We start from the raw sequence: 72,089 nt of genomic DNA, 5'->3' as shown, positions 1-72,089 counted from the left end.
ATTAGCCCGAGGCCTCCAAACTTCGGGTAATGGAATTTTCTATTACCTAGAGAAACAAAAATAGAGGAAAGACTAGAATATAATTTACTTACTTCCATCTGTTTATCCTAATCTCTTTTGGTTTAAGAATGCAGGTTTCTCAGTTACACACACTCAATCAGAATCTCCAAGGGACATTTCTTAGGAATTTATATTTTTTAAAGTTCCTTGAATGATTTCAATCAACAACCAACTTTAATTATCACTGATATTTCAAAATTTGAGTTATGGCCAACTCTAACTAAAGGAACCAAAAAATATGGCTTTAAAAAAAATACAGAAATATTTAAACCAAAAAATCACTGCCAAGATTACTATAATGTATCTTGATCTATTTTCTCTTTGGAAACTTTAGAAGGACTTTTATTGACATCTTGGTACTTTCATTGTTATGCAAAGGAAGAACTGGGTATGGGTTGGAATATAATAGGTTTGTGGAATATCCACAATATTTTTGGATACTCACCCAAACCTATTATGTGCGTGTGCGTGTGTGTGTGTGTACACACACACACACCCAAACCTATTATGTGTATGTATATATGCATATATATATATACACACACACACACACACACACAATCGCACATACATTCATACACACTACAGAAGGGTAGCTTAGATCACACTGGAATTTTCAATATTGAAATAATTATCATAAAAAATGTTGTGGTTTATGAATAAGTCAACTTCAGCTTGTAGTTTAAAACCCCAGAGCTATTTTCTGAAGTTTCCCTCTGAAGCTTAGGGGAAACCATATAACCCTGGAAAATGTGTATCACTGAAAGTATGTTAACTACTTAATCTTATAGGTCAATCATTTCCTTGCAAATATAATGGAGGAAGGATATTTGTAATGAAAGGTATATATTAAATTTCAAAACTAAGGTTTTCAACATGAAACCAATGAGTACTCATACCACTTGCTATTCAAAGTCAATTTGTTTTTAGTGGAACCTATTTTATAATGAGTCAATGTTATGTCATTTTCAAAACATGCCACATGACTTTGGTACTAAAAAACACACTAGGATTAGTTGAGTCTTCAAAGCTTTGTAGTTTAATGAGGATATTCCTACTGGACTCCTAGGAAGTGTTTATTTATAAATTAGGGTAAGCCTAAAATATTTTTAATCTTATATGTTATTTACACATTGTTAAACTTTCAATTAATTTAGCTTCTTGGAAAATGATGTGTTCTGAACCACCATAGATTTAATTAGAAGAAAAAAGCGTTTATTTTTTATTTTTTGCATATTTGCTGATATTCTAGTCATGAATTCCATCATCCGACGTCAGTTGATTTCCAAAAGTTTAGTTTCTTCTGTGCCTTTGTACCTTTTAAAAGCTTTCCCTATGCCTGGAATTATAGTCTCCCCTTGGGTCAACCCAGCTCATTCTTCACTTTTTCTAAAGCTTCATCTTGATTTTCACTTCCTAATGTAAAACCTTCTTCAATAAATCATGGCCAGTTTTGATGCTGATGATGTTGGTTGGTATTGATTTTAATTTGAATTGCATGTTGGGAAATAGCTCTGTAAGATTTTTTTTCAGCACTTACAATCTTTAAAGTTCTTAATTAGGTCCCAGCTACAGAAGTTAGAAGGGAATGTTGTCATGTAGTTAACTCGTTCCCTGATTGCATTGCAATTGCATGTACCAATTTCTGTCTCCATTGACACCTCTAGTTTAAGCCACCATATTTGCTTCTTTCCTAGGCTAAAGCTGTTGTGTCCCATTTGGCCTTATTGCTTCCTCTTATGATTCTATTACTCACAAACAATCACTGGCATCCCAAACCACTAGAATGAAAACCCACAGGGCATAGTATGGACTATGATACCCTACGTGAACTGACCATCATTACATCTTCAATCACAATTTGTATGCCACTTAACCATCAACCTTTTACCATCAGCCCTTGTTCAAAAATTGTAAAACTCTATGCTGAGCACTCCTTCCTTTACTTCTTTACCTTTCCCTACCCAGGTTAAGTAGGATTTAATCCAAGAGGAGGCTTTCTCTGCTCTCCCATGCTGTGTTCTCTCTCACTGCGTCCTATCATTTTATTTTATAACACTCATGATAAGTTGTAATTATTATTTGCTTTTGCATGCTGTTTAATGTAAATATTAGTATACATATTAAGCATTTATGAATATTAAGCCTAGTTGTATACTTTTACTTTACAAAGATAAATCACTTCATGCTTAGAATGTTCTAAGTACTTTAATGTATTGACTTATGTAATCCTCTTACAATCCCAATGATGAAGACAATTAATCCTATTCTACAAATGTGGAAAATGAGGTTTAAAGAGTCAATAGACACAGAGTTAGTTCTAGAGCAGACAATAGAAGAGACAGAAGCAAAGATTCCCATCACGGAGAATTTGCTGCTTTTATTCAACACATCACCTTCCATGCCACTTGTTTTCATACATACTGAAAGCAGTGGACCCCTGTAATGGTAGTAATTACTAACAACTATTGAGTGCTTACTGTATGTAAGGAACTGTCCTGAGAGTTTTATACACATTAATTCATTTAAGCTCGTGAACAAGCTTTAGGAGATAGATGCAGTGACTGTTCACATTTTAATGATGAGCAAACTGACGCAAAGTGAATTGCCCAAGATCTCGCAGCAAATATGTTACATAGCATTATTAACCACTAGATTATATTTCAGTAAAACCAAATGCACACACACGGATTCCTGGGGATAAAAGAAGACAGCGTGCTTGATGTCATCATTTTCTCTTTTTATTCGTTATAAAACAATGTTGATGAACTTTTTATTTTCATATTTGAAATGATTCTTACACGTCCTGTTTCACTCCATTTAAATCCAATTAAATATGTTTAATTATAATATACATGATACCGAACATATATAAAATCATAACACGTCAGATATGTGTCACATGCAGCGGCTTGCATATATCATTTTGGAGGACATGTCAGAGAAAATTCCAGGTTTGGACTTAGTTTTTTTTTTTTTTTAATTAATTTTTTTTTTGAGAGAGAGACAGAGGGAGTGATTAGGAGAGAGGCAGAGAGAGGGAGCGAGAGAATCCCAAGTAGGCTCCACGCTGTCAGCACGGAGCCTGATAGGGACTGGAACTCATGAAACCGTGAGATCATGACTTGAGCCGAAACCGAGTTCGGAGTCTTAACTGACTGAGCCACCCAGGTGCTCCTAGGCTTGGACTTTGAACTTTGGGAAAAAAAAACACTATAATGTTATGGGGGCATATTTCTTGTGCTTCACCTGCTTTCATACAAAATACAGGGAAGTTTGGGGTGCCTGGGTGGCTCAGTCGGTTGAGCGTCCGACCTTCACTCGGGTCATGATCTCACAGTCTGTGAGTCCGAGCCCGCGTCGGGCTCTGGGCTGATGGCACAGAGCCTGGAGCCTGCTTCCGATTCTGTGTCTCCCTCTCTCTCTGCCCCTCCCCTGCTCATGCTTTGTCTCAAAAATTAATAAGAACATTAATTTTTTTTAAAAAATACAGGGAAGTTTAATTCTTTCTTGCTTATCCTGTACAACACAATTGAAATCCGCATCAGCATTGCACATTATAAAATTTTATGTTAGGTTTGATTTCATTGATTAAGGCAAGATAATCTGGAGGAAACTGTACCTGAAGAAAATATTTAAAGGAAACTATTCTAGGGTTCCTGGGTGTCTCCGTTGGTTAAGCGTCCAACTCTTGATTTCGGCTCAGGTCATGATCTCAGGGTTCCTGGGTTTGAGCCCCGTGTCGGGATTCACACTGACAATGCGGAGCCTACTTGGGATTCTCTTGTCCTCTTTCTCTCTCTCTGTCCCCCTCTCTTGCATGCGCGCTCTCTCTCTCTCTCTCAAATGAATAAACTTTTTAAAAAGTAAAAATAAAGGAAATTATTCTAAATTCTCTAATAGACAAGGATCATAGTCTACCATGATTCTCTCATGGCATACGGTTTTCAAAAATTAATTAATTTACCATACAGATTCAGTTACAAGTTAGATATCTGCACACAAAATAAACCTCTTAGATAAATGCTAAAAGTCTATCCTTCCATGTCAAAACACAATACTTCAAAGACATGAATTTCACCTTAACTGATCTCATTCAAATACAATAGCATTGGCTTTAAGATAACAAAATATATATATGAAAATCCATCCAAAAAGTAAACAGATTGAGAACAAGAAATATCCTGGAAAAATATTTTGTTCATTCAGTATATATGTGTGAAGAACTTACTATGCCAAGCCTAAGGGACAGATAAAGTCTTACTCTTATGGAAGTGACAGTCTAGAAGGCCAAAGTTATAAAATACATTTCTAAAAAATGAACAGATAATTTAAAAATAATTCCACAAATTGGTAAACCACAAGAAATTATAATATTCTAAAATGATAGAGAATAACAGAATGAGGCTCAAAGATTGCTTCCATTTTGGTGGTTCAAAGCCTGTCTGAAGAGTTTGAGGCTTAAGTGACTAGAAGCCAACAATTAAGGGGTCGAGGGCAGCACTGCTCAAAGTGTTGCTCGTTCAGATAGTCCACAATATAAAAATTATTCTTTTTTAGACTAATTAATTAATTATTATTTTAGAGAAAGAGTGTGCACCTGCAGGAGAGAAAACAGGGAGGGGCAGAGGAAGAGAGGGGATCCCAAGCAGGCTCCAGGGTCAGCACAGAGTCTAGCGCAGGGCTCTATCTCACAACTCAGGGATTGTGATCTGAGCCGAAATCAAGAGTCAGACGCTCACCCGACTGAGCCACCCAGGTGCCCCAAATAATTCCTTTTAAAAAAAAAAATATGTTTATAATAATATTAAGATGTTATTTGTATTTTTCACTTTGATTCTCTCAGAAGTGAAAAGCAGAGCTTTCAGGAGGCTACAGGACATGTGATGATACCATTCTGATGGCTAATGGACTTCTGCTTGTGTATTTTTGTACTTTATAGAATTTCCTATGGTAGTAGTTTAGACTATAAATGTATTTTGAGAGATTAGTTCAGTTTGTTCTCAAAAACAATACTTATGTGCCTGTTATTTTTGTTTACAGGTGTTATTATAATAAACTGTACCTTAGATATAGTCCAATAAATTATTTTAAATCCTCAAATCCCCCTTGTGCTTACACAAATCAACACAAAGAAGTTATTATACTTTGTAGTCTTATTTTGCAAAAATGTTCTGTGCACTGTTTTGACTAGTGCACAAAATTTGCTAAATATATTACCAATGATTGTCATAGCAATTAAATAATCAAAATAACAAACAAAGATACATAGAAAGCACTAAATCACTCACCATTGGGCAGAAACACAAGTTTTGGTACACCCTTACAATGCCATGCCCTGTGACTGTAACAAACATTATTAAGACAAAATAAGGTAAGTATTTTAGGTGAAAAATGCAGGACATCAAGGATAAGAGAGAGAGGTGGAGAGAAAGAGAGGGAGGGAAATGAAATTCTCTTGTGTATATAGGACACGTCTGAAATATTTGAAGTAATAAACAAAGATCACTTTTAGTGACTGTGATTGGAGAGTTGGTTGGCTGAGGGATTTGTTTGCACCGAACCCCACATCCTGGGATGCTGTGAAATGTTTCAGCATGTTATACCTCTCGTGTCTATTAATTTTATAATGCAAGTGAATTAATGCAAAAATATAATAAACCTTTTTATGGATCATTAAAAAATATTTTCACCTAAGATGCCAAGAGAAGTGGAAACGAGCGTAGAATGTAATATGTATTATGAGATCAGGTCATGATCTCATGGTTTGTGTGTTCAAGTCCTGCCCTCCCCTGTTCATTCTTTCTCTCTCCCTCTCTCAAAATAAATAAACTTAAAAAGGTAGGTATTTCCAAAAACTATATACACATCCATATAAGCATAAATATGATGAAGATGAAGGATAGTTCCATGGCTTGTAAGAAATGCTAAAATTGATAATGGTAGTAAGATTGATGTGAAGGGAGAAAAACATGCAACTGCATTCATCTATTGTTCTGACTTAAAACCATAAACCACTTACCAAAAAAGGAATCTTCACTTAAAGTGACCTATTGAGGGGTGCCTGGGTGGCTCAGTCGGTTAGGCGGCCGACTTCGGCTCAGGTCATGATCTCGCGGTCCGTGAGTTCGAGCCCCGCGTCGGGCTCTGTGCTGACAGCTCAGAGCCTGGAGCCTGTTTCAGATTCTGTGTCTCCCTCTCTCTGACCCTCCCCCGTTCATGCTCTGTCTCTCTCTGTCTCAAAAATAAATACACGTGAAAAAAAAATGAAAAAAAAATAAAGTGACCTATTGACATAAGCAAAGTAGACAGATTAGGTTATGACCAATGTGAAGAATAAAATTCCATTACATGTGATGGTAGTTTGCAAATTATAAGAGAAAGCAAGTGGTCATTTTAATATTAAAAAGTAATTAGACTATAATACATCTATAGGGTAGAATTTCATGGAGTGAATAAAAATGGCATTAGAGAATAATACTTAATGATATGGAAAGGTTTCCATCACTTACTGCTTTGTGGAAAAGGATGCACAACTGCAAGGATAATGGTGTGATGTTTTTGTGAAAATCAAAATGTCTATGAGTGTGTGTGTGTGCAAAATCACACCCTACGGCAAAACAGTAAAATTTTGTCATCTCTGGGCTAGAATATTTATTTTCATCTTTTTCCATGTAGACGTTCTCCAAGTGTGCTGAAACAAACTACTTTTATGACATTTATAATCAGAAAAAAGTGAAGTTTTAAACCCTAATGTATAAAATGATAAAAATAGAACTTTCTCCTCTACCAACAGGGAATTGTTACTGCGTTTCATCATATTCTATGCTTTTGGATGACTTCACTTATGTAGATGCACAGTCATGTATCACTAGATACAGAGTGCAGGGAACATGGACTACCATCCATCTGATCCAAAGGGAAAGCGATGTCATAGTTTGGGTAGAGTACCGGTAGCACATTTAACTCTTCGCATGAAAAAAAAAAGTCCTGCTATAGAATTTGGGAAATTTGTTTAACACTACCCATCTATTTGATGATCTCCGAAATTCTTTCCAAATCTGTGTTTCTATGCCTCTATGAATAATAACTAATAACAGCTATACAATGTTAAGCATTTCAATGCATCAATCACTTATACAGTAGCCCCCCACCCCTTATCCATGGTTTTGCTTTCCACGGTTTCAGTTACTCACAGTCGACTGGAGTCCGGAAGCAGATGACCCTCCTTCTGACAATATATCAGAAGGTCAGCAGTAGCCTAACACTACCTCACAAGCCCACATCATTCACTTTACTTCATTTCATCACGTAGGCATTTTATCATCTCATATCATTACAAAAAGAAGGCGAGTGAGGACAGTGCAATAAGGTATTTTGAGAGAGAGAGAGAGAGAGACCACATCATATAACTTATATTGCAGTACAGTGTTATAATTATTCTATTACTAGTCATTGTTGTTATTCTATTTCTGTACCTAATTTATAAATTAAACTTTATCATAAGGATGTATGTATGTATAGGAAAAACATAGTATCTATAGAGTTATGTCTTATCCAAGGCTTCAGGCATCGAGTAAGGGGCTTGGAACGTATATCCACTCCCCCTTTCCCCTTACTGTACTATGCCAAGTCTTGTTCCAATGGCATTATACACACACGGTGTTCTTTGATACTCACAAGTTCACCTACAGACATCATCATACCCATTTTAAACATGAAGACACTAAAGCTACCAAGATGACTTAAAAAAAAATATATATATATATATATTTTATTCCTGATAGTTTGCTTAAGTTTCTAAATCTGTTTCTATCTTTCCACCAAATCTGGGCTCTTTACTACTATCTTACTCCAGGACCGACTTTTCAGAGATCACCAGCTAGCTTGGACAAAAAGAATCTGCCATCAGAACGGTTTTGGGAAGGAAACAAGAAAGTTGTGGTGAGCCCGGGGTGGGGCAGGGTGGGTGCGGGGGGGGGGGGGGGCGCGGGTGGTGAGAAATGCAGGGCTGGATTCAGGATGAGGTAGATGAAAGGTTCAGAATGTTCCCCATCTTTCTTGCTGGCCTCAGTCACCGAGGGAATCCGTGGATGGGCTGAGGGGGCAGCCCAATCATTTGAACATGGATATTGATAAAACCTCCAACATCTATTACCACAAATGACCTCACTCCATTTGCCAGGGTGGAAAGCTCCTACCTCACCCAGCGTGAATGTGAGGGCGTGTGCATGTAAGCGTGTTACGTACAAGGAAAGAAAATACTGTTTAGTGGGGTTTTTTTGCCTTTTTAAAAACCATTGTATAGTTAATATTTCAGCTCTCAACTAATATTGTCTGTAAAATACTTTAAGCTGATTAAATTAACTGCTCTGTTTTAGCTCTATCCTGTCCACAGTCTTCTCAGTGGATGAATATTTCAAGATTTTGCTCTTTCATTTATTTGTGAGGTGACTTTTAGCAAATTATTTAGACTTTCTGAGTCTCTGTTTCTACTTCTGAAAGTGTGGTAACAGTACTTACATGGATTTTAAAGCATAAAAGTTAAAGTAAAAAATATTTGAAAATTCTGATAATAAAGCATTGGATAAAGTACACCATGAGTAGTAATTGTATTTCTTCCTAATAGACTCAAGAAACATGCTTTAAGGTTTGCAGCATCCAATTGGTGTCAAAGAACTGACTGTGTCAAAGAACAGTCCCATGACAAAAAATAAGGCACTACTCCAATATTAGTTTCTCAGGCAAATGTATTCATAATGACCAGGGAGACTGAAAAACTCCACAGGTCTCATAGCTAAAAGTAACATATTTCAGTTATTTTAAAGTGGAAAAATCTTACATGTGGCAACTTACGGTAAAATATCTTATTCTAAAAGTTCCTGTAGCCACAAGGAACTGAAAAATTTGGAGACAAAATAAATCCTCTAAATACAGCTGATACAATCACAAGATGAAATTGACAAGAACTGAGTATATCACTCATTTGCTAAAAGCATGCATCAGGAACTAACAATTAAAGATGTATCAAACCAGGCCCTCGGGAGATTACAACTTTGCATAACTTCTAGTTTTGGGGAAAAAAAAATATACTGCTAGCATGCAACGAGAGAATGAAAGATTACTGCCTTGTGATATTTTTAGTGTACATTTTTTCATGTTCTTTTATGTTTTTTGGCATTAAGCTATAGAATACCATCCCCGAGTAAGGTTTTGGATGAAGTCCTGAATTAAATCCACAAAATAAGAAACAGGCAGGACATTGCTGATCGGTTCCAGATCTGAATAACATAAAATGAATCCTCTTAACATAAAAAATAAACTGGAAATGTTGATTTTACCTTTTATGTCAGTGCGTAAATGAAGCATTTTTCGTATTTTAGAAATGAATGTGAGTTACCTCCTTAGCCCCCAATTAAGGTAGTCCAAATGAGTAAATATCAATTTCAAGTATATGGGAAAAAAAAAAAAAGATTTGATTCTTCTGAAGACTCATTTGCATTTTCCTGGAATTATTTGTTGTGTTTATGATTTATGAGACCTTTAGATGAACCTGAGAGTTGGTTGAGAGAACAGCACCTAATCGTTCCCACAGCTCCAGAGAAAAAGAGCTTTGCAAGAGAAGTGCTCCTACAGGAGATGTCTCGTTTGCAGCAGGACTCAATTCTTGGTTCAAAGCTATGGTATTTGGGCTAGTTAAGCACGAATCTCTCTCCCATTCCATAGGGAATGAGCTGGGCAGTCCCTGCTCCCCACGTCCACCTGCACTTCGTTAGAGAGCGGAATGCTCACATGCCACCACCCCACAAGATCCCCACAATGACATAACTCCATGCAGAGACTGGCGTGACTGGGCTGGGTTTCCCCCCCTTCAGCTCTTGTATCACTAAGAATCTGGCAGCCAGTTCCGTCCTGACAGAGTTCACAGCATATATTGGTGGATTCTTGTCCATAGTGCATCTGCTTTAAGAATTAACGAAAGCAGTATCAAGACAGTAAGGTAAGTGCTGTTTTAACTATAGCACTGGGGATGCTGACTGTTTGGGACAGTGTTTATTGTAACAGGAACAGAAGAAATTCCAGAGCAACATTGCCAATTGCTACTCAACAGCAAATCCACAGTTTTGAGCATTTACTTTCACATTTTGCTTAATATGCTTTCCATGATTTAGGGATTTGAGATAAATTTTATATAGTATATGTTGTACTGCTTGGCAATGGAAGTTATACAAAGTTTCAAAATTGGAATGAGACACTACTTAAAACTGAACATAGTAAAAAAGTTTGGCATTTAAAATGTTTGTTATTTTATGCTAATTAGTTATATACGTTAGTGTTGTTAAAACCCAATTTTGAAGTGAAGAAAGGCCATTTCAATTAGCATTCAAAATACTTTATATTGTTATAATTTGTTACAATTTACAATGAACATGTTATAAAAATGTGAGCTAAAAGACTTAGACATGAATCACATTTCTATTTTGTTAATTTCAAAGATTTGATTTTTGGATGTACGTCTTAAAAAACATGTTTTAAAGAAATTCTGGGAAAGATGATTTACTTTTTGAGAAAAGCATTTCCTCCATAGCCACAGGTATTTGGAAAAAACTGGGGAAAAGGCACAGAGCGCTTTTGCCTCATAGTGGAGTCATTATATGGTTACAAACTCTCTTTGAATTCAGAGCCCTTGTTTTTACTCTGCCAAAAAGTATGGAAGCATTTTTTCATTACTATTCAATACTCATATTATAGTAAGTATTAGTTTTAGTGTATACTCAGTTTAAACAAGGTGGAGGTTTTTTAATGGAGCAAGACAAATCTTTACAACATTAGTGTATTACAACTTAAAAGAATCCTGTAATTACATTAACACTATGTAATTGTTCTCATGGCCAAGTCCTGTCAGCTAAATTAAATGATGCCATCGTAATCTTAGGGAATAATTTCCCGAGAATCTGGCTACGTGTTACATTATGTCAGCTATCAGAGTGATTCCAACAACTTTTCTAAGGTTTCATCTGCTAAAATAAAGTGCCTTATAATTTCAAATTGAAGCAAAGAAAAAAGATGTCTCAATTTCTCATGCTAAACATTCCTACTCATCCCAACCAATCTAGGCACGTAAGTTTGTACCATATTTCTCGCAAGAAGATATATTATTTTATGGTATATAGTGGAATGTGGATCCTGCTTCACATTATGATTTCACTTCCAGAGTTATCCTTCAGACATAACTCTCTACTCTACAAAAGCCCAACTCTTTACCTAAACTGCTAACCCTTTATTTCCCCAAGCAATTGAAATATACTTTATTGAGCCTCACCTTAGAAACATGTTCATATGAGAGGATCACTGTTACAGCTTATTTTTAATTTATATTCTCAAGGTTGTCCTTTCCTACATGGTTCATAATGCCACTGTTCACAGCAGCCTCTCCTCAGTTCTACCTCTTTTCCACTTCCGTGCTGTGAGAGCACTAAAATCCAGAGAAGTGAGCCATGCCTTCCTAACTTTTGGCATGAAGCAGGTAGAGAACTGGTGAGTTACTGAGAAAGGACAATTTTAATTCAAAACTTGAAAATAATAGATGTTTTCTACCAGTTGGATCTCTTTACGGGTTTAATTATTTTTTAGAATTTGTGACATTTCCCTGACTAATTAAAAGCACGTTCTAAAACTAATATGCCAAATATTAATTTCGGAAGACAGTTGTGTAATGCACCTAAAGGTATGGAATAGTAAAGACAAGTCAAGATAATACACACACACACTCACGCCCACCACGAATTCTGTTCTTCCTCCTCAGCACCGACAATACCCAGACATTTTTAAAGGAATGTACCCCCCACCCCCCCACCCCTCAGCGCGCCCGCGCACACACACACACATAGATAAGAATAGCTTTCCTTCAGGCAAAACCACAGATTGCCGCTATTCCCAGGGAGGGTCTTCTTAATGAGATATTTTAATGATGGTGAATGGTAGGGTACAGGGTACAGTTTACAATTGTCTTTTCATTTTCATTTTTTCTGGTTTTGAAGGATGTTCTGAAGCAGTGTACTAACATGGTGGCTACTGGGCACCACCCAGAAACCTATTGCAGGAAGGCATTTAATTAAGGAAGGACCTAGAGAGATTGACTGTCGGGCCTGGCTCGTCCAGAAGGGGGCGCATGTGTATGCAATCTGACCTGAAACCTGTTCACCACCCCAGAAGTTGCACAAGTACATCCTTTTCCCAACGCTTAAATACAGATTAAAAAGACATCATTAGATGCTCTAAAAAAAAAAAAAAAAAAAACTATAAAATAATAAAATGTACATTTGCTAATGCATTTAACATTGCAAATCCAATATCCTTTTCCTGAAAGTGTACTGTTTTATAATAATATGTTTTCACTTTATTTAGGAGTCAAAGCATTTGCCAAACATGAATCTAGGTGTGTTTATTCTCCTCTTGGCATTAACTGGTGGTGCCAGCGGTTATTACTATGACGATTATGATTTCCCTCTATCGATTTATGGGCGATCATCACCAAACTGTGCACCAGAATGTAACTGCCCTGAAAGCTATCCAACAGCCATGTACTGCGATGAGCTGAAATTGAAAAGTGTGCCGATGGTGCCTCCTGGAATCAAGTATCTCTACCTTAGGAATAACCAGATCGACCATATTGATGAAAAGGCCTTTGAAAACGTCACTGATCTGCAGTGGCTCATTCTAGATCATAACCTTCTAGAAAATTCCAAGATAAAAGGAAAAATTTTCTCTAAACTGAAACAACTTAAGAAGCTGCATATAAATTACAACAACCTTACGGAGTCTGTGGGCCCACTCCCCAAGTCCCTGGTGGATCTCCAGCTTACGCACAACAAGATAACGAAGCTTGGCTCCTTCGATGGACTGGTAAACCTGACCTTCGTCCACCTCCAACACAATCAACTGAAAGAGGATGCTGTTTCAGCTGCTTTTAAAGGTCTTAAGTCCCTTGAGTACCTTGACTTGAGCTTCAACCAGATGGCCAAACTGCCCTCTGGTCTCCCAGCATCTCTTCTAACTCTCTACTTGGACAACAATAAGATCAGCAACATCCCTGATGAGTATTTCAAGCGTTTTAGTGGGCTGCAGTATCTACGTTTATCTCACAATGAACTGGCTGATAGTGGAGTACCTGGAAATTCTTTTAATGTATCATCCCTGCTTGAGCTGGATCTCTCCTATAATAAGCTTAAAAACATACCGACGGTCAACGAGAACCTTGAAAACTATTACCTGGAGGTCAATGAACTCGAAAGTAAGTAGAAAGCTGTGCCTGTACGTGACTGAGGTTTCCTCAAGTTTTTACATGCCTGAACTGTGCAAGTAAATATGGTCTCTGGCTCCATTAACAGAAATGAATAAACATGCCAATAAAATATCTATCCCTCTAATTCAAATATAGAAGAATTCTAGCTCAGTTATTTGTTCAATGTTTGGCCTTTCTTTGGAGTGCCCAGATCAGAAACCATTAAACTCATAGGACTTGAATACAAATTTCTTCAAATTTAATATTTTGAGCTAATTCATCCTGCTGTGTTAGCTCTTGATATCTGTTATCACTTGCCTCTGTCGTGATTCAGATTTCTGTCCGACATTTATTTCTTGGCAAGGTCTAGCTGGAGGAGGAACAAACAAGTCCAGAAGAGGGATGGCTAGCAGAAGCTTTCAAATGTCCCTCCTGCTTATCTCCAGAGCAGTTCACATATATTTGTGGTCTCCTCTGACATCTTTACTTGGGATTCCACATATTACGCTGCTCTTATGGACCATCATCTATCTCTGTCATCTGTGTCATGGTGTGTGTGGTCTTCACAGTGTTATTTTGAAGATGGTGAGGAAGATTAAGGAGGGAAGGAATAGGAGCATCTGGGTGGCTCATTTGGTTAAGTGTCTGACTTTGGCTCAGGTATGATTCGTGGTTCATGAGTTCAAGTCCCGCATCACTCTCTGTACTCACAGCTCTGAGCCTGGAGCTTGCTTCGGATTCTGTGTCTCTGTCTCTCTGCCTCTCCTCTGCTTGCGTTCTCTCTCTCTCTCTCTCTCAAAGATAAATAAACATTAAAAATTTTCTTTGAAGAGTTAAGGAAATCGATGAGGGTTCAGAATCTTTTTTAATAGTATGAAAGAGCTCCTTCTTTTATACACAACACTTAACCTCGTTTGATTTTTCCAATTTCTCCTTCCTTTCTCCTGCTGCCATTGTATACTTTTTATTTATCTTCTGGGTAGGAGTTTGACCTGATCCACTTGGGCTGTTCATGTATTCTTTAGGTCTTTTGGGACATTTATCAATTAAAGCCATACAGATTCGGGTGGGAAATTGAAATTCACCACACTCCATCTTATTCTTTAACAAAGGTGGCAGGAGAGATAACCTATGGTTCACGGACAAAGTTGTTTAAATCAAAAGGCAGGTGGGAACCGTTGATTTACTTATAAAGCAATTATATCTGCAAAGTAATCTATTGAAACTGAACATCTTTATGCCATGAAAGTTGGTTCTTTTGTCATTTTGGATAAGGATATTGACATTTCCATCCAAAAAATTACAGTCTGACTTATTAATATGATACTCTGTGATTCTGCAACAATTTTGTGTAACCCCTAGTAGGGTTGGGGTGTTTTCAAGAGGGAGACCATGACTGCCAGATCTGAAATGCCACATATCCTTTCTTGTGTCTGGAAATCTTGCTTGTCATACAATATAGAGAAAACGATCATAGCTGAACCCTTACAGTCATTTCTAGTGGAAAATTCACTCTGTAGCAATATATGGTCACATATTATAAACATTTGTGGTCAGGAGGAAGGATATTCAGACATCCCAAAACGCTAATGGGATTTAAGATCCTTAAGGGTTGAAGAAACCCATTAGATTTGGTTGGTGGAGGTCTATCCATGTGAGTGGGGCTACCTCATACTCTGAGACAAGAAAGGGAAGACACACAGATGCAGGAAAATCTGGAAGTACAAAGACCAGGATGATCACAAGAAGGAACAGATGATATAGGAGATGAGAAAGGTGGTCCGTGGAAGAAATGCCAGTGGTCCCTCAGTGTCAAGCTGAGCTTGAAACCACACACAACTGCCATTTGAATGTGAGTGTTTAGTTACTCTTATTCCTTTCTCATCCTTGACATTTAGGTATATCCATTTCAAGTATTCTTGTTGTTTGACTTTGCATGTTTGCAATTCAACTTACTTTGCTACGTGATAATTATGGATAGCAATTGTCCACATTCTCTTAAGATACAAAGAGCCCCTTCATGTTTTTCTAATATTAGGAAATATATGGTCAAAGAGTATTGTCCTATTTCAAGCTTGCAACTTTAAGCTCAACCCAGTCACAGATTTTCCTAACTTGGAAAAGAGGGCAAACTTAAAAGGACATCAATAGTTATTCGGCACATATAGTGTGCAGTGCTGTGGGCGAAGTGGCTTCCATACCAAAATCACTCCAGTCTTCATGTAACACAGTGTGAAAGATACGTTATAGCTAATAAGAAGATCAGATAAATGTTCCAAAGTCACCCAGAGGATCAATGGCAGGGATAGAAAAGTAGTATCGGCCTAAACCCATGTTTTTTTCCATTCCTCCATGCTTTCTCAGAGATAGGTACCATAAGATGCCTGAAATTTGACTGATGAGTTAAAGACAACATCTTAATGGAGAGAACAGTGTGTTGAGCCCCACTGAAGTCACTGTTAACTAGAATTTAAAATTTTTTTTTCAACGTTTATTTATTTTTGGGACAGAGAGAGACAGAGCATGAACGGGGGAGGGTCAGAGAGAGAGGGAGACACAGAATCGGAAACTGGCTCCAGGCTCTGAGCCATCAGCCCAGAGCCTGACGCGGGGCTCGAACTCCCGAACCGGGAGATCGTGACCTGGCTGAAGTCGGACGCTTAACCGACTGCGCCACCCAGGCGCCCCTAACTAGAATTTAAGAATGAAAGAAAATAACAACACAGGGGACCAGATAAGTCAATCTGAAGTGGACTTGAGCAAACATAAGCAGTTTCTATGTACACACCTAGATCATGCAATCTAAAAGCAGCCTCAGTTTCTACTCAAAACTAAATCAGTTTTTCATTTGTGGCAGCTTTTCTTCCACAGAAGAAAAGGACACAAGCTCTGATCATGGACATTCTATGATTTGCTTTTGGCTTTGGAGTTTTGAATTATCGTCATGAAGGGTGGTTGTTGGAAAACTCTTCAGAGGTCATCTAGTCTCTTATTTTAAGATGCAAAACCCCAAGATGTTTATATTGGCGAGATTGCTCACACAACAGCACCAATCTTAGATTTCTTCAGCTAGACTAAACATTTCAAAAGAGTGCTCAGATAATATGACAGATTAATTGAATGGCTTTTAAAATCCAGTGTTTCTAAATGCAGATAGAATAATAAGTTCTATTCTCTCAAACATTCAACTGAATGTCCTGATCTGCCATAAGTATTCTTAATATTTTTTTATTTTTTATTTTATTGTTTATTTAGTTTTAATTCTTTAAAATATTTATTCATTTTTGAGAGACAGAGAGAGAGTGTACGAACAGGGGAGAGGAAGACAGAGAAGGAGACACAGAATGGGAAGCAGGTTCCAGGCTCTGAGCTGTCAGCACAGAGCCCGATGTGGGGCTCAAACCCACGAACAATGAGACCCTGACCTGAGCCAAAGTCAGACCCTTAACTGACTGGGCCACCCAGGTGCCCCAATTTTGTTATTTATTGTAGGAGAGACAGAGACAGCATGAGCAGGGGTGGTGCAGAGAGAGAGGTAGAGAGAGAATCCAAAGCAGGCTCCACGCTGTCAGCACAGAGCCAGATGCAGGGTTGAAACTCAAAATGAGATCACAACCTGAGCCGAGACCTTAAGAGTCAAAAGCTTAGCCAGCTGAGCCACTCAGGTAACCCTCTACTATAAGTATTCATTGCTAAGTATTGTTGTGTCACTTGGTAGCCTGAAACACTCCTGTAGCAGTTCCAAATTCAAAGATCTATCAAGTAGGTGGGAAGGACTTTTAATAGACATTATTATGGATTGGAGCATTTTTTAAGTAATCAGTTCAAGTCCATGTACTAAAAAAGTAATGGACATTTTCTATTCTTTAATTTCCAGAGTTCGAAGTAAAGAGCTTCTGTAAGATCCTGGGACCATTATCCTACTCCAAGATCAAGCATTTGCGTTTGGATGGCAACCATCTCACGCACACCAGTCTGCCCCCCGATATGTATGAATGTCTACGTGTAGCAAATGAAATCACCGTTAATTAATATCTACGAATTCCAATTCTATTGAGGTGGATCCTGGAGCAACATTTTATGGTTACATTTGTGTGTGTCAGTTTTGATAGTATTCATTTTTGTCGCTGTTTTTACTTCCATGAATTTTAAATTCTGAAGGAAATGTTTTGTAAACATTTTACTTCTTTTTTTTTTTTACAAGAAAAGATGAAAGGCAGGCCTATTTCATCACGAGCACAGACACAGACACACACATAGACAACAAACTTATGCTTTATTTGTAAATTTAGTATTTTCTACATCTCTACTGTCAAATGATGTGCAGAATCTTCTACTGGTTACATGGAAGTCAGCCCAGCATTATAATTTCTAAACCAACTCAATGTGCCAAAAAGCATGGGCTACCCACATATGGATGTTTGGTGTCTTGAACCAAATTTCAATGTTCAGATTGGTTTAGCTGAAAAATAGGTGGTAAATTTTGAGGCCGATGATTTTGCAAAATACTAGACCAAATCCTTGAAGCCCCATACACATAAAGTGATATTTTTGGTATTAAGGATTTATATGGCTACCTAATGAAACTTTTCTTTTCTAGAATTATTTTTTACTCTAAGTCATGTGTATGTTTCTTTTTAATCATTTGCATGTTATGTTTAACAAGCTAATAGCAAAATAAAACACGGCAAATGGCATCACTGTGCTTTCTTTTGGAATTCATACCTCTCATATATAAAACAATGGATAAAAATTTTAAAACCATCTTTAACCTGCAATATTTTACTTATGTTGAATAGAGTTTTTCACTAAATAAATTGTCTGCTTCTAGCATCCATTTGCAAACATCTTTGAAACACATCTTACAGTATGTACTTAAAAGTGTGCAGATCTGAATTTCAGTTCACGTTGCGGGAGGGGATTCCCTTTACTAAGTGATTCTCTGGACACCAACTGAGTGTCCTACAATCCAACTCCATTTTGATGCTGTCTGCCTAAAGACAGTATCAGATTTCACAGATTAAGGGTTCAGTCTTACAAGACCCCCGCACCCCGGTGCTTCGTATGCCAGGCATAAGCCCAGGTCATCACCTGTACTTCTGATCAACTGGCTACAAATCAGAGGTTCCTAAGACCCCCTCCTTGGGTACAATTAATTTGCTAGAGAGACTTATAGAAATCAGGAACCCTGTTTACTCGCTAGATTACCAGTTTATTAGACGAGGATTAACTCAGGAATAGCCTGATAGAAGAGATGCACAGGGCAAGGTGTATGGGAAGGGCAGAGGGCCACCATATCCTCTCCAGGAGCACCACTCTCCCCAAATCTCCACCAATTCACCAGTCCAGAAGCTCTCTGAACCCCACTGTTTTGCGATTTTATGGAGGCTTTCTACACACACAGGATTGATTAAATCACTGACCGTTGGCAATTGAACTCCATTTCCAGCCCCTCTTAACTCCCTGGAGGTAGGAAGGGGGCATTGAATACTCCAACCCTTTAATCATATGGTTGGTTCTCCTGGCAATCAGTCCCCATCCTTGGGTTATCAAAGTGCTTTCCAAAAGTCACTCTGTTATAATAAGGGACAACTTTATTGTTCTTATGAAAGGAATACTAAATATTTTAGGAGCTGTGAGCCAACAAACATGGGCAAAGATAAAATATATATGAGGAATATATTTTGGTCATTTGAATGACCAGATATACATTTTATGTAAGTCACAATATCAGAATTCTTAAATCTCACAACTTCCTTGGATATTTAACATTATTCCGTTGCTGTTGGTTTTACTGATTTATATGTAATGATATTCTGTTAAATAAGAAACTTCTATAAGATCTCAGCAATCACTGCTTGGTTGTTCAGCAAAAATGGTGGACAACTCCCAGGATTGAAAATGTGAATGTATATAAATTTTTTTTTTAATTTTTTTTTTAACGTTTTTTATTTTTGAGACAGAGAGAGACAGAGCATGAACGGGGGAGGGGCAGAGAGAGAAGGAGACACAGAATCGGAAGCAGGCTCCAGGCTCCGAGCCATCAGCCCAGAGCCTGACGCGGGGCTCGAACTCACGGACCGCGAGATCGTGACCTGGCTGAAGTCGGACGCTTAACCGACTGCGCCACCCAGGCGCCCCTATATAAATTTTTTGAAAATGAGACTTTAGAAAATCAATGTATCTTGAAGCCAATATGTTTGCAATAACAGAATCCAGGTTTTCTGTTTTATGGATATCTATGATTCTTTACAATGGGAAATAATAGAGAAAATAATTTATAAGAAGTAACTTCTTTATCCAGTTAACAATAAAGCATAAGTCTGGGAGCAAACATGAAAAACATACTTAAAACCCATAGGAGCGCGTATATAGCCTCAGTTGTGTCTAAAACAAAGGAAACATCTCTCTAAATCATACTATGTTTTAACATAACATTTTTAGTGAACTCTACCTTATGGTAAAATAGCTTATCATCAAAAGAGCATCATCAGTAAAGATTGAGTTGACTGGCAGAGGTGTGAGATATATTTTAGATTAGATACACTGTATAGTTTTGATTATCATGTCTTTTCTACATAAAAGTAAGTTCCTTAAGCTGTGACTGTACTCTCAGGCCATTTCTTGGTTTGAACTTAAAAAATCTATTTTTCTTCAATAAAACTAGAATATAGAAGAAATAAAACTAAATTTTTCCTAGCCCTATCTATAAAAAGTCACCATTGATCTTTTGAAACCCACTCTCAAGTAGGTAGTAGAGAATGTGCCATAAATTGTCTTTTAGAGAGAACGTTATAGACTTACATGAATTTTGTCTCCATATCACTTAGGGAAAACATCTTGTCAGCTGGCAGTCTATATCTTTAAAAACCTTTCATTTATCTCTGTCCAAAGTCATATGCTCTTAAGCCATAAAAAGCAAAGCTATAACTTTTAAACAGTAATTTCCTTTGTAGTTGTGGTTGGTTGACAAAGACCGAATTAAGCACCATGACACTTTCATGTAGAAGCATTTGGGGAAGGCACTAGTTAGATACGATTTTAAAACAGCTCCCTTTTCTAGAAGGCAGACCCCATCCATTCAGGGCAAAGTCGGAGAAGAGAAGCTTCCTGCTTGCTTCTTCACCCATTGTGATGGCCCTACAGAGAAGGGATATTGGAGACTCTCTTTATCTGCTTTTTCCTCACTCCCTCGCTGCCACCCCAGCTGGGGTAGTGTTTTTCAACATTGCCTGTGTATAATCAGCATGATGAAATGCTTTCTAAATACAGATTACCAGACACAATGTCTCAGATACAGACCCAGTAAATCAAACAATGTAGGATTTCACATTTGTAAAGAACACACATGATGATTCTTACACTGATGGTCAGCGATACAGGTCTTTAAAAACAACGGCAAAAGTGTGATCAAGCCATTGAAATCCCAAACAGCTAAGAGGCAGAAGAGTCTTTTTCTCTACGGAGGTGTGACAGAAAGAAGCCTGTCGTTAGCAATACACATACACAGAATAAATATTATTTTTCTTGTATTGTGATTTATTAAAGTTCTCTAACCAGCAGTTTCTTCAAGTGTAAGCAAGGGATTAAGAACACTAACTCATAAAGATGCAGTGAGACGCTTCTGCTACCCAATTTGAGAGTTAATTTGTATATCCTTCTTGCCTGCCTATGGTCCTTTCTCTCCAGAGTGGCTGGGACTCGCTTAAGAGAGATGGCTCAGAATTCAATTGATTACATTTTCAAGAAGCATACCAGGGGAAATGCTCAAAAACAGGGTGAATTTAAAATAAGAAGGTCTCTCAACTGTCTCACTAAAAACAAAGATTCTGATTTTGTATCTTCCTTGATAAACAACACTATGAATGGCTTAAAGCAATAATGCAAATGGGTTCTTTCTTTCCTAAGAGTCATTCACTGGAGACTTAACTGTAGACCCTGATTTGGGACGAAAATGGAAAAGTGAGGACTATTCCCCTTTATTCTCAACATCTCCCTTTGAAGATCAGGACTAGGTCATGCCTGTATGATGAAGGAGAACTATGTTGTACTCAGGCTTTGAGGTTTGTAAGGAATTATCATGCCCTAATAAGTACAAAAAATACAGATGGATGATAGACCACTAAATGAGCCAGAGGAATGGTGATTTCTTAGTTAAAAGTTCTCCAACTGGTAATAACTGTTTTCAGGAACACTGAGCAGTTTAAAAGGTTGGTTTTACAAAGGGCTATGGATGTATTTCCTTGGGATCTTTTATGTTTTGGGTTCCGGTTTTTTCTATAGCTGTAATTTTATCATAATGATGGCCTTAGATTTTTCTTTGGTTGGATTTTGCAACCATCATAAATACTTGCTTCCCATGTTGCTCACAAGTAACAGAAAATACTCATTTGATTTAAAGTGAAATTTAAAGTCACTTTACAAATGGAACTAAAAATGTATATAAAATAACAATGTTATAAAAGTTAAAGAAGTCACGCCAAAAGTATATGAAATGAGTAGAAATACATTTTTTTAAACTATGGAGCTAGTTATATTTGCTTATTCACTCACTCACTCAGCAGATTTTGCCTCCTAATAAAATAGAAGAATATCATCAACATGTGTGTCTTGTCCCTTTAAAACATGACTTTTGTTCTACAAAAGAGAATACATTCTATGTTTTAAGAATATACATTGTATCTCAGATAAAATACTTTCTAGTCCCACTGCTACCACTTTATTTTAATATTTGCTCAATTTTCAAGTTTCTTATGTTTTGCCTAACTTCATCAACCACGATGTGACCAGTGTGAATTTTCTAACATCTAAACCTGGGTTTTTTTTTTTATTATTTACCTGCTTAAAATTACATAATGGTGCACCCTCATTTTCTTGTCTTTTCTTGTTTATTTTTAAGTTTATTTATCTGAGAAAGAGAGCACAAGCAGGGGAAGAACGGAGAGAGAGGAGAGAGAGAGAATCCCAATCAGGGCACACTGCCAGAAAGGAGCCCGATGTGGGGCTCCAACTCATGAACCGTGAGATCTTCACCTGAGCTGAAGTCAGTCAACCAAATGTGCCACCCAGGTGCCCCTCTGTGCCATCATTTTCAAGATGTGATCTAGGCTACTCGGTACAGCATACCAGGATATCAAAGATTCTTTGTGGTCTGGTCCTTGGTTACCTCTAGAACCTTATCTCTTACCAGGCTTCACCAGGTACCATATGAAATCACTTGATAATGCAACCATACTTAAGAGTTTGTAGTTGGTTTTGCTCTGATGTGTATGGAAACGTATCCTTTCCTCCTAGAATCTCTTTATGCCCCTCGCACTTAAAAACACCTACACAACTTTCAAGACTCCTCTTAAGCTATTCCTTTCCCCGTAAAGCTCTCTGAACTCTCTCAGAGAGAATTAATATCTGAGAGAGATATCTCAGAGAGAATTAATATCTTTTATCATAAAAAGAAAATCCTTTAGTGTACAAATGAAAATTCTTTTTTATTTTTTTTATTTTTTATTTTCATTTACTTTTTACTTATTTTGAGAGAGGTGGGGATGGACACAGAGAGAGAATTCCAAGCAGGCACCGCACTGTAGGTGCAGTGCCCAACGTCAGGCTCGAACTCATTTACCGTGAGATCATGACCTGAGCTGAGACCAAGAGTCAGAAACTTAACCGACTGAGCCACCCAGGAGCCCCAACAAATGAAAATTCTTTATCAAAATTCTGAGCTAGGATTAATGACTTTCCCTGCTGTGTCTCCATCTGTACCTTTTTCATTAGCTCATTCAACAAATATTTATTGAGATTCTACTCTACTCCAGAAACAGCTTAGGTGTTAGGGATTCAGCAAAACAAGACCAACAAGTTCCTCCCCTAACAAAATTGGCATTCGTAAAGAATTCAAACAATAGTGGAATAACATGTACTTCATGACCTAACGTCAGGTAGTGGTAGGTGCTATGAAAAAAAAATAAACTACCTTAAGGGATAAGAGGATGGAGAAGGAGTGGTGATTTTTTTTTTTTTTTATTGGTTAAGGAAAGACTTTCTAGGGAAAAGACTTAATTGTAATAATAATATTTACTTAAATTTTATTACGTATTAGATACTCCAGGGAATGCTCTTTATATATTTAGCTCAAAAAATGTATGCATACAATACATTCGTCCTTAACAGGGGAGAAAAAACAGAATGCAAGGTTAGACATATTTTAAGTGTTACATTCCTCTTGTGAGACCAGATGCCTACATTTGTCCTTAACAGGGGAGAAAAAACAGAATGTGAGGTCAGATATATTTTAAGTGTTGTATTCCTCATGTGAGACCAGATCCCTAGTGCCAGAGGGCATGTTCTAACTCAGTAAGCTCCCACGGCATTGAGAGGGGCTTAGATGTGTTTACATGTGTGTCTGTAAATTCCCTCTTCCCAGCCCTGACAAAACCCGGGGCCTGATGGCAAGTTCTGAAGATGTGGTCTCTGAATAGTTACTGAAATCAAACTGCAGTGAGGAAGAACAAGTCATGAAAGTCAATCTTGAGTCAGGCCTTTCCTGGCAAGCTCCAGTACAATTGCTTCCGTTTTGGTCTCTTGACTTTGCATAAAATATTTCAGTTTACTTTCTTTCATGGGGATCATCCACGTCTCTCTATTAAATCTATTTTGAATAGAATATTTTCTACTTTAACACCTGAATATTAGATATCTAATCTGTCAATAAAATTTCTATTTTTTTTTTTAATTTAAAAATTTTTTCATCTCCTTTGTCTACAGATGTTCTGGCTAGATTTTCAAAGTACATCACGAATCTGGCTGTTTACCTCCACCAGTCCAATCCATTGCCATTTCTATTCTGAATTTCTGCTACAGCTGCCTAGTGGATTTCAAAGTGGATTCAAGAGCTGAATCACACAGTTTATTTTCAAGCAACAGCCAGGATGACCCTTGAAAAATATGTCGTGTTATCCCAACTTAAATAACTAAAGTATCTTCTCATCGCACTTAAAATTTGAAGCTGTTACCGGAATCTCCAAGGCCTTTTTCCCTCATTACTCTTGCCGACCACTTCTCTCCAGCCACCCTGGTATCCTTATTCCTTGAACACACAAAATATATTCTTAGTTCAGGTTTCGTGGATTTGTCTCAACTGTGTCTCAACTCTTGATGCAGTGTATTTTCTTAATTCTGATCTGTTTAAAATCATCTGCTTAGAATGGACTTCACTAATCACTTCATATAAAAAAAAAAGGACACCCTGTTGCTCTCTATCCTTTCCCCTACTTTATTTATTTATTTATGTATTTATTTACTTAGTTAGCTAGTTAGTTAGTTCTTTATAGCACACACAATTAAGGTAGGAACAGAGAGGGAGAGAGAGTATCTTAAGCAGGCTCCACACCCAGAACAAAGCCATACACAGGGCTTGAGCTCATGACCCTGGGATCATGACCTGAGCCAAAAGCAAGAGTCAAATGTTTAACTGACTAAGCCACCTAGGCACCCCTGTTTTTTTTAGGACACATTACAGTTTGGCATTGTATCATGCACAATATATGTATGGATGTGTTTATATCCCTACAATTAAAAGTAGATACCACAAAGGCAAAAAACTTGCTCTCTTCTCCCCAAACTCTAGCCTAGTGCTCAGAAGAATGGCTATATGTGGATTTCAATAAATTCATGTTGAAAAAACAAAACACCTCCTACGTACGTGACACTGTCACCCAGATGTATTCATTCTCACAACCGAGCATGGGTTATCATAACTGTAAAACTGAAAGTGAAGAAATAAAACTCCCTGTTAAAATTGCATTGCTATTAAGATGAAGAGATAAGGCTCACACATAAGAGTTTTGTTATTGTTGTTTTTATTGTTAAAGTTTTTCCAAAGATCAGTATTCTTGCTCATGGTACTTTGTGATATAAAATCACAATAGTGGTTAAATGATGTTAGAGTCAACTGTTGAAATGCCTTTATACAAAAGGTTGAACAGTAAATTAAACCATAAAAAGTCCCTTAAAGCATTCCAAAGGCCCATGTTCTTGATCTTGTCAATTTATTTCTATTTGGTTGTTCTTTTTTTTTACATATATGACAATGAGTCATTTTTGTTTTAGTATTCAATACCCTAGGTAGTGCAGATATTTTAAGAATCATTGATTTCTTAAAGGTGACAACAAAGCAGGCACCAAAATAAAAAAAAAAAATAGACCAATGTAACTACATCAAATAAAAAATGTCTGCATGTCAAAAGAAACAATCAATGGAGTGAAAAGGCAACCTATGGATTAAGAGAAAATAACTGCAAGTTATATATCTGATAAGGGGTTAATATCCAGCATACATAAAGAACTTCTGCAACTCAACAAAAACAAAAATAATAAAACCCCCAATAACCCAATTAAAAAATGGGCAAAGGAATACACATTTCTCCAAAGAAGATGTACAAATAACCAATAAGCACATGAAAAGATGCTCTACATCACTAATCATCAGGGAAATACAAATCAAAACCACAATGAGATACCACCTCACTTCCATCAGGATGGTCAGTATTAAAATAACAGAAAATAGTAAGTGTTGTCAAAGACGCAGAGAAGTTGGAATCCTTGTGCACTACTGATAGAAACGTAAAACGGTGCAGCCATTATTGAAAATAGTATGGAGGTTCCTTGTGCAATTAAAAATAAAATGACTATATATCTCTACTTCTGGGTGTATATCCAGAAGAATTCAAAGCAGGATCTTGAGGTGATACTTATACACTTAACTTCACTCTAGCATTATTCACAATAACAAAGAAGTGGAAACAACCCAATGAATACACACAAAAGATATTACACAGCCTTACAAAGGAAGGACATCCTATCACATGCCACAACCTGGAGGAACCTAGAGGAAATTATGTGAAATGACTAAGCCAGTCACAAAAGGGCATATGAAATATGAATACATTGATAAGAAATATCAGGGGCACCTGGCTGCCTCAGCCAGTTAAGCGCTTGACTTTTGATCACAGCTCAGGTCACAGTCTCGCTATTGGTAGGATGGATCCCCACAACGGGCTTTGGGCTGACTGACAGTGCGGAGCCTGCTCGGGATCCTTTCTCTCCTTCTTTCTCTGTCCCCCGCCCTGCCCTGTCCCCCTCAAAATAAATAAATAAACATCAAAAAAGAAATATCCCAAATAGTCAAAATGATAGAAACGGGAAGCAGAAACCTGATTAGCAAGTATGGAGAGAAGTGAAGGGTGATCAGTGTCTAATGGGTATAGAGTTTCAATGTTGCAAGATAAAAATATTCTAGGGATCTGTCTCACAACAATGTGATTATATTTAACACTCCTGAATTGTACACTTAAAAATGGTTAAGATGGTAAACGTAATGTTATGCGTTTTTGTCATTAAAAAAAATTCTAAAATTAGATATGGGTGGTTGCTGCACAACTCTGAACGTAATTTTAAAAACCTACTGACTTATACACCTTGAAGGGGCAATTTTTGTGGTTCTAAAAGGTAAAACTGCGGTTGTAAAAATGAATAAACATGAAAGATTTGGAAAAAAAAAAGAAACAACTGGTAATTTTAGAACTGTAATATGTAACTGTTGAAATAAAAAATGGAGTTTTAACAATAAAAAAATACCCTTGATAAAAAACAACTTAATGAGTAAATGAAGAACAGACTAAGTGCAGTTCAAAATTTTTTTTTTTTTTCAACGTTTATTTTTGGGACAGAGAGAGACAGAGCATGAACGGGGGAGGGGCAGAGAGAGAGGGAGACACAGAATCGGAAGCAGGCTCCAGGCTCTGAGCCATCAGCCCAGAGCCTGACGCGGGGCTTGAACTCCCGGACCGCGAGATCGTGACCTGGCTAAAGTCGGACGCTCAACCGACTGCGCCACCCAGGCGTCCCCAGACTAAGTGCAGTTCAAAAGAGAGTCAATGATCTGTAAGATAAGTGGAAGAAGTGCTTGGGTGGCTCAGTCGGTTAAGACTCTGACTTTTGATTTCAGCTCAGGTCACGATCTCAAGGTTTGTGAGTTTGAGCCCAGAGACAGGCTCTGTGCTGATGGTCGGGGGCCGGCTTGGGATTCTCTTTTCCTCTTTCTCTGCCCCTCCCCTGCTTGCACACTCACTCTTTCTCAAAATAAATAAACTTAAAAAAAAAGATATACAAGTGGAGACATTTTGGAGAATGCTGTAACAAAAGAGGAGATAGAAAACAAAAAATGAGACTCAGAGTTAAGGAAGCTAGAATAAGCGTTTTTAATTGGGTCTAATTGGGGACCGGTAAGAAAGAATTGAGAATGCAGGAGAGGAAATATTGAAAAAAATAATAGCTGGAAATTTTCCTTAACTGATAAAAAAATCTGAATTCATTAATCCAGGGGAAAAAAATGACTTACAAAGGAACATCAGTAAGAATGATTTCCAAACACACACACACACACACACACGCACACACACGCTAAAAGAAGTCAGGAGATAATGGTATAACGTCTTTAAGAACTTTGAGTAAACAACTGATAATATACAGTTGACTCTTGAACAACATGGATTTGAACTGGGTGGGTCCACTTACACATGGGTTTGTTTGTTTGTTTGTTTTGATAAGACAGTAGGGTACCGTAAATGTATTTTCTCTTCCTTATGATTTTCTTTATAATATTTTGTTTCTCTGGGTTCCTTTATTGTAAGAACACAGTGATAGTACATATAACCTACAAAGTATATGTTAAGTGTGGCTACTGATGCTTCAGCTATTAGTATTTAAGTTTTGGGGCTGTCAAAATTATACGTGGATTTTCCACTGTGCAGAGTGTTGGGGCCCCAACCCCAATATTGTTCAGGGATCAACTGTATATTTGCAAAAATTATTTTCAAACAATTTCAGAATAAAGACACATTATGGTTTACCCACTAAGAAATTATAAAGAGTGATCTTCATGGAGAAAATTAAACAAAGGAAATGACAAATATTTGATAAATGAAACATTGTAAGGATACAGTTATAATTATTATATCTAACTTGTGTATTTTTTAAAAGGATAATAGAAATCTTACATATAATTGAAAAATAAAAATCTATAAATTAGGGCAAGTGAAATAAGTGAAGGTGTTTGAAGCTCTTTTATCATTGGTGGGGGGGAGGGTTAACATATTATTTCATTTCATTTTACCTGAGGTAATTCTGTATAGTAAAATTTTAAGAGTAAGATAAATGATTATAGTGTATTAATTAAAAGCCAGTAGAGATTTTCAAGGTTGGCTAAGAAAAATGAAAGATTCAATTTATCAAAATTAAAGGTGACAAGGAAAAAAAGAAACTTTTTTTTAAATGGACAGGCAGAAATCAAAAGGTAGGATGGATGAATTGAATGGCAGTATATCAGCACTCACAATTACAGCAAATTTATCAGCTAAAAAAATACAGTTTTTCATAATAATAGGAAAAAGTACAACGTAAAAGGTAAAAAAGAGATAAAATTCATCATTAGCAATGAAAAATTTCACACTACCATAATACAAAATTTAACATAACAGAAAAAATATAATAGTTTAAATATATTTTCCAACTATTGATGATATTAAAGTATCCATATAAAATTAATATAACGATAAGAGGATACTGAAAAAATCTAAAAACATTGTGGTAGATTTCAAAACACTTTAAAAAATGTTTAATATTCAAGCAGATTAAAAAATCAGCAAAGACATAGAAGATTGAAAATACAAAATCTCCAATGTTGATTCATGGGTAGTTATATTCTACATTCAAAAATTAGAAAATTAACATTCTTCTCAAGTTCAAATAGAGCATTTATGAAAATTGATTTCATAGTTGGCCACAAAGCCAAATTTGTCTCAACAAATTTCAAAGAATAGGTAACATGTAGGTCCCATTCTCAATTCACAAAATATATCCGATGTTGACGAAAAAGAAATATATGCATTTAAAAAATTTTTTTAATGTTTATTTATTTTTTGAGAGAGAGAGAGAGAGAGAGAGAGAGAGAATAAGCTGGGCAGGGGCAGGGAGAGAGGAAGACACAGAATTTGAAGCAGGCTCCAGGCTCCAGCTGTCAGCACAGAGCCCGATGCGGGGCTTGAACTCGCAAACCGTGAGATCATGACCTGAGCTGAAGTCAGATGTTTAACCGACTGAGCCACTCAAGCACCCCAAAAGAAATACATGTTTAATTTACATATAGTTGGAAATTAAGAAAAAAAATTCTAAAACCTACTTATGGGCCAAAAAAGAAATCAGAATAAAGACCTAAAAATATAATATAAATATTAATGAAAATAATATATGTCAAAGTGAATTTGAGTCTGTGATATTAGTGATTCAAGCATAACCCTTTTACTGAATTAGAAATTAATGCTAAGTTCAAATAAAGATGATTTCCTTTAAAATATGGAAATAGGAATAAAGAAAAGATATTACTTCTATTCAACAGTTTATGAAAGCGTGGCAGCACAATAGAAAAACAAAGATAGATGGAATGCATTAAAAATTAACACAAGAGGGAAAAAACTCTAGATTTTTGCAGGTCATACAATTGTCTATATGGAAAACATAAAAAAGTCTTACAGATACATTATTAGAAAAAAGAGAAAGTGCTACTTATTTTCTTATTGAATCTCAGAGCCAATATCATTTCCTTATATTCTGTGATGCTAGGCACGGCTCTCACCAAACTACAGTTTCCAGTTGCCCTTGCCCTTGCCCAGTTGCGTTGGTTAGGCAGGAAGATGTTAGAGGAAAAGTGGAAGGTGGAAGAAGAAAAGAAGCTGCTAATGTGGGTGGTTTTTTTTTTTTTTTAACTTGATAACAGATTCTAAAATATTTGCGGAAAAGCAACGTACCACAAATTACCAACACACAACTGATGGAAAATGATGGAGGACTTGCCTCACTGAAAGGCAATATAAATTTCTAATAAGTAAGATAATGTGGTACTGAAAAAGAATAGAAATACTGACCAATAGGATAGAATAGAAAATATATAATCATATTCACATTTATATGAAAATTTGATATATGAGAGACACATTGCATATCACTAGGGAGAGTAGAAAACCATCAATCAAAACAACTGGAAAAATTAATAAGACACAAGGAAAACAATAAACCTGGATTCTTTATTTCACATACAAAAATCAATTCCAAATAGATTGGAAACTTAAATGTCAAGCACAAAAAATTGTAAGTGTTTAGGACAATAGACAGATGAATATATTTCTGAGGTGGAGTCAGGAACAATTATTCAAGACAAGTCATAAGGAAAAGATTGACTGTGTCATTATTCAGACCCTCTGTCCATCAAAATATATTGTAAGAGGAAATGAATTAATAGGCAGGAACTAAGAGAAGATAATTGCAACATGTATAACCTACAAGGGATTAATAACAAGAATAAAATAAAACATTTCACCACATCAGTCAGAAAAAGGCAGATGTTCCAATTTTAAAATTGACAAAATCCTGAAGAGGAGTTTGACCTAAACTCCCGTGACTCCCACTGCCCATCCCCCCCAAAATTTAAAAAGAGATGTTCAACTCATTATAAATTAGGGAAACAGGGGCGCCTGGGTGGCGCAGTCGGTTAAGCGTCCGACTTCAGCCAGGTCAGGATCTCGCGGTCCGGGAGTTCGAGCCCCGCGTCAGGCTCTGGGCTGATGGCTCAGAGCCTGGAGCCTGTTTCCGTATCTGTGTCTCCCTCTCTCTCTGCCCCTCCCCTGTTCATGCTGTGTCTCTCTCTGTCCCAAAAATAAATAAATGTTGAAAAAAAAAATAAATTAGGGAAACAAAAATTAAAATGATTGAATAGACTGAATAGTCATTTTTGACTATTCCATTGTTAAAAATTAAATCTGACAATTTAAAGGGTTGGAGGAGATGTAACTCTTCTTATTTATTAATTGTGTGAATGTAAATTGGTATAACTACTTAGGTAAACAATTTGGCATTATCTTGCAAAGTCGAATGTTCTTGTATCTTATAACCCAGCAATTCTCTTTCTACAGTGTTTCTTGAGCCTTAATATGCATATCAATACAGCAGAGACCTTGGTAAATTGCAGATTGTCAGGCATGAGCCAAGATCCCATGTTTCTAGCAAGCTTCCAGGTAAATTTCATGCTGCCAGTCAGCTTACGCTTCAAGTAGCTAGGTAACTCAACACGAACCTTCCATATGCACAGAGAGATGTGCATAACATATCCAGAAAAGACCTTTAAAAACTAGGAAAAGACTGGCAATAACCCAAATATGCATCAGTAGAAGAATTTATAAAAGATCGTGCCCAATGGGATGTTATACTGTAGTAAAAATGAATGAACTAGCTCAACACAACAACATGGATGAATCATGGTAATAGAATATTGAATGAAAAAGCAAGTATGATATACTTTTTATGGAGTTCAATATCAAGTAATATAAGAAAATATATTGCTTAAGCATACATATATGATATGCAATTATGAATTATGAAAATAAAATCAAAATACAGTCAACACAAAATTCAGGACAATGGTTTTCATAGTGGGAGTGGTCCACAGAAGGATAGCATAGGGACCAGAAAATGGGTAGATGGAAGTCACTGGAAACATTCTACTTCTTAGATTGGATATTATACCTATGGGTATCATTATGTTACAAAAAATTAATTTCAAAAATTAATCAAAATCAATATATAACTGATCTAACACTATATATTATATATACATAAACATATATATAAATACCTAACAGCATATAGTTCAGTACTCTGTATTTTTACAGATTTTATCCTCTCAACTCCCCTATCCATTAGATATGTTATAAAATTACAAATAAAAAAGCTGAGAAACAGAGAGGTAAGGTAACTTGCCTAGATTTGTACAACTAATAAGTGGCATCCAGAGATTTCTCAAGACAACAGCCTAGAGGGCATCCTTGCTTTTTCTTTTACTCACATATCTCACATCCAGTTCTTCAGCAATTTCTGATGAATATGCCACCAAAATTTATCCCACATGGGTCCATTTCTCTCCATTTTCACCTCTACCTCTAGGCCCAGTGCAAGCTTCAGTTAATCTGGTTAGAACATCCTCAACATTTCTAACTAGTCTTTCTGCTCTCTCTCTTACTCTGTCTTACGGCTTGAATCATGCCCTCCCAAAACTCATGTGTTGAAGTACCAACCCTTACTACCTCAGAATCACTGTATTTGGAGGTGTCTATAAAGATAGGGTCCAAAGCCAGCATTCTCAACCACTTGCAACACTGTTACCTGTCAGGCTTCCAGAGCTAGTTCCTGGGTGAGTTATTTTGCTTTGTGGGCCAACACATCATCGAAAGATTTGGGTTGGGTAACACCCCAAGAAGCTTTCAGGTGAAAGTTCCTCAGACTAGTAGAGCCCTTGGTTTGAAATAACCAAATTCAGAGACTGTCTAGTATTCCATTCTCCTTTGGGGGTCAGGTGGATTCCCACTCCACATCAATTCATTTGTAAATATTGCTGAAGAAAGATGAGGGGGAGGATGGGAGAGATCACTGCTCTGCTAATTACACTTGGCCATTGTCAAATCTTTTAAGTAGTTCTAGTCCCCAGACAAACATATGGACTTAAAATCTGGGCCATTCTTATAGGACTTGAGCGTTTTGTTGATAGGAACATGGCTTTTCTTCTCTTTGGTTAGTTAGACTACAGTTTCCAAGATTTTGCAGTCACTTTTTAGAATTTGTCAACTTGCTGGAAAAAAGAAAAAATCCATCTGGCTTCCCATTTCTAGTCCTTGGCATTTCCCCAGAAAAATTCTGGGATAAAGGTTTCATTTCAAAATTTTTAAATGGCCTTTAGCCCAGAGTACAACCCTCTTGATTCTACATTTATTATTAAACTTTTATTGGGCTAAGAAAACAATGACCTTTATTTGTCTAAGATGAAAATTACAAGTATGACTTCATGTCTATTAGGATGTATAAGGAGGTGTTCAAATGCTTTAGCCTTGAAAATGTCAAGAAGTTGTTCAAATTCTGAACAAAGACTTGCTCTAAGCAGGATTTTTTTTAATTAAAAGAATAGGAAATCAAATGCCGTTTGCTAAACTTTTTGGTCATGGCTTAGATATTAAAATTTAGATCATTTCGATGAGAGGCAGTGCCTGGTAAATAGACATCTACCTCTTTCTCAGAAAAGGCTACCATCAATACAAATCAATGACCACACTCTCAGAAGCTGATATACCCACTTAAATAATTTTCCAGATATGGATTTTAAATGGCCTTCAGGGAAAGGTTGCTTGATGACTATTTCAAACTTTCAGTTAATGATCACTTTCATTGCTGTTCCAGTTTTGGTCTGGTTGGACTTTCCTTATTACTAGTGCTGTCTCAGGTATTTCTAGGGTTGTACTTCCTCTCCCTCAACCCCCTCCCCAATTTTTTTTACTGTATTCTATTTGTCTCAATCCACTCTTTGAGTTATTAAGTTAAAAAGGTAATAGTGTAAAAAAAAAAATAACACCTAAAGGTAAGCTAACAAATGCCAGAAAGTAATTCTAGCGCAGTTTTAGCTTATCTTTTTGCAATAGCTGTATTTTTAAATATTCTCCATTTCAAACAGGGCACCCATTATGAGTTTGCCTTAATCTCTAGCCTTTCTTTATCCTTCCCCAGGCATAAGAAACAAGAGGTCTTAGATTTCACTTAGACTTTGAAAAAGCAATTGGAGATACACTTCAGTGCTATTTGTAACCATGATAGACGTCTCCACTCTCAGTACCAGAGTAGACTTTCATTTTTGCACTTTTTTTCTAAACTGTATCTAATTCTTTCTTTGGAGATGAAGTATCAGGCAGCAGTCTGCCAGGTTCCAAATAATTCTTTTACTGTAGAAGTAAAATGCTTCCTTTGTTTCTCAGGTAAACCCATCCAGCACCTGCTGAGCTGAAGCATTCAATACAAAAATTCCAATAACATGGGTCCAAGATCTCCCTCCCAGAGAGGATGAGAATGTTTACCTTAAGATAAAAGAATCCTCTCTCACTTGCACCTTTTCCATCTCAGTTTAGAGTGAGGATAAAGCTGGAAGGTTTGATTATTCATCTGGAGTGTAAGCTTCAGTGATGGCTTCCCTTCCCTCCACCTCCTTCTGTTTCTTCTCCTTTTCCTTCTCTTTCTTCCTCACCAAGGATCATACATAACCTAAGCTGTGGCAACAGACAAAAACAACATTGATAAAATAAATACTTGAATTTATACAAACCACCCACATGGGTTTTTTTTTTAAAGTAGACAATTTTACTCAAAATCCTCATGTAATTATCTCCTTTAATAATCACAAGAATTCCATGAAATAAATCCCATTTATATCTTACAAACCAGGAATGTGAGGCTCCGGAAATGTATATTAACCATGTTTCTCACAGACCGTAAGTTGTGCAGTTGAGACTTAAACTCAGATCTATCTTATCCAAAAGGACTATGAACTATGCTGTAGACATCATTACCCATTTTTGAAAAGAAAATGAAGCAGGGTTTTCTGACCAGGTGGTTGTATAGAGCAGAAATAGTGCCCAGTGGGGAATAAAGAAGTCTGGGTTAGAGTCATGTTAGTTATGCCGCTAAGTATCTGTGAGTGATTACTTCTTTGGTCATTGATAACACTACAGATGACTCAAGAAAACTGGAATAAGTAAATCCCCAGTCTCTAAAATTTTTTTAATGTTCATTTATTTTTGAGAGAGAGAGAGAGAGAGAGAGAGACAAAGGCAGAGCGTGAGCAAGGGAGGGACAGAGAGAGATGGAGACACAGAATACGAAGCAGGCTCCAGGCTCTGAGTTATCAGCACAGAGCCTGATGTAAGGTTGGAACCCAGGAGCCATGAGATCGTAACCTGGGCCAAAGTAGAACGCTTAACTGACGAGCCACCCAGGAGCCCCTATAAGTCCCTAGTCTTTTAGGTGCCGAGATTCTGTGTTCTTTAATTGATTCAAAGCCTCAGAGCTAGCCTTTGGGATCACCAGGTATGTTAATTGTCTATCTCAGTCTTCTCCCTATTAGGCCTCTTTGATGAGCAGAAGATAGGGACACGGGTGCCCCAGGAAATTGAACACATGCCACCTGCAAAGGAAGCAAAGTTGGCCTTTGTCTCCTCCTAGGTTTTGTCCCTTTCAGCATCTCTCTCTAGTCAATGGGTTTCTAGACCACCCACTTAATCTCCAATAGCTTTATCATACCTGAAGGCCACTCACTAACACTCAGAGGGATACCCCAGGCAGAAAGTAATCCCTTAAATTCTATTCCATTCTTGTACTCTTAAGAAAAAAAATACATTCCTGTGTTTAATAGATACAAATTGGCTCCTCTTTTTGCTTCATTCAAAGGCCTAGTGCATAACACTTACTCATTTTCAGTGACCTCACCCCTACGGAACCTTCTCACCCTCAGGATTTACTCCCTCTGCCTCATCTGGTCACAGTTGATTCTACTGTGAGCGGAGATGAGTCAATAATATTCTCTCCCCCAGGAACTTAAACCTTCAAAAGACACACAGAGATGAATGTGGTCATCTCAAGGCAGTGAACTCAAGACGGAGTCCATCATCTCCTGGGGTGGAAGCCCGTGGGTGTCTCTAGCAATTTCCTTCTCAAGCCGTAAAATGTTTGTTTGTTACATATTTTGCTTGTTGGTTTTCTCTTCCTTACTTATTCAAATAACCCTGGTGTTTTTCTAATGAATCTATTTCTATGTTTTCTTTTTAAATTTTTCAATGTTTATTACTGACAGCCAGAGAGCAAGAGAGAGAGAGAGAGAGAGAGAGAGACAGCCAGCAGGGAGGGGCAGACAGAGAGGGAGACAGAATCTGAAGCAGACTCTGTGCTATCATGCAAAGCCCCACATGGGGCTCAAACTCAGGAACTGTGAGATCATGACCTGATCATGACCTGTGGATGCTCAACAGACTTAGCTATTCAGGCACCCTCTTCTATGTTTAAATTCTATGTAACTCAAAGAACCATGAATTGATTTAGAGTGGTTTTCCTCCTTCAGATACTTCTAAAATGTCACCTTGGTCAGATTCCTTTAACTAAATTCTGAAACCTTTTCACAGATCTTTTCCCCTGCCCACCCCCCCAAACCCTGCCACTTGTCTCTATGGAACATATATTTTATTTATTTCCATTCTCTTATTGTTTTGCCCCTAATCAAATAGAAGTTCCACGGAGGCACATACTTGAGTCTCTTATGCCCAATGCTCTATCTCCAGGGCCTAGAGTAGCTCCTGGCACATACAAATTACTTAATAAATATTTCCTGGATATGTGGGCATTTATGGGGCTGAATTTTTGGACACGGTTTTTCTCTGTCACTCAGGACTTTGAGCATCCTAATAAACTCTGCTATTTTTCCTTCTTTCTCTTTTTCTGCTTCTCTCTGTCTCTATCTCTCTCTTTCCTCCACAAGGCCATTTTTGCTTGTTAGTTTGCCTTTTTGCTAGTGAATGGGTTTGTAGGATGACACAGATTCCCTGCCAAACGCATGCTTAGGGTTCACTGTTTTCACTCTTTTAATAACATAAAATAGTAAAAAAAATAAGATTTGGATGTGGGCTTCGGGAAATCTCAGGCTGCCTTCGGTGTCGTTGGCCTTTGATATCTGACTCTGATGTAAGAAAAGGGCGTCTTCCTTGTGGACTTGCATTGATATAGGGAGAAAAATGTCTCAGAAAAATTAATGTTCGTATGGCCTTTACTTCTGTGCATTTATTCTCCAGATGCTGGGGGTGGAGAAGAGGAGTGGAATGCAGGACAGTATAGAGACATGGTGAGCTCTTGGCCATAACTCAAGATCTTTTTCTCCTTGGGTAAGGGAAATTGAAAAGCTAAGAGAAAAAACAGATGTCTAAAAATTATAATAAACAGAAATAACCTGATGGAGGCCAGATTCCTTACTTCACGTGCAATCCGTCAGGTTTTCCCACATTATTAAAATAAACAAATAAATAAAACTTAAAAAGCGTGCTCTGAAATAAAAGCCCGAGAAATAAAAGGAGCTCGTTATTAGTATAAATTAAATATGCGTGAATTCTGAAGGATGGCATGGAACCTTGTTTCTTTTGTTTTGAGCGATCCTCTGTAATGTCTTTTTCCTTTCTTACAGAAATGACAATATGATCAGTTCCTTGTGACATTTATGCCATTTTACCAGCATACGTATCCCTTTCCCAGACGCTAAGTAACTGTAGAGGAGAAACATGCAACTTCTTTAAATGCTCTTCTAAAAGCCTTCCCTTGGCCAGCCTGGGCTCGCTTTTTATGATTTTGACTAGAGAGTAAAGAAAACTTTGTGACTTAGTGTCAGAAATGATTAGGTAGGCAAAATATGAGAAAGACGTTTAGATGTTACCAGGGGCCCATCGTTTCTTACATGTTCTCTCTGATCTGAGGGGCATTCCCTATTAGTTTACTTCTTCTGAACTGAAATCTATGATTTCTTACCATCCTCAACCCCAGATGTCCCCCTTCTCCCCATGGAACGCATCCTTGTAGAATCTTCCTAGAAGAGAGACAGTATCACTTAAAGAAATTTGATAGAAATATTAAAAGTATATGAAACCACCCACTTAAGTTGTAAAACATGATGTAGCTCTAATCGTCACACATTGTAAAGTTTGCACATTTTAAGTCAAGATTGACATAACTGATGAGGACAAACTTTGGGCCCCATGTTCTAAAAGACACACACACACACACACACACACACACACAAACCCAAAAAACTTAATATAGCTAGGAAACTTGAGTTTTTATCATCATCTACTCCAAATGTTAAAGAAGAAATACTGATTAAAGGCTAAATACTGATTAACAAATTACAGTATCTGGTAAGGTGTTCATCAGCAATAATTCTAACAGCACCCCTTTAAAGATCTAGTCTGAGCACTCACTACTCAATATATCCTGCTTTCACACACTCATGTCAGAAGGCTTTAGGGGGATTGCAAATGCTCCTTTTTCTGTGAAATCATTATTGTCCTCCTACGAAATCAAACCACACTGTCTTTCTCTGAACTTCCTTCCTTCCCTCCCTCTCTCCTTCTCTATTTCTTTTTTTCTTCCTTTCTTTCCTTCATCTGAGCTCTGTGACATTTACCACTGCCTCATGCCAGTACCCCATTGTATCTTGCATTAAACTTACTTGCACAACCCCTTAACCAGCTATTTAGAATGAATTCTTTGGAAGAGATGTTGATCTCTATCTATTCACGCGATGACTGAGAATAACGCCTTTGCCAAGAAGGATGCTAGGTTTGGGGGGGGGGCACAAAGTAGCTTCCCACCTGCAGTTGAAGTCTGCGAAGTGTGCCAAAGCATCTGCTGTACTAGACCAGTTGGAAAAAGAGTAAAGTTTCCTTTCTCTATGCCCAGGGAATAGGCTCATGATAACAAAGAAATGAGCAAAATGAATTAACAGTAAAGACTAATTATTGCCTTCTGCAGTGATGTGTATAAGTTTCCCGAGAGACAGATGCGATACTACAAATAGGAATCCTGTCAACACTAGGAGCTGAGCTGCTTCACAGCACACTCCACCCAGCCCGAGGGGCTTTTAAACTGGATTGTTATGATCGATTCCATCTGGTGAAAATGGAAAGAAAATGATGCAGGTTTTTCATTACAGTCCCCACATTAGCATAGCAGCCAATTGGCAGGGTGTAAATTCAAGGTTTCTCTATTTTTCTCTCCCCTCTCATAGGCTATGGAAAGTTCTAAATTTTAAAGGACAACAAGGCTATATTTCAGAGGTGACATACTGAAATTCTATGCTGTTCTCTCCATTTCAAGCTTAAATAACTCCTTAACAACAGATTAGGATATAGCTTTAAAAAAATTTCTTTTTTGAATACATCCTCTGGAGACCCTGTTCTCCCAGGAAGCACAAGGGGAAAGAAAATGGTTGAGATCAGGAATCACAATTTAATTAAACATATAGTGCATAGTTGCTCAGTGTATTTTGGAGTGAGCATGACCCTGGAGCCATGATGAAAGTGAGATCTCTGGACTCCGTTTCAAAATTACCAAGTCAGGATCTCTAAAATTAGGGCTTAGGAACATGAAATTGTGACAAGCGTCTGGATGATTCTAAATGTTAAGAATCCCTTAGGTAAGGGTATTGAAAAGCTGCTGAAGGATTCTGAAGAAAACTTCATGTCAAAATGTGCTTCTTTTTATCTTTTTGGATTATTTGTAGAAGACATTATTTTTGAAGTCTGAATTTACATCATTGTCCTTCTAAGAACTTAATAAAGGGTAAGGTGTATCTTTAAAATTATTTGCGGGCACTTTCCCTAATATGCATAGAGTTAATATATTAAAAACAGTGCAATTAACGAGCCATTAAAAAACTTAAAAAGCCAAGAACTTCACATAGTTTTGCATAAAATTTATGGCTTTGAGCTAAAATCCTAGAAATGAGTGCAGGGAGTGAGTTGCAAACTTATGAAGCCAATAGTTTGAACAGTTGAAAACGAATTTAGCAGTGAAAATATTTATTGTCCTTTGGATGAAAATATCATTTGGAATTAATTTGTTTGGCTTGGGAGAAATTTGTGAAACGTATAGTGGATTATGTGGCCAGTTCTTTTCGGATTTCTAATATTTCAAATAAAATCTGCAATTCTTTATTTGAGGGGGGAAAATGCTTAGTGGCAAATACTCTGGCCAAGTCAGTTTAGATTCCAATACCTTTCTTTTCAAGATTTTTTTTTCCTATACAATGTGAGTGCTTGTTTGGTTTTCCCTTGGATTTTTTTTTCTCTTAATAAGTCTCTTTAGCCAATTCCAAGCAGATGTAAGAATAACTTTGACTATAATGGAAAATATACAAAGGTGAATGTAATAACAAAGGCATCATTTTGGATACAGATCTCTTCATAAACAAAATGCTTGATCTCGCTACAAAACCTAGCTAAATGTGAAGAAACTATTTTGTAGTTTGGAGATTCAAGGAAAAAGATATTTTGGAAACAGACTGTCTATGAGCCCTTTTGTTAAGGTGTTAAGTTTGATTTCAATGTGCAGGGACTATTGCAAAGGGCTCAGACTGACCTTCACTGGATACTTTGTTATCTCACGTGGCCCAGCTGATCATGTTTCCCCAGGCAGAGGTGGAAAATGTAAGCTTTTATAGAATTTTAATTTGATATTAGTCTTTCCCTTCTGGCTCTGTAAGGTAGATCCATCTTTAGTCACAGTAATTACACACACACAAATACACACACACACACAGACATGTTAAGGATTCTAGAAATAAGATCTTCAGAATCAACAGACACAGTTAAAATAATGTGGTAGCTATCATTCCATGGGATCTTTATAAGAGTTAAATGTATTATAAAAATGACACAAAATACAAAAAAAAACCCACAATCAACCAACTAAACTAAAAACAAATATAAGAAAACAACTTTTTGAATTAGATTTGGGGAAAAGTTTTGATTGTGTGTGCCATTTCAGTCACAAAATGTAAGAATTCTCTCCAAAGGATTTATTCCAAGTTCCTCTAATAACTTAGCACATATTTTGCACTTTATGCATATAATTACTTCATAGTAGCCTTAAAAACACATGATGGCACAGAGACTTTGAGTAGGCTCATTACAACGAATTAGTCTGGGAGACCGAATAACTGGCAAATGGACGGGGCAAGAGCTTGACACCCGAGGTCTAATGAACTCCAAGGCAGACTATCTCTTCTATATCATTTGTGTCTTGTACAAAGCCTAGCAAGCTAAATCACGGCGATTTCTAAATGACTGTAAATTTGAGTTTACATTGATCTAGATCTGAAATATCGTGACATTTCTCTGCTTGAAAATAGGCTCCCGTGGCCGCATAATCAAAGACTTTCCACAATATTACTTTCATTCGAATCTTTCACATTATTTTTCTGCACCAAGTAATAGCTTATATTAAGACGACCAGTTGTCGCCAAATTCTAACATTAACTACAAGCAAAGTAAGTGATCAAAGACAGTGACCATTTCAAGATCTTTGTTCTCCTTGAACTTTCTTAAGCATTGACTATCGATAGTCAATATAAATCGATATATCGATTTATATTTATAAATATAAATAAATTAATTTCTTTTCTAGTCTTCCTTAAATTCTAAATCAGTTTCTGTTTTTACTTTTCCCCCCCTTTTGTTTATTTAAATACAGTTTTATTCATGTATTCACCAGAAAGAAAAACTCATTTATGCATACACAAAATCGTAAAAACCAGTGTGATCCTGAGAAGGAAAAATTAGTGATGAGGTCTTCTTCCATGCAAAAAAACATAGTTGATAAGTTCTCCTTCATACTGCTAGCAAATGTCTTTCTAAACAAACTGGCTGAAGAACAATAGGTATCAGATTGAGGCCTTCACAGCACAGTTGCTTTTTTTTCTGCTTCCCTGATTTAGCAGATAGAGAGTGGAGAAAGTTGGGCTGTCTTCCACCTTTGCAATTTATTCGTTCAAATTCAATAAATGAAATTCACAGTAGTTTCTGGAATCTCCATTACTACACACTGGCACCAAGCATAGAATAACAAACACGTGGGTTTTTTGGTTTTATTCAGGAGCTATCTACAAGAAAAATAGGTTTGTGTTACACTACTTCAGGATTTTAGCTATTGTGGCCATACGTAGCACCAAATATTTTTTCGTTATAGTTTCTTAGGTAACTTCTTTCCTGAGGTTTAATTGGGAATGACAGCCTTTTAACAGAAAAATAAATAGCATGTTATCCAAAATTATGAATACGGAAACTATGGATATCACCTTTAGCCAGGAATATGAATGACTGTTCCAACAAGAAAACAAGAACATTGTTATACAACATCTTAGTTGTTTCTCAAAGAATAGCTCCTAAAGAAAAAGTCAGGGTCTCAGTTAGAATCAGTGACAAGATGTACATATTACAAAATTAAATTAAAAAACTAAATTGCTGGTTGAGAAAAAAGCAACAGTGTTACAAAGGCAATAACACTTACATAAATTAAAAAATGCTTTCATGCAAAGCAATGCATTATTTACAGAAACAAATACAAACAAAACAAGGTACTTTGCATGAGGAGAGACAAAGGGGAATGGGGAAAATGGAAAATATCAATAAAATATGAGAGAGGCCTTTATGGACAATTAACACAACTATTCACCTTGAAGTCTGGCTAAAGAAACAAATAGAAGACCAGTTTTCTGATTTCATTAAGATGTGCGTGAGGGACAGGATGCGTGAGTGGCTCAGTGGGTTAAGCTTCCAACTCTTGATTTTTGGTTCTGGTCACCATCTCACGGTTTATGAGATGGAGCCATGCATTAATTTCACACTGACAGTGCGGAGCCTGCTTGGGATTCTCCCTCTCCCTCTCTCTTTCTCTGCCCCATCCCATTCTCTCTCTCTCTCTCAAAAATAAATAAACTTTAAGAAAATGTGAGGGACACTTCATGAACCAGCTTTTGCAACTCCAATTAAACTGTTTCCTTCTGACATCATGACGCTCTTATTCTTTCAGATAGCAGTGATGTTAAAAGCTTATCTTTGATGATTGCCTATGTTCTAAATATTTTACATACAAATCATACCCCATCTTCCGAACAACCAATGGGGTGAGTGTCATTGCCCCCATGTTGCTGAAGAAGAAGATTAGATAAATCACCCAAAGTCATATCTGGTTAGGCACCTGACCCTGAAGTCTGCCTAACCCTTATATCCCAGCTTCCACTGAAATCCTTTGTATAGGGTCAGTGTCAGGCATCTCATTACAGATTACCTTTAGCTGTTTAGCTGTCCTGTAAAAAAATGATTAATTTACCACCACCCCCCCACCCCCCGGGAAGATATTACTACAGCAATGTTTGTGCTAAAAACTAATTTGCTCTAATATATTTTAAATTTTAAGGGAAATGTAAAAAGTCCCTATTCAGGGGTGATTTTTATTTTTATAAGTTTTAAGAAGCAGAAGTAGTTAGCAAAAAAAAAAAAAGAAGAAGAAAAGAAAAGAACAAAAAGAAAAACATATCCATAAGAGAGTAATTAATTGGAATATCCAACCCCAGAGAGAAGTTCTAGTCACCAGAACTGAAATTTCTATTGAAATAAAGGATGAGCATGTTAATTATTATTAATATTAATTTTTTTCATAACCAATTCTCACAATGGAGAAAAGAGTGAAGAATTGGAATGTCGAAGGGGCTCCTGGGTGGCTCAGTTGTTAAATGACTGATTCTTAATTTCAGTTCAGTTCAGTAACCTCATAGTTCATGGGTTCATGCCCCTCAAGTGGCACTGTTAGTGTAGAGCCTGCTTGGGATTTTCTCTCCCCCTCTCTCTCTGTCCCTCCTCTTTTCTCTCTCTCTCTTTGCCTCTCTCTCTCAAAATAAATAAATCAATTTAAAAAAAGAATTAGATACTTAAAATTCAAGGAGGAAGGTAAATTACAATTATTGTGTAAGGAGTTAAAGGTTGACTAAAAAGGGTATGAAAATTCAATCAAATTTAATCCCTACTTTGCATCACATAAACATCTACTGAGCACCTAAGAGGTGCTAGAACAATGCTACTCAGTGAAAAAAAATGAAAAAAAAAATTGCCTGGCATTAAAGAGTTTATATCCTAGAAGACAGGTGTAGAAATAATCACAAAAAGTTTCAGTTGGAATTGAGTCTACATTGAGTACAGTAGTTTCTAAAAGGAGCATGTACTTATTTCTATAGGTGAAGGATCAAAGTATTAAAATATTGAAAGCCCTTTGGAGGAAGTAATACTGCACTTGAGTGTGTGTTCCATGGACAGATGGGTGGTAGGAGGATTTCTGGAAGAAGAAGCATCACCAGCAAGGCTTCGAGTGAAGATATAACAGTCAGTATATTCAGAAAACTGCGTCTGGGTAATGCCACAGCATAGGGCCTGTTGATGTAGGCTGGGGGTCCCATCAAGATAGGGAATCCTGAGGAAAGCAAGGGACAAATCATGGAAATATCTCCTATGCTAAAAAAGGTGTAATATATGCTTTAATTCGGGCAATTTTATATCCCTGGGTAAAAGACAATCAGTCACTTCTCCATCTGTTTCAGCCCCAAACTCCTTCTCCACATGTAAGGAACTGCTCTTGATTGTAATCTGGGTGGGGTTCAGTAGCTCCTATGTATCTATTGTCTTCCTACTTTCATACAACCAGGGTGAAATTTGTGTCAGGCCTAGCCAAGTAGACTAGCCAAGTTCTTAGCTTAGAATTAACCTGCCATGGCCTCCAGTGAAGTGTAAGGTTGTCTGTGGCACCCTCTGGTTCTAGTGATGGTCAACAATAATGGCAATGACTTCTTGTCTGGACTTCTATCTATTTCCTGAGAACGTCCTTATCTTCTGCCTGTTTTCCAAGTTCAGTCTTCTAGCCTCCTCTCGTTTATGTGATTCCACTTATCACTTTCAAAGAAACCTTTTTGTTTGTTTTTGTTTTGTTTTGTTTTGTTTTTGTTGCATCACCTAGAATGGCTATCTGGTACTTATAGCTGAGAGTCTGGTAGACAAAGATATCAATACCAGATATCCATCATTGATATCCAATTGTTGGGAAATGTGGGGAACTCACAATTGTTTATCTGCATAGCTTATGTAAAAGGCAGTCAAAACTTTGAAATTATTAAGGGATGAGAGTCAGGAAGACAGTGACCCACGAAAATAGGACATATCACCTGTAGTTATCTGAAATGACACATCTCCTGAGAGCAAGACTCCAATAACTCTTGTCACAGGAAAAGTATGAAGGGCAGAGCAGCTGCTTCTAAAAGCCCACAGAGAGGTGCCTGGATGTCTGTTGGTTAAGCGACTGACTTGGACTCAGGTCATGATCTCATGGTTCATAGGTTGGAGCCCCACATCCGGCTCTGTGCTGGCAGCTCAGAGCCTGGAGCCTGATTCCAATTCTGTGTCTCTGTCTCTTTCTTCCCCTCTCCTGCTTGGGCACACGCTCTCTCTCTCTCTAAAATAAATAAAAACATTAAAAGATAAATAATAATTAAAAATAAAAAAGCCCATGGAACAGCTGGAAAAGAGAAAATGGCAAACTCAACTCCAAATATTCTTAGCTCAAGTTTAGGGCTTAAAGTATAAGGGCTTCTTAAAATTATTTTTTAAAAAAGTAAAGGTCTTATTTCTTTCCATTGCAAGATGAGAGCTAAAATTAAAAAACAAAACAAAACAAAAGCCAAACACACACACACACACACACACACACACACACGCACACACACATTCAGAATTAGAATTAATGCACTATTCATCCTGTCTCTTTATAAAAACTGAGAGCACTGATCTGGACACAGAGGGCTCCTGAGAGTTGGAATAGGGGTTATACAGTAAGACGCAGATGAATATGAGCGCCTACAATCCCTGAACCCATTAAACCTCCCTAGCTTGCTGAAAAAGCCCCATTTTCCTTCTATTGCTTATAGAGCAATGCTTACTTATTTGAAGGTGTTGCTACTCCCTCAAATCAGGGCATTAACTTTAAAAGGGCCTTCAATCTTTTCATACCTCATTCCCCTGAATTTTCAGTGATTCCCAACTTATAATAAAAAATAGCAATAGGGTATCAATAAGAAAGTGAATTCTAGGGGTGCCTGGGTGGCTCAGTTGGTTACGCATCTGACTCTTGGTTTTGGCTCAGGTAATGACCTCGTAGTTTGTGAGATCAAGCCCCAAGTCAGGCTTCAGGCTGACAGCACAGAGCCTACTTGGGATTCTGTCTCTGCCTCTCTCTCTTTTTGTCCCCTTCCCCCTCCCCCCCCCATCAATACAAATGAATTAAAAACTTAAAAAAAAAAAGAAAGTGAAGTCTAAGGATGAAAATACTGCTAAATGAACCAAAGAAATTACTTACTTATACTGGCTAAATATTAGGAAAGATAGATCCTGAAGTTACTCAACCAAGGAAGAAAAATGGTAATATTACATCAGGCTGAATTTAGTTATATGAATGTATTTCCAGAGAGTCTAGATTTACTAAATTAGTGTAAGCAGCTGGGAGTCTATCTCTTAGTTTGTTGAAATCCATATCACAAAATGGAAGTCAATGAAAGGATGCATTAAATGAAGTTGATCCCTTAGTATATTATAAAGGCACAAAATCAAAACTTTTACAGAATGGAATTCTGTATTCTTTCACAAAATGGAAGTCTTATATTCTATGATAAAATGTATTTGTCATGTATAACACATCCATTTGTTTTCACCAAAAATTGAAACTTACACTGGGGATGAGTGTACCAGTATCTTTAAGAAGACTTTAGTGGGGCGCCTGGGTGGCGCAGTCGGTTAAGCGTCCGACTTCAGCCAGGTCACGATCTCGCGGTCCGTGAGTTCGAGCCCCGCGTCAGGCTCTGGGCTGATGGCTCGGAGCCTGGAGCCTGTTTCCGATTCTGTGTCTCCCTCTCTCTCTGCCCCTCCCCCGTTCATGCTCTGTCTCTCTCTGTCCCAAAAATAAATAAACGTTGAAAAAAAAAATTAAAAAAAAAAAAAAAAAGAAGACTTTAGTGATGCCTATGGATTGTTGATGGGAGGCATAGTAATGAAAACTGATTCCCTGGTTTCAATAAAGAAGAACAATCTGGAGTAGAAAGATCAAATAGTGTCATTTAAATACCAATGAGTAAAATAGATATCCATTAATAGATACCAGGATCAGTACAAAGTCAGAAAGGTTTGATCCCCCAAAAACCCCAAAACCAAAGAAACAAAACCTTAATAATGACCAATTCAGATTTAGAGATCTGGGAAAGAAAGAGATGTGAAGACCTCTATGGAGCTATTTGATTTTTAAGATTAAAAAAAAACCCTCCAGAACTGCTCATCAGAGACGTGGATGAGCCATTATGACATACGATGGAGAATTTCTGCCTTTCACTGAATTTTTACACCTCGGTTAAATCATGGATCTAGAGCTTCCAGAAGCAAAGGGAGGGTATCTTGACTTAAATAAGTACTTTCTAATGATATCACAAATGTGTGCTTATGTATGTATGTATGTATGTATGCATGTATTTAGCCTAGTCTTCTCCTAAAATAACCAGAGGTCATTGCCAGAATAAATGTGTTGGGAAAAATGTGATTTTGACGCAAAACTAATTCCTAGGGACACAGGGCACTTCTGCAGTCCACGAGTGAGGGTTTGGGCATAAGATGACAGAGTGAAGACTTTACCTTTGTCCAACCCAAACCCTTCCTGTATTTATTTCCTAGATTCTCTTACTTATAGTTGGAATAGATGACCTCAGAAAGTGATTTCTCATACCAGCTCTGTAACCTGTGTAAAATGGACCATTCTGATTGGAAAGACCAAGTGAAAATTACAGAGCTTTCCACCACTATAAAAAATTTAAAATTAATAGTAATGCCACTTCAGTAAAAGAATCAGAAATATTAGTGCCACCTTCAAAGATTTAAATGTGCAGAGTTAATGACTCCAGGCAGATTCGCATTTGTGTTTGGTGGCGGAAGGATAGTTTTAGAGGATAAAAATGGATTTTCCAAAGTTTAATTAGATGGCAACTCCTGTCGCAACTGCTGTTCCATCTGTGGTCCAAATCATTATAGCTCTTAGTACCTTCTATGAAGCAACTGATCCAAATAATGTCGTTTTCCCCTATTTCAATAAACAAAATTACTAGAAGCAGTCTGTTTTCTTTCACCAGACAGGAATAGCAATATAATTTTGCCATACTGTTTCTGGATTGTGTTAACTCCTTGGCTTTGTACCACATTTGAGTCTGCAGAAATACCATCTCAAAAAACATTATGTGATACAATCTAGAGGGTAGACTTTGTTAGCGAGATACAGTGGTTAGAAACCTGAATGCCAGCACCCAGGAGACAAGTATAGTTAAACTTTGAACAACATGAGTATGAACTACACGGGCCCACTTATTTGTGGATTTTCTTCAATAAATACAGTGCAGTACATAAATACATTTTCTCTTCCTTATGATTTTTTCTTAACATGTTCTTTTCTCTAGCTTGCTTTATTATAAGAATACAGTATATAATACATACAACATACAAAATATATGTTTATCAACTGTTTATATTGTAGGTAAAGCTTCCGGTCAATAGTAGGCTACAAGTAGTTAAGTTCTTGGGGACTCAGAACTTCTGATACACAGATTTTTGACTGCATGGGGGGTCAGTACCCCTAATCTCTGCATTGTTCAAAGGTCAACTGTATAATGGAAGACCATAGGGCCTCACTGATTATTATTATAAAGGCTTAAGGGTATAGTTTGGGGATATTTCTGTAACGTGAAAACAATTTTCTGAACTATGTATCCATTATTACAAGGAGTTTTGAATTTTGAAGGCCACATATTACTGCAAATATCTCAGTGCTGAGAAGCTGTAAGATGTGAGTTTGTCCCATGTCAAGAGAAGGCTCTCCCGACAGATAAGGTCACAGTGATCCTGCTACTTGTCCTTCATCAGATAGAATAATGTCTAAAGAACGTAAGGCAGATCGGTTTGCTATGTGCAGTGTGTGGTAAGCCTTAATAAAAGAATTAAACTCCTAGCTTTCCAAACAAGGGCATATTGTGTTTAATAAATGATTGTTATTTTTTTGAGAAACTAGACCCAAGGGGAGACCCAACAAATTGATGTTAGCTGTCCAGAAACTTAGTATTATCTATCTAGTCTAACCTGAATTGCCAAGCAGTGCTGATTTAGCAAGCATATGATATAAATGGGAATAGGACCAAATAAGTTGTCCTCCTTTGGCCTTGCTGTCTCTCCCTTCGGTCATACCTATGACCTCACCGAGACTTTCTCTATGACCAACTGACAGGGAAAAGTATAAATACAATCAGACTGTCATTTACATCATGTGACCAGCAGGAGCCAATTGAGAATGGATACTGCAACAGTACAGCTCTGATGGGCATGACCTGGAAGGCAGCTTGGTAAGAAGTTAGGAATACACATATGTGCTCGTGAATCTGCTCAAGGTTCCTGGAGACATCATGAGTCTAGCAGTGTTTTCTTAGCATTCTGAATAAATGTTGCATAAGAAACTTTTTCTAAAATGTTTTGGAGATGATTTAAACTGATAGGCTTTCAAGCTGCTTACCTCCTGTTACCTTAGTATCATCTTAAGACCAGTGATATGAAGGCTAACTTGCCAGAAATGGAGAGAACTTGAGAAGCTAGGAGAAAGTAACCCTAAAACCACGTGCTTCTGGATAGCTAGTAATAGCTCATCTGAGAATCACAGAGGTGGCTTTATTTTTATTTTCTGATTAGATAACGAAAGTCTTCTTGTAAAGTGTTAGAGCAACTGGCACCCTAGAGAGTCATAAATAACAACCTTGAATCAAAACATAAATAGCTTATAAGTGGCAGGCTTTATTAATAATTTCAGAGCAATTTTGGTAGCACAGCCTCAGGTGCTTCAGACACAAAAGCTAACCTATGAATAGAAGGTTACTTGCTTTTTATTAACAACAGAAACAATCAGTGTTACTAGTATTAATAAAAGTCATACTTACAAAAAGTACACTGAGAAGACTAAGCATTGACTTTTCGATTCACATCCTGTGTGCGGGTGTATGTACACACACGTGTGAGTTTCATATAAATATGCACATGGGGCAGGGGCACTGGGGACAATACCTACCTGGTCATTAGCCAACACATGCCATCAATTCTCATGGATCTTTCAGTAAGATTACTAATGCTTTCTCTTCAGCATCGAGGTCCAGCAAAACACCATCATATACGTGAAGAAAGGCTCCAATATGAAATACCTCTATAGGCCAAACCAAACCAAGAAAACAAAAAGAGAGGGGCGCCTGGGTGGCTCAGTTGGTTAAGCGTCTGACTTTGGCTCAGGTCATGATCTCACTGTCTGTGGGTTCGAGCCCTGCATCGGGGTCTGCGCTGACAGCTCAGAGCCTGGAGCCTGCTTCTGATTCTGTGTCTCCCTTTCTCTCTGCCCCTCCCCTGCTTGTGCTCTCTCTCTCTTTCTGTCAAAAATAAACATAAAAAAAGAGAAATCAAAGGGAATAAAATTATTGCTGCTTGCAGAAAAAACTCACCCTATTAGGAACACCTTATTGTTTTTAATCTTGTGTTGAATGAGATGAAAGAAGATAGTAATACCGTAAAACAAAACAATATTTTAGGAAAGGAACAACCAAAGAACAAGTTTGCAAAGTATACACATGATACATGATAGAGAAATTTTAAAAGTCACATGATAAAAGGAAATCTGTCAGAAAGCATAACAAATTTTTGAAAAGAAAATGGAAGCGATAAGTGACTTAGACAATTCAACACGCACTAAGACTTACCAAAAAAATTAGAAAAAAATGGGTGGAGTATATGCACATGAACTTCCAGATTGAAAGGGCTCCTTGAGTACCCACTGGGTGTTGAATACATCCCCTCAAGGCATATTGTTGCAGAAGTTCAGACTGAAGATGAAGGAAATGCTCAAAAGTTTTCAGAGAGCAAAGAAAGGTCACATTCTGAAAACTGAAAATTACAGGGGTGCCTGGGTGTCTCAGTTGGTTAAGCGTCTGACTTTGGCTCAGGTCATGATTTTGCGGTTCACGGGTTCAAGCCCTGCATGGGGTTCAGTGCTGACAGCTCAGAGCCTGGAACCTGCTTCAGATTCTGTGTCTCCCTCTCTGTGTGCCCCTCCTCCTCTCACATTCTGTCTCTCTTCCTCTCAAGAGAGTGCTGTGGTCCTGGGCTTCCTTCACTCATGTTAGACCCCACAGGCCCATAAAGCAAGGATTGTGTTATTTCCTACATGTGCTTTAAAGGCAGTACCTTAGTAGCGACAGGGTGATTTTTGTGTTAGTTTTAATCTACACCTTAAGGCAAACTTAGTTAACTTTTGAAGAAACCTTATACTGAAGACTCACTTAGAAATGTTTTAATGCTTGTTGCACATAAATACCCGTTATATAAGATACAATTGAGCTGAACTTATTTTCATTGAACATAACACCTCTGTGTAGGTTGTAAAGGAGGATTACTATAGTCCCATTAACTGTGTGACAGCTGAAATATGCTATTTAAAAAAACCTAAAAATTACCATCTGCCAAATTTGCTCAGGTTGTTTTGTAACCATGAGCAAAGAAGGTTGAAGGGAGAGCATATGGAGTTCCAAGGGAGGTATCTCCCAGGAGAAAGTGAACCTGGAATCTCTGATTTTCTTTATCAATTCTTTTACAATGCTTCACGTGCTTTAAAAATATTAACTCACTTAATTTTCACAACAATCCTCTGAGAGGGTATTATCACTATTATTACTAATACATCATCACCATCGTCCTTATTTAACTGACGAGAAGACAAAGGTAAAAATAAATAATTGTTCAAAGTCTCACAGCTTGTAAATGGCAGAGATTTATTTAAACCCAAGCAGGTCTGGCTTTTAACTGGCACTCTGTGTTGCCCCTACTCAATGAGTGCAAAAAACTCTTCAAAATGGTTTTATAATTCTGTCTGAGACTTTAGAAAAACATTAGTGAAATAGTTGTATATGTATGTAGAATATGCTCTATATAATCTTTATATATAGCAAATAAATGTAGTACGATGAGGGAATTAAAATAATTTTGCATGTTTTTACATAAAAGAATATTTATATTGTACAATAATGTACGCAGTACATATTTATTTAATCAAAGTTGGTGAGATGCATGCATTAGGGTTTATAGAAGGGAATCATGGCTACAGGTGGGGTTAGGAGGGGGGCAAAGCAAATGTGCTAAATCTTTTTTTTTTTTTAATTTTTTTTTTCAATGTTTTTATTTATTTTTGGGACAGAGAGAGACAGAGCATGAATGGGGGAGGGGCAGAGAGAGAGGGAGACACAGAATCGGAAGCAGGCTCCAGGCTCCGAGCCATCAGCCCAGAGCCCGACGCGGGGCTCGAACTCACGGACCGCGAGATCGTGACCTGGCTGAAGTCGGATGCTTAACCGACTGCGCCACCCAGGCGCCCCTGTGCTAAATCTTTAATAATTGCTGTTCAAAATTGGCAGGTCAAACAAAAATCATCCAATCAAGAAAAGTAGGGTTACAGCTAAAAGAAATCCATAATAGAGTTGAATATATGGCCTCTTGGGATGGGGCTTACACTGGAGTAGTTAGGATGGGGATTTCTATCTTATCAGTTTTGTAGTGGTTTTGGCCATTTAAGAGTGTCATTCCTATATGTTAAGCATATTATTTTGAAAACATTTTTATATTATAGATGTATATGTGTGTGTTAGCTATATATTTTAGTTGGATACCTTTCATATTTTTAAATTATTTCACAGAGTTTAGTGGAATAAGGCTAAAACTGATCTATTCAGAGAAAATTATTTCTCTTAGCAGAAGTCCAATCCATTGTACATAAGCATAGCATCTGGGAGCACCTGATAGTCCAATCATTGCTGAAATTGATGTGTCAGACACACATACCAATAAATTTGAAATCCCACTAGAGTTTCATGTCTTTTATAGCCTTACGTATTGCTTTCTCTTTTAAAATGTCCATGGGGAAAAAATTCAAATAAAAAAATAAAATGCCCATGGGGGACACCTGGATGGCTCAGTCATTTAAGGGCCCAGCTCTTGATTTGGGCTCAAGTCATTTCAATTGTCTAAGAGAATTTCTCAAAACACCCTTCCTTTTCATAGGAAGCAGTAGAAGCAAGCAAATAGGAGACACTGAAATGTGCTAAAAGGATGAAAAGAGGTTAAAAGAACAAGGGCAATAACAACACTTTAACCCCACCTCAAGTTTCTAGAAGGACGTTCGTCAGGTAGGCTAGGCCAAGATGCCAGTATCATACTGTCTGCTGAAATTTCTGGGCCTCCTTTTCCTCATATATAAAAGGAGCAAGTCTGGTGAGATGATTTGTAAGTTTTCCTTGATCTGTAACTTTTTTCACTCTGAAATTTTCCCACATTTATCTGACATCATCGCCTCCATTATCTTATTTGATTTTCAAACAACCCTTCGTAACAGGGCTGGTGCCTTATGGGTAGACAGGCTCATGATGGTTAAACAGCCTGTGCAAGCTCAAACAGCTAGTAAGTTGCAAAAGAAAAGGTCCTCCTCACATTTTTTTTTTTACCTAAGATTGTCCACCATGTTTCTATTTACATAGCTACTCTAATCAAAAAACTCATAGCTATCAAAGTGACGCATGTGCCTTTTGTGTTTACCTGTTCATTTACTCATTCAGCAAATATATATATTAAACACGTACTATATCCAAAGCCCCATGGACTTTGAAAATATCAATCTGTCATTAGAGAGGAGACACCAAAGCTACATTATGACACCGAGGCTTCCTTTCTCCCTCTTGGCAGAATCAGATAAGACTGAGCAAAGTCTTTCATTAAGACTTATACCAGCTAGCATGACTCAGACATTCTCACCATTGCCTTAATATAATTTATTGAACTTCCACTTAAGCAGTTCCAATGAAGACTTTAAGTCTCCATCCTCCAGGAATCAGTAACCAAATGAGGGTAGATTGGAATGCTATAGGAAAAATCAAGATAGCACATCCTGTGCTTTTAGTCTGGAAGCAATGATACCAAAATTTGGTGAGCATTGTAGATGGTCATTTTTATTTATATCATGTCTCCCAGGGTCCTTAAAATGTGATCGTTTTCATATGCTCACAAAATGAGAAGGAAGAGTTAAGAATCATTTCCAGATTTCTGGTTTGGGACACTGAACAAGATGATAGAAGCACTCAAAAGTACAAAATGATAAGAGCAGTTAGAAGTAAAGGGAGACAGCGAATTTCATCTTAGATATAGGCCTTTGAGGTGTGCAATAGGAGAGTTCTGGAAAGCAGGTAAACACACACATAAAAGTGCACATCTCTTCCAGAGGCGGGGTTGGAGATAAAGACTCAGGAGTCATCATAATAGAGGGCATGGTTAAAACTTCCCAATCCTACAGGAAATGTGTAGAGAGCAAGGAGGGCACAGAGCAGAGGACAGAGTCTCAAGCAGCTCTAAATGCTAGAAACACTTTTAAAAAAATGTTACAGGAAACAGAGAGCTTCAGGATATAAATGGAAAAAAATCACCAAGAAAGGGAAAGGAAAACGGGGAGAGAATATCACAGAAACTAAGAGAAACATTTAATGAAAGGGGTGGGTCAACTTTGTTAAAAGTCACAAGCCCAGTAAGCCAGACACTAAAAAACTTCAATATATCAGTACAATGAAGATCACTGCTGATTTTTGTCAGAGCAAGTTTAGGGAAGCGGAAGGATTAGAAGCCATATTTTGGAGGGTGGATCATGGGTCCACTGGTAAACAGGAAATGAAGAGTGGAGGCAGCCAGGATGCTCCTGTAACTTTCCTACAATGAACTTGCAGCCATATTCGTGTAATAAAATTAAGAAATGACTCAAGTAATTTTGGCTAAAAGAGAAAATTAAGAAAGAAGAAAGAGTTGGAGGGGGCTGTGCAGATTTGAAGATCATCTGTTGTGTATATCCTGAGGGTTTAGGAAAAGAAGAGAGAGGAAAGTCAAACCGCAATAGGCAGAAGAGATCATTGTTTTGAGAAAGCAAATAACGCTTGATTTTTTTTTTCTCATGTGAAGGATGAGTGCACCTGGAAAGCTACAAGAGATCATGTCTGAATCAGATCTTAGTCTATAAAAGCCCATAAACTTAAATGAATTTCCCAGTTGAGAGTATAGGGCTAATACTCAAGAAAGGTTCACATTTCCATAAGCATTTATGAAAAGTAGGGCCAACACTGAGAGGTGGTCTAGTACTGCGGAGAGATGGCAGACCTCTGACCTGCCGATGGTGAGGAGGGAGAAGGCGGGAGGTTCAGGAAAGGTCTTTTGGGTCCAGGACCCTCTCCTCTTCACTGTGCTCTATCAGTGCTGACCGAATCACATGAATTAAACTTCCTGACCCCAGAATAAGATAAATTTTGAAAAAACAGCGTGTTTACAATCCATCACCAGAATAGCGTCTGAAAATTATTTCTATTTGTGCCTTTCTTCCAATGGCACAACAATCCTTTCTCTCAAATATAAGAGCTAGAAGACATTATCTTAGATCTATGCGTTAAAGGGGGAAAAAAGCAGCGCAACAGAATGTCTTGTAATGGACTAAATACAAAACATCTGTTGTAATGAGAAAAAAAATATCATTTTAATAATTACTTGGAATAAAGCTCCCAATGGGAAACAGAGACACAGAAATTATTTCTATAAAACAGAACATAACACCACGTGTAGTGCCAACATAGGTAGAGCTTCTCAGATTTCATTTTTACATTTTTCAAATATATTTTCCTATCTTACCCTCAAACACAATATATCTGACTAGAATTCCAACATCTGTTTCATATGAGAAATGCATAAAATATTTCCATAGAAACAGAGGACATCAGCATTTATTTCTTCGTATTCGTTTTTTTTTTTTTTTTTTTTTTGAAAAATTTTCTAGAGAAGAGCTGCTTTAAAATCTCTTTTGGTTATGTTTGGAATCAAAACTGCCTTCAGTCGCCTGCTAGCTAAACAGGTCTAGAGACCAGCACATTGTAACATCTCTGGTACGGTGAGTTCAGAGTGACAGTTGCCCTGAATTTTTGTTATAGGCTCCTGAGATTAAAGCCTGAATTTCCTGCGCTGAGCTGCCTAGGTACTGAGGTGCTGTTGTTGTTGGAGGGGTTAACTTTGGAGCCACTGGTGCATATATTTGAGGGAGGATTCATAAAAACACGAGAGTGGAGCCTGGGTAAATCCATTACTGTGAATGAGCGGTGGCCAATAGAAAGGGAAGAAGAAGATCCAAGAAGGCTGAGGTAAGCAATCTGAAGCCCTGTCAAAGTAGAAACAATAGATCAAAAGGTGTTCACAGTGACTGGTCAGAGTAGCTTTTATTTTTTCTCATAGGAGGCTTGATAGCATACACTAAAAATAAATTGTTTTAGTCATAGATTTTTTTTCCCCCCCTTAATTAAGTTTTAGCAAACTTCAGACCCAGACACAGGACTCCACGGTATATTCCTGGACAGCAAGGTAAACTATTTTTGCACTTTTTAAAAACTTAAAGCTATGAATTCAAAGTTCTGGTTCATCAGAGGCAGGGTTATGGCTTAATAACTAAAGAAAATCCCTATTCTGAAGAAAAGAATGTTTTAATGTGTCTCTATTGGAAGATGACTAGAGCAGAATTCTGCAATCGTAAAAAAATGTGACAGCTTGTGGAACCAGCTCTGCACTTGCTACTTTCCTCAATTTAGTGGCACAATTGAAAGATCAGCATTTCATAAGTGATGCTTATTTTATTTTTTCCTAAGGAATTAGCAAAATGTATGCTATTCTTATTACCAAGCGATTGAATTAAATGTACATTGGTCGGAATGCTACTGATAGATATATATAAATATATATTACTTTTCCTGTTAGAACAGTTTGTTGTACCCATAACCTTATTGATACCCAGTGGGGAGGGTTTATATCTTTTGGATGGTCATATACCGATTAGTGTTAACCTTTTCTTTGATAGCAACCATCCTGAAAATATGGGCTCTATCTGAACCGAGACATATTGTTTGTTTTTTCTTATCAACCACAGTAAAGCCATAGTTGAATATATGCCTCATTGCGATACAGAGTTTATAATCCAAACTCCCTGGCTGAACAACTTGAGTTCGTCCTTCTAATATTAGAAGTCTTACCCCCGACCCCAATATACAACTTACCGGAGAAGTTGAGCAACAGAGCAAGAGATTAATCACACATTTTTCTTCATATCTTAGAACCTTCCTTGACAACAAACTGCTAAAATGTTCTTTGATCTCTCTATTTCTTTGGTTCAAGGGCCAAAGAGCCTGGGAAATCTCATCCAGATGTTCTGCTCATTTAGGAGTAAAAGTAAAAGCATATGCTTACTTCTTAGAAACAACGCGGACTCTCAATCTGAGTTATTAAAAGATCATTTTTTGTACTCTTGTATTCAACTGCGGGTTTCAGTTAACTTTCTTGTATTAAATAGCTTGGAATGGAAAAGCACTTAGAGCTCCTGAAATTTGCTTTCCATTTCTCGGTTTTCATTGTGATTGGGTTAAAACTGGGAAGCTAAAAGTTACTGAGTTTCAGTGTTTGCAAAATGCTTTGCATATAGTGCCTACTCAATATATGTGTATTAATTGATATCTAGTGTATAAATTGTTCAAATGTGTTTACCCTTCCCCTAAAGAAGCAATATTTGCTGGGTTTTTTTTTTTTTGGAGCACACAGTTTTCTACAGGTTGAAAATATTCCAGTATCTAACAGTTGTGTCCCCCATCCTAGGTACTATAATGGCAACCACAATCTGTTTCGTCATCTGGGTATTATTCATAACAGATACTGTGTGGACTCGAAGTGTGAGACAGGTCTATGACGTAGGTGATCCAGAGGATTGGGCTATGCATGACTTTGACTGTCCCAGGGAATGTTTCTGTCCCCCTAGTTTCCCTACTGCTTTATACTGTGAAAATAGAGGTCTCAAAGAAATCCCTCCTATTCCTTCAAGGATCTGGTATCTTTATCTTGAGAACAACCTGATAGAAACCATTCCTGAGAAGCCATTCGAGAATGCCACCCAGCTGAGATGGATAAATCTAAACAAGAACAAAATAACCAACTATGGGATTGAAAAAGGAGCCCTGAGCCAACTAAAGAAGCTGCTTTTCTTATTTCTGGAAGATAATGAGCTAGAGGAGGTACCTTCCCCATTGCCAAGAAGTTTAGAACAATTACAGTTGGCTAGAAACAAGGTGTCCAGAATCCCTCAAGGGACCTTCAGCAATCTGGAGAACCTGACCCTTCTTGACTTGCAGCACAATAAACTACTAGACAATGCCTTTCAAAGAGACACCTTCAAGGGACTCAAGAACCTAATGCAGCTAAACATGGCCAAGAATGCTCTAAGGAATATGCCACCGAGATTACCAGCCAATACAATGCAACTGTTTTTGGACAACAATTCTATTGAAGGAATACCAGAAAATTATTTTAATGTGATTCCTAAAGTGGCCTTCCTACGACTAAACCACAACAAATTGTCAGACGCAGGTCTCCCTTCTAGTGGTTTTGATGTATCCTCAATACTAGACCTTCAGCTATCTCACAATCAACTCACCAAGGTCCCTCGAATCAGTGCTCACCTGCAGCACCTTCACCTTGACCATAACAAAATTAAAAGTAAGTAATCGTCAGGGTATGTCTTTGATTAAAATGCTCATGGCCATTAAACTTATTCTATATTTTCTTTCAGAATAGTAACTGTGTTGGGCTTCCCCCCCCCCCCCCCCGCCACCATCCGCCACCAACTAATATGCCCTCAGATTTTTTTTCAATTTTCAGTATTTTTATTTTGTCTGTTCACACACAATCTTAATGGACAAGGAAGTTCTAATCTTCAATTTGTAAATTGAAAAGTGGACCTTAGTATTCTACAAAGGGTGATTACCCATTGGAGAAATTGAATGTATCTTCTTTTACTCCTGGGATAGTCCAATATTCCTGCTTCACTGGGTAGATTTATTTAGGAAAATGTACCAAGTACATATGACCTCATGAATAGTAATAGGAGGAATATGATTTAGGAGGTATCAGAAAGGCACCTCGGTCCTAAAAACTACAGGTGCCTGAAACCACCTTAATTAAAGACTCTGCTTTAGATGACAGAGTTTCTCGAACTTTAGAGTGTACAGGTTTGTGGCTCCATGCCATGGTTCCTGATTGAGTAATTCGGGATGAGACTTGAGTAAGATTTCATTTCTAACAAGTTCCCAAATGGGGCTGAGGCTGCTGCTCTGCGGACCAAGCATTAGAAATTAGTGCTGCCGTTTAACACCTTGTTCAGTAGAAACAGAAGCAAATGCTCCTGGAAGTTGGTGACTTCTCAGGACTCATGGCAATAGGCAAGGTAGAATGGTTGCTCCTTTCCTGAAAATAGTTTCTGATAAGGGAGAGAGGGATGAGTGAGAGTGTCTTGGAGGCAGAGGTGTCACCCAGGAAACACATGGTTATAGAAAGAAGCTGGAGACACTAAATGCAAACCTGGCATCTGCACAATCACACTGAGACCAGTTTGACCCTGGTGCAGAAGTGTACAACGTCATGGGCATTGGAACCAGCCTGGCACCTGCCCATGCATCCTCAATCCTGGCACAAGCCCATTAGGAAGAGAATGTGAGGAGACTTCTCCTGAACAACCTTAGAAAATACGTTCCTAAAGTGTGAATCAGTCCGTTTGTAGGAAAATAGAACAGATAATTGTCAGAAGGTTGTACCACTTGGTTATTATTCACTCGTTTCCTTTAAGCAAATAATCACACACACATCCTATTTATAAGAATAGGCTATTTTTCCACTGGGAACTGCTCGGTTATTCAAGTTTTTCTCTTCTTTTTTTTCTTTTTGGGGTTTTTCTAACAGCATACTTGAGCATATAATCTAGGAATTAACAAAGGCTGCTGCCACATTTTTCCATGGCGATGCGACGCATTGTTTAATCCTGTGGTCAAAAGCAAAAGATGCAACATAAAAAAAGGTTCATTGCTGAATCTTTTTCACTGAACCGGATCGCACAACAGCCATATTGACCTAATATATGCATTTTTTTTTTCTAATGAAAGTTCTGTGCTTCTACAGGTGCATCCCTTAACTGGCAACAAAAGCCCCGTGGACATTGGATGTGGGAAGTGAATTTAAAGGGATTCCACATAGATCCCTGTTTGTGAATTAGGGATTCCCCTGAGAATTTGAACACAAGGGTCTTTAGGAGTAAAATAGCAAAATACAACACACAGTTGTGCACACACTCCAGGAACTTTCATATTTACACAAATTTATACCAAGAAGGGTAGGATTTTGTTCTCCATCCCCTGACATTTTTTAAAGTTTTACAATGTTTTCTCATATATTTTTATTCTTCAACTGTTCCCATACCTTCGCATGTATCAGGATCATCTGGAAGGCTTGTAAAATACAGCTTGATGGCCCCACCTTCACATTTTCTGACTTATTAGCTCTAAGATGGGGCCTAATAATTTAGTTCTCAAGAAATACTGATGCTGCTGGCCCAAGGACCACACTTTGAGAATAATAAATTAATCCTCACAAAAATCTTGTGTGGTAGCATTAAGACTTTCTAATGAAGAAACTGAGGATCAACTAAGTGAGAATATTTGCTCAAGGACAAAGAATAAATATAATAGCCAGAACCTGAGCTCAGGACTCGTCAGTATACTATATACTACACAGTATAGTCCCAGCTCATTTGTCTTCAATTTCCAGATTAGAGGACTTTAGAAAAATGTCTACCAACGCAAGTAAGAATAATTTTAACAGGAACAACATCAACAAAGAGAAATTGATTTATTTGTTTCTTAATGTAGATATCAGGTATGGTATTTCTATATTCCCAGAAAATAAGTGCAAAATAAGAATTTCCTTGGCTAGAATTATTGGCTCATGATTATATCCATTATATCACACTGTGCTGTAATAACTGCTAAAGTACTTATTTCTTTTGGCTGCATAATCTACTCTAGTTGTTAATAAAGTGGTTTCCAAGAAACATACCTTTTATATGAAGAGTTCTTAGAATTTATGGTACAGTGACCTTTTCTTATGAGAAAGATGGAAATATTTATTTCTTCTGAACAATTTAAAGGACTTTAAATTTGGCAACAACTATTCAAATAAGTTACTTCTTCGTGTTCTCTGAGAAACACCATAATTAATTTACGAAAATATAACTACCTTTAGAACTCTTGTTTCTCACATTGCATTTATTCAGGCCTGCGTTGATTATGGGGCACAAGGGTAATAAGAATGATAGGACATTAAAAGAGAAACAGGCAAGGGACCCTATGTAGTAGGAAAAGGACAAGGTGAGGACTCAGCTCTGGCATTTGCTTGCTAAAATACCTTGTGGGCAATACCTTAACTGTCTGAACCACTTATTCCTGCTATGCCCAGGTAGGGAGAATAATCATATTGCCTGATAAAGCCTCTGTGATGTTAAGGTGATAATGCATGTGAAAAACTAACTTTATATACACAAATGGCTATACAAATACGAGTCATTATTTTTTAGCAAGTTGAATTCACAAAATGACCTAAGATCGGAGTAAAGCAATCTCACGTGCGGCATAAGCTCAAAGGAAGGCCATTGCCAAAGTTAGGTGAGTCTCATCTTCCAAGGGAAAACCCTTTCCTCAAAATAGTTTCATATGAGACTTAAAAGCAGTATGCAGATTCATGGTTGAAATCAGCTAATGCGCACACTCATCTGAATTTTGCTAATTTAACAGGACTTCTTTCCTGAATACTCTTAAATTTCAGTATGGTCATTGATGCCAAAGGCTCTGGTCCAAGGCAGGTGCATGATTTCTCACATCCTAACCATCTGAAAAGGCTCATGGGATGTTTGCTGGCTTGAATTCTTTGCAATTCAATTCTTGGCAAATGTATCCTTTCTAATTAAATACACAAATATAAAGATCCAAAATTCTTTTCTATAAGTATTACATATGTAAACTTAGGTTAAATGTACTTTTTAAAACTCATCATACACTATTAATTGGAAATTTTGCATTTTAAGATAGTTTTTGAGCACTTTCCCTAATAACAGACTAATTTTTCCACCTATACATGCATCTGTCCATCCATCTACCTGTGCACCTACCTATGTGTTCTTTCTATGAACCTTTGTCTCCACTTTGAATGCCCTAAATACTACCTGTCTTATTTTATAGTAGTCTAAGCATGTCTTATCTCACCTGGAAGCTTCAAAAACAAATGGTATACCTTATATGCTTTTATTTCCATCACATTTTAACAGTATGTCCTTTCTAGAGCTCTGCACAAAGTATAACTGAATATGGAATTATTTTGTGTGTGTGTGTATATATATATATATATATATGCACTATATATATATATATATATATATATTGCACATTTTTATGGGCTACTTGTATAAACAGATGTGCACAACCTCCAACCTACACAGAAATGGTTTGTATCTGGCACTTTGACAGATCAGGCTGCTAGGCCCTCTACAGGATTGTTGCATGTGGCCTCTTGGTCTTCCCACCCCGGTCACTTCTGTTCAAGTTCATTCACACATGCCATCTTTGTCTCCACAGATGTGAACGTCTCTGTAATATGTCCTACCATACTGCCTGGAGAACAAGATTCCTTCGGTTATGGACCTCACCTTCGCTACCTCCGTCTTGATGGAAATGAAATCAAACCACCAATCCCAATGGATTTAATGACCTGCTTCAGGCTCCTTCAGGCTGTCATTATTTAAACACATCTTTAATAATCTAAAATTGGTTTCATGGGCTAATATTTCTGAAATGAAATTTGGTCACTATTCATAACTTTAAGACAAAAGTCACATTCCAGTGGTGCTCTCTTGCCACCATTTTTGTTTGTGAAGCTTATGTTTTCTATGCAAAGACGCTTTCACCAATGATATGTAGCATGGTTAGCTTTTCTTTAATTAATATAACAGACACAGAGTTAAGATAGTTTGTCAACTTATCAACTCAAAGATAGTTCTTTTTTGTCTCTTTCACAGCTTACTCATATCAAATAATGCAATTGTACTGTTATGCAATATAAAAGCCATATTTGTGTGCATGTTCAAAATTGTGTATGCAGATACTATATTGATCGTAGGAACACAGTAATCTAACAGGAAGTAAGGAGATCTGTAAAAAACTGAAACAATGAGATATTTTTTCATCATAATTAATTGCAGATTGCTACATAGTATTTGTAGGTATAAGTTTGGTATTTAGCTCAAGAGTGGATATAAAATGTATTAAATACTTATTGTAGTCATTTAATACCAAATAACAGAGCAACATCAATTTTCAGTTCACTACTATTTTTTATAGCTGCTGTTCTTAGATATAGTACAGTGTATTCTCTCTATTAAACCAAGTACTAAGTTTTATATTTCTTATAACACATTTCTGAAAGAATCTTAGTGTTTTAACATTTGAAATCCACTTGAATTGCAAATTGTTTAGCTCTTATATTCGCTAGTGGTTTTGGATTTTTTAAATAAAAAGAGTGAATGCTTTCTAACAAAATGGTACCAAAATATTTATTTCAAGGGCATTAGTTACAAGTTTTATTAAGAACATATTTTAATAAAAAGTGTTTAAGTAACAATAATTTCCATTTTCTACCATGAATATATGCAAATATATTTCCCCCTACTTTTGTTTTTCCTTTTCTTCTTGAAAACATAAGAAAAAAATTATACTCAAATCACTTAACATAATACACCTACTTCTCATGAGTTAAAAAGGAATTACCCAGGATATCATTAAGTAATAAAGTATTGTTTACATTAGACTACTAGTTTCATAATGCATATCTTTAAATAATAAATATTCCATAGAGATTCATACATGACTTTAGATATTTTCCAAACAATATTCTGAAATATTCTATATAATTTTATGTATTTCCCTAGAAAAGTGATCATATACATTTGTGAAACATCAGATTAAGGAAAATCTAACATGCTATTTCAAGGTTTCTCAGAAACTTAAAATGTCATTCTATAAGGTGAATTCTCAAGAAAAGAGCATAACACACACAAAACTTATATGGGGTTGGGATGGAAGAACCAATTAACTTACTTTGAACAGAATTTTTAAAATGCTGGCCAAAGGAGAGAAATGAAATTAATTGACATTAGGAATAATTTTTTAAAACTTCAAAGCACATAAAGAAAGTTATTAAATTTATGTCACGAAAATACAAGTAATGAGATATCATTAGGCTGGTGAAAAAGAATATATTGAAAGAAATATAAGAACTTTAAATATTTGAAAACTTGCCATAGAAAAAGGGGCTAAAATTCCAGGAGCTCCAAAATGAAGAGTAGAACATATGGGTGAAATGTATATGGAGCTATATTTTAGCTCTAGCTAAGGAAGAATTTTCAAACAGTTGTTCAGAGTCATCCAACAATAAAAGCAACTTTTCTTGAGATGGAGTTACCCACCACTGGAACTGTTCAAACTGAGAATGAGTAATGGTTCAAGACAAAGGCTATAAAAGGAATTCCTGATCTGGAAGCAAGGTTGTAATATGTTCCTCTATGACCTTTTCAACTCTAAGAATTCCGTTTTTCCTCCCTTCCTTCTTGCCTCCCTTCCCCCCTTCTTCCCTCCCTCCCTCCCTCCCTCTCTCCCTGCCTCCTTTCTTCTTCTTTCCTTCCTTCCTTCTTCCCCATCTTTTTTATTCTTTATTTATCTCAGAAAATATGTATTGAGTACTATACACACACACACACACACACACACCCGACTATCCTACACACTGGGAATGTAATAGTTTATACTATAGTGGATAGTTCATCAATTAGGTGAACAAATCACAAAAATATATAAAACGTTATCTGTGATAAATGCTATTAACAGAAAGCCACATGGTACAAAGGAATTATTAATACTGATTTGATGTAAAGATTCTTTAAACAAGTAATGATTAAGGAAACATATAAAGAAAGAATGAGAAGTATTCAATGCTGGTGGGAAAAAAGAATATTTCAGGCAGAACATAGACACTGTAGTTTCCAGGAATAATTAGAAGTTACCTGAAGTGTTTTAAGTCAGAAGGAATTATGTTCATTGAAAATTAGTATCATGTAGTGGTAAAGAATATTAACATCGAAGCTAAAATTACTGAATTCAAACCCCAGCTTTCCTGTTAAGTGGTCCTAGTCAGACCTAAATTCTCTGTACCTCAAGCTCTCCTCCTTTATGAAATGGGGACAAATAATAGTACCTCCTTTATTCAATTAGAATTAAATGAGTTAGAACATGTAAAGTGTCTCTTCTGAACACATGGTAAGTGCTAAATAAGTGTTTATTATTATTGTATGCAATATATATCTACATAAACATATACATACATATATACGCAAGCTTTTTTCTGTAGTGCGTAAAACCATTTGGAGGGGATTAAGACCAGATAGGAGTAGATCAGTTAGGATTTCAGTCTTACAGCACAAATTTGAAAAGTGGAGGTAGCTTAGAGTATAAAGAGACTGATGGTGTTGGTAGAAAAGGACAGACATGCACACATGTGAGAGAATTAGGAGGTAAAACTGTCAGGATTTGGTGGTTGATTGGATAGATAAGAGAGAGAGCGAGGAAGTGCTAAGGTTTCTGCTTGCAAAACTGAATACACGGCAGTGCATTTTCTAAGAGGAACATGCTTAGAAGATCATGAGTTTGATTTTAAATGCAGTTAGTTTGGGGGCACCTGGGTAGCTCAGTCAGTTAAGCTTCTGACTTCGGCTCAGGTCATGATTTCACAGTTAGTGAGTTTGAGCCCCATGTCAGGCTCCGTGCTCACAGCTCAGAGCCTGGAGCCTGCTTCAGATTCTGTGTTTTCCTCTCTCTCTGCCCACCCCCTCCCCCCCGCACTCTGTCTCTCCCTCTCAAAAGTAAATAAACTGTTAAATTAAATAAATAAATGCAATTTGTTTGAAATTATTTTGATTCATCCAAGAGATGTCATGTAAGCTTTCAAATGAGAACTAAGGTTAAAACAAGGGGTCTGGACAGATGCATAAATATCTAGGTGAAATTTTCTAGATTTTGTTTACCGTTCCAAAATTCTGCATTAAATTCTGTAAATAGAATTCTGCATTAAATATTCATATGCTCATGAACGAAGACTGAGTGAATGAAGGCATAATTCCAAATATTTACCACTGAAGCTATGAGGAATAAGATGAGCTTTCTATCAGAAATACTTAAAAAATATATATGTATAAAGTTACTATGAAGTCTCAGAAATTTACAAATGGTCTGCTGCTCCCTTCATGTATACACTGTGACCACTACCAAAAATTTTTAAAAACCAAGAAGAGACTAGGAGATGAGCTCAAGCCATTTTTGAAGTCATGGGATCTTCATAAATGCTCCATTTCTCATTTTATTGTCCTAAATTAAACAAAAGCGAATGGAACAAAACAATTTTATCTATGACTTCACCATGCAAATATGATGAACTTCTTTCATAAGCAGGTAAAAAAGAGAAAAAAAAAAGTATCCAAGGATTGGGAGCAGTATATTTGCAAATTAAATGTTAAAAAAAATGGGTTGTTGGTGGTAAGAACCCTGTAATAGGTCAGGTTTTTTTGCTTTCTTTAAATTCTCTTTAAAAAAGAAAAACAAAACCAAAACCAAAACGAAAGAGAACTGCATGGTGGAAGACAATTCCCAGGCGACCTCTTTGATAAAGCTGGGGTCAAAGAATACGATGAATCCCCACTTCCCAAAATGATTGAATGTAGATGTATGTGTGTGCTGATAAATAGACAGCTGGATAGAGAGATAGAGATATTTAAAATTTAAAGTGTTCCAGAAACCATGCATTGGCCAGGAGGAGTGTAAATTTTATTGGTTAAAGTTAGCATTATAGGTCATACATGAAGAATGAATTTTTTTCGAAGTTAACCACAATAGACTGGTAGGGAGTATTTACCTGTCAGAGAGTGACAAAGAGTATTCACTGAGTCCAAAAGAAGGCAAAACATAAAAAAAAGACAAGTGGAAAGTATATAATAAAATAGTGCATTTGAATCCACATTGGTAATTACATGGTACAGTGGTTAAGGACTTGTGCTTTAGAGAGAAAAGATCAAGTATAAAATCCAGCTTGTGGCATTGACTTTGCCAATTCCTTGATCTTTGGCAAGTGTTTGAACATTTCTAAGGATTGGATCCTCACTTTCAAAATAGGGAACAATATCAACTATCTTACCCAGTTGCTGTGAGAGTAAGAGAAAGAACAGATGTGTAGTTCTTATCATCTGACATGTGGAAAGTGGCCAATAACCGGTAGGTTGGAATGTTATTATTAGTGGGGAGTCTGGTGCACACAATTGCACATGTTTTCTCCAGACGGTTTTGCGAATAAGGAACTGAGAAAAATGGATGGCAAAATTGATCCAAGTTAGTGTAAGTTTTAGAGCCATGGAAGTCTAAGTAGTCAAGTGGTAGTGATGGACAGGGTCTATGAACCAGACTAACATTGGACAGCAAAAGAAATGAAATCAGGAGGGGGTGGATCAGTTGAGGAAAAAAGACTGAAGACTCCATAGAAGGAAGTAAACTTGAGAGGAGTCACAATGTACATAATCTGGAAGGAAAAGAATGATCTGAGCCTAGGGGGCTACAGGTTAAAAATGCCCAAATTTCCAAAAGAGCCCAATGCTGAGAAATGAGAAGATTCTCTGGGTGTGGGAAGGGATTGCCAGAACATAGAAGTGAATGTCAGCAGGGTCAAAGAGGAAAAGGGTCTATGGCATTGTAAGAATTTCAGATGCAAGGGCTTATCGTTTATTTTAGCACCCTGGAGAGAATTCACATCAAATTGCAAAATAATTAAACGATACATATCCTTTAAGTGTCTTGTTAGTATCACGTCACTGTTGAATGGCAGACCCAGGATTCAAACCCAGGTAGTCTATTTTCAGAGCTCCTGCTTGAAAATATGTCATACCACCTCTCATGATGAAATGTGCCTTTATAGTTAAAAACAATTAACAAAATTATTCTAGAATAATACATATATACCCATAGCAATTGTTAAAATACTACTTTAAAAACTACTGTGCCTTATGGAATGATATTTTTCACAATATCTGAAGTATTGCATATATTAAAGATAATTTAAGATTTAGAAAAACAGGGAAATGTTTTATTTACCAAAAACTGTAGAAAATTTCTGTCCTTTATGCATCTGAGACGTATCTCTGAAACTCCTTGCTCAGAATATTTCTGTACAAGGAAAAGAAGGAAAATGATATATATATAAGCATAGTATAGAATTTAAAACTGTTGGGAAAATATAACACATCATTTGCAAAATCACACGATTATTATCTTGAAGTTTGAATTTGTTGTTCTACCTTTGGAAAAATATCGCTTTCTTTGTGACATTCAGCTGAATAAACAAAATTCAAGTGTAGAAAGAGACTCATTGTCTGAGTTCTTAAAGGTTTCTGAAAACAAGTTAAAATTGTCCTGGAAAAAGATCAGAACAGTCAAATGACTAGCAGGAATGGCTTTTACAAAACCCATCTGAAAAACTATCCATAGTGTACGTTATGGTGCCAGGGTTGATTTCCAACAGGGCAAGAGCCCTGCCACATATTCCATTTGCTGGCTTCCTGCTTGTGTTAAAAGTGACAAAACAAAGCTGTTGGTTAGTGGGAATAGAGACAAAGCTGTTGGTTAGTGGGAGTATAGACTGGGAACACTATCCAGGTTGAGAAGTAGAAAGATCGCCTTCAGAGAGATGGCATATTTCCCACATATGATTAGCAAATTTAGATCATATACACAGGGGCAGAAAGTGTTTTGAATGGCTTAATAGTTACTGATGTATTAAAATCGAGGATGGGGGGTTGCCTGGGTGGCTCAGTCGGTTAAGCGTCCGACTTCGGCTCAGGTCATGATCTCACAGTTTGTTAGTTCGGGTCCCGCATCGGGCTCTGTGCTGACAGCTCAGAGCCTACAGCCTGCTTCAGATTCTCTCTCCTTCTCTCTCTGCCCCTCTCTCACTCTCTGTCTCTCTCTCTCAAAAATAAATTTAAAAAAACATTTAAAAAGTTAAAAAAATTAAAATCGAGGATGGTAATATATAGTTGTAAGAGCACTGAGGATGTAAAATAAAGATACACATAAATTTGAATCCTAGATCTGCTAAGGGAAACAGAAAACTACTCAAATTCTTTGATCCTTGATTTCTTTATTAGGCAGAGAATAGTATGTACTTTACATGATAGTCCTCTGAGGATAGGAAATAGTGTATGTAAGATGCCTGGAAGACAGTTGGTGCTCAGTAAGTAAAATCTTATGATTATTGTTGGTATTATTACTATTTGAGGTTCTTGAACAAAGATGTGTTAAAGAAGGTTTAGGCAGCAATTTATCTAGAAGGAATATGTGATAAAGTAAAAATAGTAAAATGTCAACGATGGAGTTTTGGGGCTTGGCATATAGGTATTCTTTCCATTTTATTTTATTTAATTTTTAAAAGTCTAGAGGCAGAAAAGGGAGTTGATAACTAATTCTTTTTTAAAAATGATTTTTTTTTACTTATTTCGAGAGAGAGAGAGAGAGAACATATGTATGTGGGAGAAGCAGAGAGAGAAGAGAGAGAGAGAGAGAGAGAGAGAGAGAGAGAGAGAGAGAATATTCCAAGCCACTCAGTACTGTCAGCATGGGACCTGATGCGGGGCTGGATTCCACAGACCATGAGACCATGACCTGAGCCAAAATCAAGAGTAAGATGCTTAACCAACTGAGCCACCTGGACACCCCAATAATTCATTCTTTTTTACTCATAATATCCTAATGACTTATAGTGGCTCTGAAATACCAGTGATAATAATAAACCTATTTAAAATCTCTGAATGCAAATTTCCCTATTTTGATGGAGAGGTCCAGGATTCACCAATAATATTTTACTCTCTTTTTGGGCACCCCGAAGGATAAAACTTCCCCATCCCCCTGAAAGAAAGCAGAGAATTCATGAGATAATTTCTGGCCCCAGTACAATGAGTGGAAACGGTATGTATCACTTCCAGGCTAAAGGATATCACTGGTGAGGTGCAACTTTCTTTTTCTATCCCACTAATGTGAGAAGGAAAAAAGCCCCTGTGTTCCAGGTTCTAGAGGGTAGTGGGTTTGCACTCTGTCAGCAGTATGTGTAGCTGTCTGGGGGGGGTGGTAAGATGGGGCCGAGATGGCCTCTTAACTGGTCCAAGGACTGGTACAGGGAGAGAAAGTAACTTCTCTCTTGGTATTAAGCCAATGAAATCTGTGCTCTTTGCTATGACAACATAACAGTCTAACCTTAATTCATTCACATTCGCATGTCTTTTCAGTGATATAAACTGATGAAGTCCAAGAAAACAGTGTTACACAATCTGTATAATATTTGCGATTTAATTTGTAATTTCTATCTAAATGATACATAAGCGTGCTAAAAGTCAAACAGCTAAGAAAAACTTCCAATGAAAACAATGATTTCCTGCCTCACCCTTCCCACTCTGGTCCAATTCTTTAGACACAACACTTTTTATATTTACTGGTTTTATTTTTCTTAAAGTTATCATAGTATTGTTAATGACATGATTTTATCCTTCTTGCTTTAGTAAATTTAAGCAACCTATACTAACCCTGTTATAGATGATCATTCGGCATACTCATATCTACTTACCCCCTTCTTCCTATATTTTGGTAGCTATCTTATTAGTTAGATTTCTTAACTTAGGTAATAAACTTGAATAAAAAACTTACACTTCTATTTTCCAGTGCCAACAACTCTAGGAGACTATTTCAACTTTTCTCCATGTGAGATGAAACTATTAACATCCTAACCCTTCCTTTTACTTTACCATCATCTCCTGTCAGCTACACCTTTATTTTCATGTCAAAGTTGTACACTTGTAAATAATAACTGTGTTTTCTGTGCATGCGTATAAACTGACTCTAAAAAAGTTTTTTTAAAAAGACAATTTAGAGTATAATGAGTATATATACAATTTGTCTTTTTCTGAGTTGCAGTAAGAGACAGGCTTCGCCTTTTCTGTATCTATCCCTTAGCAAATATTGAACTTACGAATTTGATTTCTGAATCACTAGTCTATACACGTTCATCTTGTTTCTGTTATCATCCAAAGACATGGTGAAATGTGCCATGAGAAGTTGACTTCCTCTTCAATTTCTTTGCTGTAATGGATTTAGCCCTTTTTAGAACTCTGCATAATAATTTCCTTTTTTTTAATGTTTATGTATTTTTGAGAGAGAGAGGGGGAGACAGAGTGTTACAGGGGAAAGACAGAGAGAAAGAGAGAGAAACAGAATCCGGAGCAGGCTCCAGGCTCTGAGTTGTCAGCACAGAGCCAGACACGGGGCTCAAACTCACAGACCATGAGATCATGACCTGAGCCGAAGTTGGTCACTTAACCAACTGAGCCACTAGGTGCCCCGGCATAATGATTTCAATGAGATTTTGAGAAGAGTGTGAGACAGATATGCTTCAGTGGCGTCTTCTCTGTCCGCTGCTACCCCATTAAAGATTCAGTGTCATGTAGTTGTTTGAAACTTTCCCCTTGAAATATGTGTGCGAGTCCAGGGATGGGGTAAATGGTAGATGCAGGATGGAGAACTGTGTGGGAAAGTATCAAGAAGTGGGGAGCTACAAACCAAAACCACAGTGAGATATCACTTCACACCTATCAGAATGGCTAAAATCAAAAACACAAGACACAATAAGTGTTGTCAAGAATGTGGAGGAAAAAGGAACCCTCATGCATTATTGGTGGGAATGCAAACCGGTGTAGCCACTGTGGAAAACAGTATGGAGGTTTCTCAAAAATTAAAAATAGAATTACCATATGACCCAGTAATTCCACTGTTGGATATTCCCCTAAAGCATATAAAAACACTAATTTGAAAATATATGTGCACCCCTATGTTTATTACAGCACCATTTACAGTAGCCAAATTATGGAAGTGGCCTAAGGATCCTTCAATAGAGGAATGGGTAATGAAGATGTGGAGTACAAATGCCATGGAATATTATTCAGCCATAAAAAGAATGAAACCTTGCCACTT

At 37.1% G+C, this 72,089-nt stretch overlaps 2 protein-coding genes across 3 annotated transcripts; both read left to right on the top strand.

The window, feature by feature from the left end:
* The first annotated feature begins 9,854 nt into the window (after positions 1-9,854).
* LUM (lumican) lies at positions 9,855-18,042 on the top strand. The gene is made up of 3 exons (XM_047868375.1): positions 9,855-10,060; positions 12,469-13,354; positions 17,223-18,042. Exons 2-3 carry the CDS (start codon positions 12,490-12,492, stop codon positions 17,375-17,377), a joined length of 1,020 nt encoding a protein of 339 aa, XP_047724331.1. The 5' UTR covers positions 9,855-10,060; positions 12,469-12,489; the 3' UTR covers positions 17,378-18,042.
* Positions 18,043-38,828: 20,786 nt separating this feature from the next.
* KERA (keratocan) lies at positions 38,829-63,539 on the top strand. Of its 2 annotated transcripts, XM_047867165.1 has the most exons (5): positions 38,829-38,839; positions 49,567-49,572; positions 56,305-56,430; positions 57,709-58,602; positions 62,562-63,539. In XM_047867165.1, exons 4-5 carry the CDS (start codon positions 57,717-57,719, stop codon positions 62,726-62,728), a joined length of 1,053 nt encoding a protein of 350 aa, XP_047723121.1. In that variant the 5' UTR covers positions 38,829-38,839; positions 49,567-49,572; positions 56,305-56,430; positions 57,709-57,716; the 3' UTR covers positions 62,729-63,539. The 2 variants fall into 2 exon arrangements, with proteins under 2 accessions (XP_047723121.1, XP_047723122.1); XM_047867166.1 differs by lacking the exons at positions 38,829-38,839; positions 49,567-49,572; positions 56,305-56,430 and adding an exon at positions 56,141-56,213.
* Positions 63,540-72,089: the final 8,550 nt, after the last annotated feature.

The sequence above is a fragment of the Prionailurus viverrinus genome, chromosome B4 (genome assembly GCF_022837055.1).
Source record: "Prionailurus viverrinus isolate Anna chromosome B4, UM_Priviv_1.0, whole genome shotgun sequence".
NCBI classification, from domain to species: domain Eukaryota; kingdom Metazoa; phylum Chordata; class Mammalia; order Carnivora; family Felidae; genus Prionailurus; species Prionailurus viverrinus.
The sequence above is the reverse complement of the archived record's forward strand: the minus strand, read 5'-3'. Positions and strand labels throughout refer to the sequence as shown.

Bases quoted from the DNA above. Each gene is read 5' to 3' on its own strand.
- LUM (XM_047868375.1), top strand. From the start codon at position 12,490: ATGAATCTAGGTGTGTTTATTCTCCTCTTGGCATTAACTGGTGGTGCC. The intron at 13,355-17,222 runs GTAAGTAGAAAG...TTTAATTTCCAG, and splicing joins GGAGGTCAATGAACTCGAAA to AGTTCGAAGTAAAGAGCTTC.
- KERA (XM_047867165.1), top strand. From the start codon at position 57,717: ATGGCAACCACAATCTGTTTCGTCATCTGGGTATTATTCATAACAGAT. The intron at 58,603-62,561 runs GTAAGTAATCGT...TTGTCTCCACAG, and splicing joins TGACCATAACAAAATTAAAA to ATGTGAACGTCTCTGTAATA.